General features: G+C 44.8%; 6 protein-coding genes across 9 annotated transcripts; 5 read left to right on the top strand and 1 right to left on the bottom strand.

Annotated features, from left to right (window-relative positions):
• The first annotated feature begins 14,354 nt into the window (after positions 1–14,354).
• Positions 14,355–18,793, top strand: LOC117896996. Its single transcript, XM_034805556.1, has one exon. It carries the CDS (start codon positions 14,962–14,964, stop codon positions 17,494–17,496), a length of 2,535 nt encoding a protein of 844 aa, XP_034661447.1. The 5' UTR covers positions 14,355–14,961; the 3' UTR covers positions 17,497–18,793.
• Positions 18,794–33,517: 14,724 nt separating this feature from the next.
• Positions 33,518–34,085, top strand: LOC117895956. Of its 2 annotated transcripts, none has more exons than XM_034803909.1 (2): positions 33,518–33,814; positions 33,870–34,085. In XM_034803909.1, the coding sequence occupies exons 1-2, from the start codon at positions 33,559–33,561 to the stop codon at positions 33,872–33,874; spliced, it is 261 nt and encodes an 86-aa protein (XP_034659800.1). In that variant the 5' UTR covers positions 33,518–33,558; the 3' UTR covers positions 33,875–34,085. The 2 variants fall into 2 exon arrangements, with proteins under 2 accessions (XP_034659800.1, XP_034659799.1); XM_034803908.1 differs by having other exon boundaries at positions 33,524–33,814; positions 33,875–34,085.
• Positions 34,086–34,234: 149 nt separating this feature from the next.
• Positions 34,235–35,918, top strand: LOC117895955. Of its 2 annotated transcripts, XM_034803907.1 has the most exons (3): positions 34,235–34,531; positions 34,595–34,846; positions 35,759–35,918. In XM_034803907.1, exons 1-3 carry the CDS (start codon positions 34,261–34,263, stop codon positions 35,773–35,775), a joined length of 540 nt encoding a protein of 179 aa, XP_034659798.1. In that variant the 5' UTR covers positions 34,235–34,260; the 3' UTR covers positions 35,776–35,918. The 2 variants fall into 2 exon arrangements, with proteins under 2 accessions (XP_034659798.1, XP_034659797.1); XM_034803906.1 differs by lacking the exon at positions 35,759–35,918 and having other exon boundaries at positions 34,595–34,911.
• Positions 35,919–43,479: 7,561 nt separating this feature from the next.
• On the top strand, positions 43,480–46,132 carry LOC117895954 (proteasome subunit beta type-2-like). Its single transcript, XM_034803905.1, has 3 exons — positions 43,480–43,584; positions 43,645–43,827; positions 43,887–46,132. Exons 1-3 carry the CDS (start codon positions 43,502–43,504, stop codon positions 44,560–44,562), a joined length of 942 nt encoding a protein of 313 aa, XP_034659796.1. The 5' UTR covers positions 43,480–43,501; the 3' UTR covers positions 44,563–46,132.
• Positions 45,950–52,567, bottom strand: LOC117895953 (fructose-bisphosphate aldolase). Of its 2 annotated transcripts, none has more exons than XM_034803904.1 (4): positions 52,386–52,565; positions 48,243–49,059; positions 47,988–48,187; positions 45,950–46,313 (listed from the first exon to the last, which is right to left on the bottom strand). In XM_034803904.1, the coding sequence occupies exons 2-4, from the start codon at positions 49,036–49,038 to the stop codon at positions 46,224–46,226; spliced, it is 1,086 nt and encodes a 361-aa protein (XP_034659795.1). In that variant the 5' UTR covers positions 49,039–49,059; positions 52,386–52,565; the 3' UTR covers positions 45,950–46,223. The 2 variants fall into 2 exon arrangements, with proteins under 2 accessions (XP_034659795.1, XP_034659794.1); XM_034803903.1 differs by lacking the exon at positions 45,950–46,313 and adding an exon at positions 47,046–47,162 and having other exon boundaries at positions 52,386–52,567.
• A 1,635-nt stretch (positions 52,568–54,202) lies between these two features.
• On the top strand, positions 54,203–69,408 carry LOC117895952 (dipeptidase 1). The gene is made up of 9 exons (XM_034803902.1): positions 54,203–54,264; positions 60,793–61,547; positions 61,613–61,682; positions 61,929–62,105; positions 62,175–62,259; positions 62,348–62,423; positions 62,507–62,645; positions 67,704–67,835; positions 69,219–69,408. Exons 2-8 carry the CDS (start codon positions 60,877–60,879, stop codon positions 67,809–67,811), a joined length of 1,326 nt encoding a protein of 441 aa, XP_034659793.1. The 5' UTR covers positions 54,203–54,264; positions 60,793–60,876; the 3' UTR covers positions 67,812–67,835; positions 69,219–69,408.
• The last annotated feature ends 298 nt before the right edge of the window (positions 69,409–69,706 follow it).

The raw sequence follows: 69,706 nt of genomic DNA, 5'->3' as shown, positions 1-69,706 counted from the left end.
TGCTGCAGCCAAATGCTTGCCATGAGGTGCCATCAAAATGAAGCCACTTGAAGCCACTTGCTCCGTTCGGGGCAGCCCGAGATTCAGCCATCAACCAAAGTGCCTCACTCATATCCGCATGTTCCCTATATACAAACAGTGTGTGTGTGTGTGTGTGTACTTTGCTTATATGCTACTTAACACTTCTCTTCATTTACGCTGTGTGAGAGCGAGCGAAAATTGTTTATTTTTCATGGCCATAAATTCCGGATGGCCAAAGCCGGCCAAGCCATAAATCTTACAGTTTAATCCACGCTCTCGATCCAGCCACATGCTTTGGTTTATATATTCTGCATGGATTGCAATGATTGGTTGAGTTTTAATTGCTTTTCCAATCAACAGCGACGAAGCGGCACCTCGACTGGGACCACCACAGAGAGTGTCAAAAATGTGCAGCAAAAGCAATGAAAAGTGATTGAAAAAAGGCTTTGATTGAAAAAAACACCACCCTGTAGTAGCTGCAACTAAATGCTAGCACTAACTAGCAGCCAGAAAGCCCCCAAAAAACATATATAAATGATTATAATAAACCTTAAAGCAGCTGTCGTACGATATATGTACCCCTTCTGCTCGACAAAAAAGCAACTCATGCGTCAGTCGAGTGTCAACTTTTTTGAAATTGCTAATCAGACGAGCAGAGGGGCGCACACACCACACACCACACACATCACAACAGACACACACAGTTCAGCGCCACAGCTGAAACAGCGAGGAGAAAACCACCCACCAAGGAAGCAACCAAATGACGTTATATGTTTGTTCGATAAACAAAATGTTGCGGCTACAGAGAGACGTTTTAGTACGTACGACTAAGCAAAGTGCGGGAACGCACACACACAGGGAGAATATATAGAATATAGCCGAATATATAGACGAATATATAGCCAATATTTAGACATACATTTTGCTTTATGGTTAAGCCAACAAACTCAGTTTATGACAAAAAATTGGTAGAGGCAGCGAGTGGGTGAAAGAGCGGAAATAATAGCTGAGAATATAGGTCATTCGATGTGGCCATGCGGTGACTTTTAAACTTGAAGAATTTTATAAAAAACTTGTCGATTTTCCCACGTTAATATTTCCGTCAAGGAGGGCATTTTTTCCTGCTCTGCCCATGCTGTTCTTTTGCCTATTTTTAGCTGGTCTTCCGTTTACAGCAACTAAATAAATAAATGTATATGGAGGAACAATTACGCATACGCCTTGTGGTTGCGGGTTGCGTCTGCTTATTAACTCAAGCTGTGCGTCGACCATTCATTACCTGCCCATGTGTGCGTTTCATTCATTAGAATGAAAATACAATTTTGGTGCCTTGTCTTTTGGCCGGCTGCCAGCAGCAAGCGAAGCGAAGAACTCTGCTCACGTTTTCAGCCGGACGGACACTGTCCGTTCGTTATCTGCTTGCCGTGGCCACTTTCTAATCATGGCCGGCACTTATGCACCTTTCGCTTGTGACATGATTGAGGCTTTGCTCCCTGTCAATGTTGGCCTCCATCCATCAGCCATCGCTGACTCCCACACGGGTTGAGATTCACATTCAGATTCGGATTCGGATGCGGATGCGTATGCGGATGCCCAAGGCGTCACAGGGAGACTGACCATGTCCATGGTCTCGCTCCTTCATGTCATATCGATTGTCACCCCAGCTATGTGGTTACCCCCCGCTCCACCCCCTTTGAATTGGACATGAACAAGTGTCAGTTGACTGACGGAACTCGTGTTTGCAAAATTGTTCGATTATCTTGTCTGCGAATTGTTCTGTGTCGTCTTTTTTGTGTGTTCCTTTTGCTTGTGCTGGTTTCGGTTTTCGCCTTTTGGCTTAAAGGTGTTAACTTTATCAGCACGCTGGTCAGCGCAATTGTCTCCACATTTTTGTTGTGTGTTGTGTTTACACTTGTTCCGCGGAATTAAAAGCCATTTGATATTCCACTTTGTTGGCTGCTTCTTCTCTTGCTGTCCATTTCACCATTTTATATAATTTGTTTTTCATTGAAAAACATGAAATATAAATGCCTCTGGCTTATGCTGTGGCACGTACCATTTGGCCACAAAAGAACCAAAAAACAGATCGAAGAAAAGCAAAAGTTTCGCAGCAATCAAAGCGAATAATTCGTTTGAGTTTGTGTAATTGAAGATTGAAAGTCTGGAACCAATGCGTTTCCAATTCGTTTTGTCTTAAAGTAATTCCAGGGAACCGATTTAATCGGTTTGCCTGTGGAATATTTGTGCCTGAAATTGGAGTTCTTAATGCTGGAAACATTTTGTAATTTATACCACGATAATAAATAGTAGCCACTGTGTTACAAATGCCTATAGAAATCGATACAGAAATATGGACGTCCGGTTCAAAGATTCACGCAAAGGGGAAATTTCTTTAGACTGTAGACCCAAGTAAATTTATTATAGTTTTCCTGTTGTTTCTTTTTTATTACTACATATTTATATGCAGTATATAAGACAGCTATTGGGTAAGACCTAAGAATGTTCTTGCCACTTTGTCCAATTAAATCGAACAAAATTCAGCTGAGTGTTTCCATTTGTTTTATTTTGCATAAATTGTATAATAATTGAGCAGTAATTGGTGGGAGTACTCAAACACATCTCCCCTTTCCCATAGATTGTTCTTTGTTATTAATAATAATTTATAAATTATCAAGCTACAAAATACAGTTTTTTATGCCCTACAAAGTTACCTTAATTTAGCTGCAAAATCTTCTCGAAATTGACATTTAGTGACCCTTCCAGCCCTCCCATTTATTCCGCCACCTTTGCAACTGAATATTTAGCCCCAGTTCATGACTTGCACTTCAATTTATGAGGTAATTTCCAGAGCAAACTATAATAACTGGTTCTGGTTCTGGTCTGGAATGCCTGTCTATCCGCCTTATCCGCTAATACCCATTAGAGACCATTCACAAATTGCTGAATATGAATATTCAGCGGATTGGTATCGAGTCGAAGCTCTAATTGGGCACTTTCCATGCGATCAGCTTCCAGAAACTTCGTTGACAGCCGCAACCTACGTCAAGGGTCAAAGTTTGCACCGTTATGACAACTTTATACAAACAGTTTAACAGTCGCTTCGATGCCGAGTTCTGCCGCTACTCATTTGAGTATTACTTTAGTTATTTTTTGCAACCTTGCAATTTTCTACACGATTGCATTTTGCGACCGCAACAACAGCAATTACCCAAAGCCATGGCTGGTTGAACGTTGAACGCGCAGGCCGAGAAGGAGAAGGAGAAGGAGGAGGAGAAGGAGGCAACCTGAGGCCCAAGTGTGGCAACTGTGGCAAATAGAACCCAGTTCAATGAACTCCACGACTTTCGTTAGAAACGTCAATTTGCCATCGGCAATTAACTTGTTTGTATTCGAACGCATTTCGGTTACCATTTTGTTGTTGTAGGTTGTAGGTAATTGCATTTTTCATTGTGGCAAGTAACTAAAGTTTTTATCTAACTTTAGTGCAACGATGCCACAAAAGAAAAACTCTATAAATACACAAAAACTTATTTGCAACAACAGGTTGCCTGCCGAACATAGAGTTTGGTTTTATTTTTAATCTTTTATGGGCAATGCAATATTATTGAAGGGCAAGTGTTTCAAAATTTAAATTATAATAAAAACAGATGGAGCTAATGGTTAACCTTCAGGTGTTTCGAAAGGGAATTTAAGTGGACTTTAATTATTTAAAATCAAAGAACTCAGCTAAAATATTGAGTAATTATTGAGTAAAAAGGTTTAAAATTTTGGTGCAGATTTTAATTACATTCTAACCAAGATTTGTTCTATTCTGGCTTCTGGTTTCATATCTTTATAAATCTATTTTTGATCGTACAGATATTTATGTGCATAAAAAAAGAAAAAATTAAACAAAATTAACTGTTTCGCATGAAGTGAACTTTTCCCTCTTGTTACGTTTCGCTACACAGCCATTTATGGGACTCTTTGAACCTATCCAAATCAATTACTCAGCTGGTTTATGTCTAGCCATTAACAGTTCAATCAGCTGGAGATCGGTGACAAGATTTTATTGATTTGATAGCAATTAATGTTCATTAACAAAACGCAATTCATGCCCATATGCAAACGACTTTTTAAAGACTGATTTTTCTGGTGAACAAATAGTTAACTGGGGTTAAATGAAATCATACTTCTATGTACATAAATCTATGCCTATCAGAGGTGTAAATAGAGAAATGTTGGTAGTGCGCACTCGAGTCAAGTGTTTCCCTATAAATTAATCATCTGTTGCGATAGAGTAGCCGAGAACTGCCTGCTCGTCCGTAGAGCATTGAACTGTTTATCTGGCTGGGACTTTTCTTTTACACGATTTCCATGCGAGACTCGACGGCCTTGAGCGTGGGGTTTTTTCCGCTTGCCGTTTCCGGCAGGAGGGGCTGCGGGGAGACTATTAATAGCTGAGACAAGCTGCCAAGAGGTCGCACCAAGTGCAATCCCAAAACAATTATAAAATAATAAACTATTGAGGTAGTTTTTATTTTTTTGGTTAAACTGTTTTGAGCAGCCGATTAAACTGTGTTTAAATAAATGCAATAAATATTTATTCAGCATTTTTGCGTGTTTTATGAAGTGCGGCAAACAAAAGGCCTCCTCCATTGTGCTCGACAGCTGGGGCTGCCCTGCCCTACTGCCGGTGCTTGCTGGACGGCCTAGCGTGCCGCTTAACAATATTATTTAGGCCAATAAAAACTAAACGGTTCGGTTAACCGAACGCACACACACACACACCGATACCCGCACTCGCAAATGTAAATGTAAATGGGTTTTAATTAAGAAAGACCCTCAACCTGGGCACCACTCTCAAGTGCAACAATTATGAATTTAATTAATGACTGGCCGCCCCCTAATTCGCACTCTTTGATAAGGCTACACCCAACCGAATGATAAGAGTCTCTAAGGTAATCTCTGTCACATTCAACGCCAGACATTTGGGTCATTATATGTGGGCGGATCTAATGAAGGGCGGCGGCTGTCTTAGAAGCAGAACCCCTTGGCCCAGACAGGTAGCAACCGAAACCGAGTCTGGCAAATATTTGCTTAGAGTTCAGCGTCAAACAAGCCTTTTGGGGTCTCCACCCTTTCTGCACTTTATCGCCCGGCACTGATAAGACACCCAGGGCCCGGCACTTGATGGTTATCATGGGTATCTAGAAACGGTTCGAATGCAGCAAGCCCCCAATAGAGCGCCCAAATCCAAGGTGACTGGCAAGTGACTGAAAAGTGACTGGAAAGTGACATATATCTGGCGTTTTGTGATCTCAATGGACGGCCATAAAGCACTTAATTGCCCTGTGTGATGGAAATTCACCAGCGAACACAGACATGTGATAAACTTTATGCCAGTCAGGAGATTTTGTTTGCTTGCAATCATAAAATATGCACAAAATATTGTATATCACGAATTTATTTGCTGGTGAATAAAAGTATGAGTGAGTAAAAGTTCGTTCATGGCAAAACAACATGAAATGAAATTGTCAGCAGCAGACTCGTAAATAGATGAGGTACATTGTACATGTGTACATGTTTGTCTGCTGCATGACACGAGTAAAAGATACACGAAGGAGATACAGCCAAGAGATACAGGACAGAGATACACGGCGCAGATAACAAACTGATAAGAACCACTGTAAGAGATGCTTGGGGGGGCAGGCAGAAGCTTACAAGATTTTCATGAAATTAGCATAGAAAAATATGAAATTTCTGGAACGTTTTTATACCGATACAAGATAAGAATTGTGGAAAATCTTGTGTTATTAATAGGAACTAAATTACACTAAATAATAAAAATAGGAAAAAAAATAACAGATTTTGAATGTATTTAAATTATTTTTAAAATTAATAAAATAAGTGGAAAATGTTGTTCCCAGAGCAATTATTTTATCATCATTTGGATTCTTTTACGCACTTTCATAGTCAGCAGAGCAAAGTATCTAAATTTCGTATGTTCATGTCAAGGAATTTATATTTTTTTTGGCTTACGATAAGATACGGCAGGCACAAATGAAAGTTGTGGCCAGCAATTTCGCAGAAAGCAATGTTAATTTCTACAAATTAGCTTTCTATAAGCGCCAGTCATAACCGTTCAATCAAGTATATAAGATACATAATTGATTTATCGAAATTTGAATATGTTGACTCAGCCAGCCACGTGCTAGATAGCAGCGGACAGGTTGAAGAACCCAGCCACCTTATCGTAGCTGGCAGCAAGGCAAGGACGGATTGAGTTAGTTCCGCAAATACATACTAAACTCGCATATCGGATGGTATTGGGAACTTATAATTAACGCTCAATAACTCTTTTCAATTTCGACACATATTTGCGTGGAAATTTGAATTGTGAAACTCATTTTCAAATGCTTTTTCAATGCGCCAAACTTGTCAATCATAATTTCTCGGCCTGACATGGTCGGGGTCTGGTCTTGGCTAAGGCCAAACAGACACAAGGGAAACTATTTCCAACTGAATGTGTTCAAACTGAATGTTTTCCTATAAATTATCAATGGGGCACACAATCTGTCGTATATTTTCCTTGTCCGCTGGGAAAAGGCCGAGTCAAATTTGTAGACCTCATTCTTGATGTATGACCTCGCCCTGGATAGTCGCAGAATAGGCAAAGAATTGGGTCACAATAAGACAAATACAAATGCCAATTAGTCGGGAGCCGTCCATCCATTAACCGCTGTGTGTGTGTGTGTGTGTGTGTGTGACAAAGGCAAACCTCAAAACTCAATTTAAGTTCGAGCAGCACTAAAATGTCAACAGCCAGGACGAGGACGAGGACGAGGACGAGTACGAAACCGAGACGAGTGCTGGTCCGCAGAGTGGATGTCAAACCTGGGGCTATCCCCACACATGTCCCAAAAAAACAAACCAACACTTTGACCCCAGAGCCCCCACCAGAGCAGCAGCAGGCCCCAGCTCTTTGTTGTATGCACGAGTATGTGGCTCCATTTTGATGAATTTGTCGCCTCTTGCCGCTTGGGTAATTTGAATCTGAAATTCGATGACAATGCTGCAAGTGCGTTGAACCCGCACGGCACGGCACGGCACGGCACGGCACTCGCATGGGCGGGCATCCAGCCAGCAAATTACCACATCGATCTGACAACGTCATGCAAATAAGTGAGTGCATCCATAACAACAATCAAATGCATTATCTAATAATACGGGTGGACACAGAATTAATTCGGTGTTATTATGGGGTCTTTTATTGTGTTGTTTCCCATTGCGTATTTGTTGATTTACGCAGTCCGATATTGAGTCTTAAATTATCCCTACTGTTTGCTATTTGCACTACTCACTGTACATATGTAACTGTAATGTTCTCGCGTATGCTTACGCGCGTCTACCTGCTGTCTTTCCTCTGCCTGACCCACCCTCCTTTGATGCTGCACTTCGCTCGCGCTTTAGCTTACGTTTGTGCACAGCTTAGCAGCAGCCCCGACTCTCTCCCCTTCGCTTTGTCTGCGTCTGGCGCGGATCGGTGGCCGTTCTTTCGTCTATCTTTTCCGCCTTCTTCGTTCTTGCACTTTTATTGCGCTGCAGCTAACCCTCGCGCTCAGCTTAGCAGCAGCCGCTACCTGCTCCAAAGCTCTCTTTCGATTGCTTTCACTCTTTCGGTTCTGAAAAGATTTGCATAGGGCAAGGGACAATTCGGGCAGTAGTTTTTGTTTGTTTGAGAAGTAATACAAATACGAGCGTAATTAAAGCTTTAATTCGATTAATTAACTTAGATTTGGTACGGATAATTATTTGGGCACCGAAAATTATATCGTGCTGTTTTTTTTAATCAAATAAAGATGCAACTTGACGCTGGAATTCGATTAAAGCCAACCACAAGAGGGTAATTAATTCTGACTGATTGCCATCCGAGTCGCACACCTTTGGTCTTGGGCTGCAGCTGTAATTGAAACCAGCCTTTGAGCCAGCTAACTAATTATGCTGTCGACTGCCGCAACTAGGTAATTGATTAGCTTAGTTAGTGTCCAGGGTCACAGATCACAGGCAACTTGAGGTCATGGAGTGTCGCATGGGGATGGATCTTTTCTCATTTCACTTTTGACAGCCACAGCCACAGCAAATATTTCCAATCAACCAATACTGAGTGGAGCTCTCTCTCTCTCCCTCTCTCTTCTATTGTTCACAGAATGCATTGACACGGCTGCTTGCCCTTTGCCTCAGTCCTCAACCTAAAACTTTGAAGTTTTTAATTGAATTCAACGCAATTTGTGCGCCTCTGGTGGGGCTTTGTTCCATTGTACTGGAATCGACATGGATTCAGCATGGTAGAAGCTCTGATTGAGTCGAGCTCGGGCTGCACCATCGATATCGATTCAAGGTCAAGATTAGTAAGGCATTTAAACCGTTACGCTGCGTAGTTATCCACCCTGTAAGCCAGTTATTGTCTATAGACCGACTCCCCCCACACGAAAATTAACCGCACGCTAGCCACCCAGCAATTGCAGCAGTTCATTTACATATTTAATTTGTGTTTACTTCAGTTCTACTCTTACTTATTCTTTTTTTTTTGTGCACAATATCAATTTTTATTATGCACAATATCCAATTTTTTCCACTGCTCGATGGGCGCAAAAAACGTCACACAGAATTGATGACAGCCAGACGGGCAGACAGGCAAACAGAGCAGAGAGACAATGATGTTACTGTCGTGGCTGCCAGCCAGCCAGCCTATTGTTGTTACCGAGAGTTAACGAGTTAATGGAAAAGTTTTCCACTAGAACTAATAGGCACAGAGAGAGAGAGAGAGAGAGAGAGAGAGTGACTGAGCCATAATGTCCATAAGCGCCGGGAGCCGGGAGCCGGGAGCAACGGGCGCACCGGGAGCCCTGGAGCCTGTTTGCTTTGTAAGTTTTCCATTCTGGAAAAACATGAACAGCAATTAAATTGTATTCTTCGTTCATTTGCATTCCGTTAACCGCAAAAAGCCGAACCCGAACCGCAATAACAATACATGTTCATGAGCGGCATAAATGTTGTCTAGGAAAAGTTTCGCCGCAAGTGCAATTCGCTTTTTTTTTGTGTTTGTTGCTGTGGAATGTTCATGAATCTGTGGCAGAAAGTTTATCAACTGATGGATACACAGATATTGATAGCAGTGGAGTAAAGTAACCCCATGTCAGGCCAAGTGGGGGGCTGCCATCTGGAGCTGACAACAAAGTTACATCCCCCACAGATAAAAAGTTGTGCCAATATTTGCCTTGCCGCTTTCGTTTGCCTTTGCCTTTGCCTTTGCCTTTGGTTTTGCTCCTGCCTTTGCATTTGCTTTTGGCTATGCCGCATTTGATTCAATTATAAGCGGATAAAAGAATAATAATGTTTATTTATACATATTCCGCACATAAAAAGAGGACCCATTGAAAGCCTAAGCCCATGGGTCAGCGGCTAATTGAATGGGATTTCGGCTGGGCTTACTCTCTGATTGTCTCTTCCAGACGCGTGCGAGTAGTGGCGAAGGAAACTGTAATCTTATCATGTAACGGAAACTGTCGATATTCCATTATTATTATTCAATAAATATGGGCTTTAGGGAAAATGACACACACATTTGTCCAACCTGTCACTGCGAGTCATCCCTGCCCCCGCCCAGATTGGGGTGTGACTGGGCAGGGCGTCAATTAACAGAAAATACCTATAAAAGTGTCTAATTATTTGAGTTGTAGAACCCAGATGACTCTGACCGAGTGCCAAACCAATTAGCGCCTTCGACTCGGCCCTAATGTGAAGGAAATCACTCAAGTCCAACATATGTATAGAGGTGTAAAAATAGAGCTAATGGAAACGCTATTGATCTCTGTTGATCTTCGAGCGTGTTGTGTAAGTTTCAGAGAACGGAAGTGGCCAGCAGTCAAGGAGCATTCAGTTATACAAGCAAAGTGCTGAGTTTAGGCCACTCAAAGGCAATCATTTCAGCACGCAAATGTGTCGATATTACCACACTGCTGTCCAGCTGTTATCAGTTCTTCGACACGGTCTTAAATCCCCTGCCCAAAGCTTTCGCCCAATCGGTCGAGCAATGCAATCAACTGACTCGATGAGGCCGCCGCTCATTATTGCCCTCGGATTGATGAGCATTTAACCAGCCCAAGGACACGTGACATCATGATGACCAAAAGTACAAGTCCCTGGACTGGACTGGACTGCACTGGACTGCATGGCGTTGTAAATTAATGACTTTTGCTGCAGTCAGGGCCTGTCTGCCCAGTTTTGGACTTGTGTGGGGCGGGAATGCACACACCATAACCATATGCACACACACACACACACACACACACACACACACACATACACACGTTAACATGTGTGGACAAGTGCACACGAAAAGAAATGCAAACCCATTTTCGGAGTGGGTATAACAAATTATCGGCACAGCAACAAATATGGGCTAAATATCATTTAAATGAATTTTATTTATGGGTCTTATGGCTCTTAAGTGCTTTAATTTTTGCTGATAAACTGATGTGCATGGATTGGTCGTAGGGTCACGTTGAGTCAGGGGAGAGATGCACCCTGGAGGTGCAGTCCGTAAGTGAGTGCAAAAACTTTATTTAAATATTTTCCGAATCAAGCGCGAAATGCATACAAAAACGAACGTCAAAAGTGACGTCACAAGAAGAGACAGAGAGAGAGTGAAAGAGAGAGACTGCTAGAGTGAGAAAGAGCGACTCAGACTGACTGCCAACAGTGCAGCTGAAACCGGCTTCGGGCTGGCTCTGACTCGTCGTAGAGCTGCCTCACAACTTCTTTGTCCAAGTCCGCGGGAATCACGACGCTGATATAGATTTGTATTTTATTATTGTGTATCTCCGTTGCTTTTGTTGTTGCTTTTGCTGCTGCTGTTGTTCACATTGATCGAGTGATCAGTCCAGATCACGTGCCTGGGGTGAGTCCCCCTCGTTTTGGACCGTGGACCAGCCTCTTTAGTTTGGCCGCACAACTTTCAGCCTGACATAAACATATACATTTTGTTGTTGCCACTTTGTTCGGGGGTTATTTTTTGCGCTTCACCCTGGGAGTGGCCTGGGGCAAGAAGTTCTCTAACGCTTCCCTCGTTTACTCATGCTGCAAAATGTTTTGTATCTTATTAATGCCCGGCTATGGTTGTGACTGTTTCATGCCCAGTCATGCAAATGAGCAAATTATTTGCGCCCGCCAGCCACTCGCCAGACACAGTGCCAACAGTCCAACTGGGGTCCGGGGCTCACAGCTACCGAGACTACGCCCTAGACAGCGTACAGCCGGACAAATAGATAGAACCCAAGCAACCTCCAGACGGTGCCGCAAACACTTGTTCCGGCAAATCTCGAAGCAATTGTCGCAACTAATAAAAAAAGGAATATTTATGTCGTACAACAAAGGGCTAAGCAGAAAGCTAACGACAGTCTGGGAAAGTCTGGGAAGGTTTGACCATGGAGAAACCAAAGGAATTTGTCCCAGAATGGAGAACTCTTTTACTTTTAATCCGTACCAAAATATGCACTTGGAATTTAGCTACTCTTTCAAATGTTTATCCACAAAAAGAACAATAATAATTTGAAGAATTCAAACAAAAGAAATGCAGCAATTTCAGAGCATCTAAGCAATGACCCCCCAGAGCTCTATCGACCACTGTCGCTGCTGCTTTATAAATATATTTGGCAATTCTTTCATCCAATTATAATCCAGCAGCAAGTGTACATAGAGGATCACACGTTTCTGTGCGGCAAATCGACTTTGATCTTTACACTCTCTGAAAGAAAAAATATATATATTCATATGTGGTTTTAGGCAAATGCAATTCTAAGAATTTGGGATTCTGCACGCGAGCGGAAGCTCTAATTTGAGAACAAAGTAAATGCAAACTGCGTTTTTCCCTTTGTTTGAGTATATGCCTCAACAATCGGTGTTTATTTAGTATTATCAAAGCCTGCACTCATATTTAATCAAGTGCAAATTGCCTTTTGTGTTCAACTATCAATAAATAATTGAAATATTTCAATGCACTGCCTTCAAACTTACTACTGATAAGAGTACGAGTGTATCAGCTCGATTTCCCCCATTTGTCCCTGCCTGGATGACGAGGCGCTGAAACGAGTGTGAGATTCACACCCCTTAAATGCCGCTAAGAGATCGCTCTCACACTTTAAAGTGCCGTAGATAATAGATACGGAGAGATCTTTCACTGAACCCTAAGCAAATATGAATCAGTTAGCCAGGCAGTCAGCTTATTGACACAACATCACACGCGATAGATGGATGGACTCACGAATGGATGGGCAGACAGACAGATAGATAGATGGATGGTTGGTTGGCTGGTTGCTGGGTTTTCGGGGGTGTCGGGGGTGTCGGTTTCTACATTTGCTTGATGGATGGACTGACGGACACTGATCGAGCTCCAAGTTTGACTGATAACACGCTAATTTGTGGGCGGAGGTTTCACTTAGAACTTGTTCGGGGAAGAAGTGTGGAAGGGTATCCAACATTTAGCCCTGATGCTGCTCTATTAATCAACAAAAAATATGATTTGTGTGCCATAATTATCGTAAATCACAAAACAATAATCGCAATAATTCAGCCCTGACTCTGATTCTGACCAAAATCAGCAATTAATTGCGCCCGCTTTATTGGCCATCCTTCATTGGCATCTTCTGGCATTTTCACGACTCATTTGTGGACACGCCGGCTATTTATAAATAAATATATGTTTGTATCTCCGACTAGTGTAAGTAGGGCATGCAAATGCCGCTCAGGCCTGGCACCAAAAAGGAAGGAAAAACGACTGAGATGAAAATGATTTTCTGTTGATTTTTCACAGTCGTTGGTCGCGTGTTCCATAATGTGGTGGTGCTTGATTCTGACGCTGATCGGCAGCCTGGCGATGGGTCGGGCTCGTGTGTGCCATGGTTGATCTCGTGGAGACAATTGGTTTTGAGTATTTGTATCTCTGCTAGTGCGTCAGATAGTTTACGACGATGAGCTCACTGGAGTCATGTTGTAAGCGGCTGATCGGTTGATCGTTGGGGGGGATAATGCGTAGTTGGTAAACAACTAGTTAGGCATAAGGTTCAGTTCTTGCTGCCATGTGAGCTGAGCGTGCCGCGTGGAAGTGGGTAAGTCCAGCTCTTGGGGGCTTCTTCTGGCTACTTCCGTGCGCCCTTGTGAAATATTTCTTCCTTATCAAGCAGTCGATAAAAAATGTAGTCATAGCAGACGCGTGCCATATTTAAATATAAACCAAGTTACTGCGACTTCTGACTCATTGGAAAAAACAGGGAGGACAAACTAGAGACTAGAAGATACCCATTAATATTCATTCAGTATTGATTCTGCCTTGAATTTCTGATTTGAATCTATCTCTTTGAGTGCCCATAATACCCGTCTGCTCTACGACTGCAGGGTATCAGTCGTAAAAGCGGTTTTGGGCAGCAGCCAGCCGCCTCTCCCTCTCTCTCTCTCTTTCTACTTTGCTCCATGCGAATATCTGCTGTCTCATGTTGGTCCAGTTTGTATTTGCTTTTAATTTCACAATCAAAACAGAAATAATAATAACATAGTCCCCACCCCACAAGCACAGCCTTATCTCTCTCACGCCACTCTCTCTCTCTCTGGCTCACTTTGTGTATATCTCTCACTCACACTCTCCTTTTCTCTCTCTCTCTCTCTCTAGTCTTGCAGTGAGAATTTCATCAGCTGGCAGAAGGAGCGGCGCAGCAGAAGCGAAACAATAAGTGCCTGCCGTCTTGTTGTTGTTTATTTGCACAGCGGTCGCCCCAATAAAAATGCAATTTTTATGGTTAGCAAAATAGAGCGTGGCCACTGCAGCAGTAGCACCAGCACGTTGCAGAGAGAACGAACCAGCACCCACTACCGCTCCAGTGGCATCATCGTGCTCTGATGTAACACAGAGCAAAAGTGAAGCGGCAATTGGCCATTGCAACAAAGGAAAAGAGATTATACAATTTGTATTATTGCTGCTGGCTGGCAGGCACCGTGAACTAGGACAGAAAACGCCACAAAAACGGAGCCAGCGGCAGAAAAAACGCTACAAAAACGGAGGCAGCATCGCTGTGATAAAGACCGGCTGGCAACAGGCAAAGGCAAAGGAACTTGCAGCCAAGCAACAACATTCAAAGTCGGAGCGTGGGAATCGCAAATCACAGTTAGCAGCAGGCCCGAGACCACAACACGCTCTCACTTGCACTCACAACGCTCAGCGCTCTCACAGCGCTCGCCCGTACCTGCCGTTACATATACCTTGGTGTGTGGGGGGGGGCCGCCGCGCGCTCTTCCGCTCTCTACCAGTCTGCCTGTCTCGCGTCTCGCGTATATTTGGGTGCGCTTCGGCAGCCCCACACGACAGTTGTGCTTCGAACGCTTCGTAGTGAAGATCGTGCTCGATCGGTGCGCGCCCTACACCGCGAGAAATAAATCACTTGGAAAACACCCAAAACAAACACACATTGGCAGAGGGAAAGGAAAACCTCTCTTATTATTACTATTTTGACGAGACGACAAACTTCGCGTGTAAATTAGCAAGCGTTCGCAAGAAACAAGAAACAAGAAACAGAAACAAGAAACAATTTTCAACCAAAAAACACGCACCAAACAAAAACGGTTTTTTGTCGGGGAAATACAACAGAAATTGGCTGCAAAAAATAATTTGTGAATAAAAAAAGTTAACCAGAAAACGTTAAAAGCGAGTGAAATTTGTGTCATAAGCAAAGGCAAACACACAAAAAAGCGCAAAGCACGAAACCAAAACAGAAACAGCAACAAAAAAATATAAAGATCGAACAAAATAAATTCGAAATCAGACAGACAGACAGAGTGACTGTCGAACTGTAAAGTGATGTGCGTGGAAGCAACAGTTAGGGGAAGTCCAACATAGAAATAGCCTGAAGAATGGCCATAGATTTCCTCATTTTGGCCCTGCTGCTCGTCTCGTTCCTCATCAACCTGCTGGCGCTGTGCGCGTTCTGGATCACGCCCGGACTCCGCACCACAGCCAATCGCTTCACCATCAATCTGCTGGCCATCAACCTGATCGGCTGCTGCATTCTCGCACCCACCCTGTTCCTGGGCGGCGTTCGGAGCCTCAACGAGAGTCAGTCGGGCGCGTCGGTGGCGGCGGCGGAGAGCATTGAGTTCTACTCGAAGCCGGGCAACCACCAGGTGACCATTCGACGCCATGGCCAGGTGGTCGAGCAGGACGGCATTGTGGTGCGGCGCAACATCAGCGACGGCGACACCATCGAGACCATCTTCAAGTGCAACGCCACCTACTGCCGCGAGCTGACCATCGACGAGCGCGGAGATGGCGGCATCGTCATCACGGAGACGGAGACCCACGAGGATAATCTCAGCGCCTTTGCCAGCACCCCCAGTCCGGCGCCCACCCCCACGTTTGCTCTGCCACCTGTGGAGATGCGCTGCTGGTCCATAGACATGACGGCAGCCTTGGGCGCCCTCGCGGTGCTCCTCGTGGTCGGGGATACCTGGTGCGCCGTCACCGACCCCCTGCGCTACCACAGCCGCATTTCGGGCGTCAAGACGTGGGTGTTTATCGCCCTCACCTGGCTCGTGGGCATCCTCTTTGGCGCCCTCTCGGCCTTCCGTGTGCTCGACTTTGAGGCGGACACCCTGCTGAGCAGGCAGCGGCGTCTCGCGGCCACCTTCTTCAACATCAGCAGCACGAACAGCATCTTCGGCGTGGTCTACGCCTGCGTGTACTTCATCGTGATCATTCTGCTGCCCTTTGGCTTCGTGTGCGGCATGTACTGGCGCATCTTCAGCGAGGCACGGGGCAACGGACTGCGCATGCGGCAGAACGGATCCTCGCCGCTGCTGCAGAGCGCGCTCAACCTCACGGGCGCCCACCAGGCGGCCCAGGCCAGCCAGTATGCCAACAGCCTGTGCGTTCATCGGCATTCCATCTCCTCGGCCAGCTCCCATGGCGGCTGCAGCGGCGGCGGCGGCAGCTCCAGCTTGGGCGGTGGCCTGCAGATGCAAATCGATCAGCGCCAGCAGCGCAGCTCGCCCAGCTGCCTGCGTCGCGACTCCGCGGCCAAGGTGCTCCTGCCCACCATCTCCGATGACGGCGGCTCAGACGCGGATGCGGACAGCAACGTGGGCATGCAGCTGATGCCCGTGCCGGAGCAGACTCTGGCGGATCGTAATCAGAACATTCTGCTGACCCTGCAAACGGCCAGCGGGGAGATCAAGCGCAACTATTCGGCCAGGCAGCTGCCGCTGCTGGGCACCTCGTCGCAGGATCTGCGCGAGACGAACCGCCTGCAGGGCATCCGCCAGGTGCACAGCTCCCCGAATCTGCACAAGTACACGGAGCTGCGGCAGGACTCGCTGAGCGACGAGTGCGGCTCGCCGCATCTGCTGGGCCATGCACAGCTGCAGCAGCAGCAGTCCATCCAGCAGCATCACCAGCAGCAGCAGCAGCAGAACCTCCAGCATCAGCAGCAGCAGCAGCATCACCATCCGCACTTTAGTTCGCCGCGACACCAGCAGCTGCAGCATCAGCACCAGCTGCACGGCAGCCTGGGCGGACCCTCGGGCCACGCCCTGCAGATACCCGCCATCCACGCCTCCCCCAAGGCCCTCAGCTACATGAGCTCGCTGCGCCATCGCCTGAGCAACGCCAGCTCGCTGTTCAAGTACCGCGAGGAGTCGCGTGCCGCACGCATCAGCATCCTGGTGGTCATCATGTTCGTCGTCTCCTATCTGCCCTTCGGGCTGCTGGTGCTGCTGCAGGCGCGCCTCTCGGCGGCCAACTTTGGCGGCTCCTCGCAGCTGTGCATCTTCATGATCCTGCTGGCCAATCTCAGCTCCCCCTTCATCTTTGCCTACCGCAACAAGCGGGTGCGTCGTGGCGTCAAGCGGCTGTTCGGCCTGGAGTCCTCGAGCTCGCTGCAGCGCCACTGCAGCAGCAGCATCAAGACGAACGGCACTGGCGGTGGCGGTGCCGGTGGCGGCATCGTGGCCGGACCCAATGCCGCACAGTTGCAGCGCAACAGCAGCAAACTGTCGCAGTACAGTAGCAACAGCTGTCGCTACCTGACGCCACAGAGCTCGCTGGTGAGTCAGTGCCAGCCCGCGGCGGTGCACACAACGCTGACGCTGCGACCCAACAGCAGCTGCAGCACCATCATCAACTTTGGGGCAACCACCAGAGGATCGGCAGAGTCGGAGGATCTGCCATCGCCCCCGGCAGCCGTCCCAACCCCAGCCCCACCCCCACCACCTCCATCGCAGACGCGGCACATGCGGCCCAAGCTGCAGCGCGGCATCACCATTGTGGAGCACATTTCGTTCAGTCCGCCGACGCCGCGCAAGTACCAGGCGCGTCGTGGCCGCCTCTTCGAGATGTTCTTTCGCGGCTCCAAGAAGCTGCAGTCCAACTGCGGCATACCCACAGAGGTCTAGGAGCTCGCAGACTCGCTTTTGCTGAAGAATTCTAACACAGTATTCGTAATTTGTAAGTTACCAACTAGCAAAGACAAACGTGAGTTTTGACTTTGAATTTTTAAGCCGAACAAAATGCTGTCCTCAGAAGCTTCTCATGCCAAAAAAAAAGATTATACATACACGAGTGCTTGTCAAACTGTCTAAACAGTTTGAAGTGCACACAAAAGTACCTTTTAGAGAAAAGTTGAACAAACAAAACAAATAGCAAGTCAAATTATAATTGAAAACAAAAAAGGCCACAAATATTCGTCTAAGAAATATCAAACTGTAAACTGGAACCAAGCCAAGTCGGGGATGGATCCGCCATGGATCGTATAGGAATCGATGTACCTAAGCAACAAAGCATATGAACATTTAATGTTTTTACTCAAGCAACAAAAAGCCACAAATCGAGACAACAATCGAGCAAAAAACAGAAAAACAAACAAACAAAAAACCACAAAGACAGCACAGAATTATAACCAGAGTCAGCTAATTTATTATTTATTAACTTTATAGTACTGTTACCACTATTATTATTATTATTATTAGTAGTAGTAGTAGAGAGATCGATCTGTGTAAATATTTATTAGACAACAACAAACAAAATCCGAACACGAAAAGCTTTAACTCCAAAACATTCTGGCTAAGAGAGACGCGAAACGAGAAACGCTAAAACATTCAATTGTAAGTTAATTAAGTCAATGTGCAAAGCATATGTATATGTATGTGTATTCTAGAGCCATGCGAGCCATAAGCGTAGAGTAGTTCTTACAACCGAGCACCTAGTGCCGAGCAGTGCTTTTCCAACTGTCGTCCTGCGGCGCGACCCTTGCATGGCCGCAGTTTTCATATTGAAAGCGCGTCAGTCAATGCAACGGTCGCGCCTCCGGCAACAGTCACACATCAACTAGGCAAAGAGACAGTCCAACCAGTCGGCCAGTCAGTCAGTAACTTTATTTTAGAGCTGGGTCCATTAAGGCCAATTTTCTTTGTGTAGAACTCATGGCATTGCGTGCAGCTAAATACCTCATTAGTTTTAATTTCCAGATGAGAAATGGACGCGCGGCTTTGGCGAGTAGGTCAGAAGTCAGAGCCATGGTGGTGGTTCATGTATTAAACATACTTGGCTCTGCAGTGCTCTCACTCCCCACTAATGGCCCTGGCATTACTCTCTCTCCCTCGCGCTGGGTCGCTGCTCCAGGCCAGAAAGCTTTATATCCTAAGTTTGCGTTTAGACCGGCTTTGATTTTCCGCTGCACAACTGACACACACACACACAACAACAACAAAAAACCAACCTCGAATTTATATTTCTAAAAGTTTATATTTTATATACATACATACATATGTATATGTAGATACTATGTAGTAGCTGGTGTGTGTCTATAAATATTTATGCCTGTCTCTGTGTGTGAGTTGTCGGACAAAGAAAATGTATTTCAAAACCAATTATTGTGATGCGAAGCGGAGAGCAAAAATGTAAGAAGAATGCATTGAGGAATGAGTTGAAACATGTATTAATAGTTTATATACAACACACACACACACACACACACACACACACACACACAAAGCGCATATATGTATACATTAATATATATAGTGATATTTTTTCAAATTCTATTCAACTGTCATTCGCTAAAGCATTACGATTAATTGTAAGAAACCAACAAAAAACATACATAAATTCAATGTGACAAATTAGCTTTTAATCTGAAAAGAAACCGAAACAAAAAGGAACATAAAACGCAGCAAAAAAAGAAATGAAACAAATTATAACTGCAAATTGAATTATTAATCGAAAAATCGAAAGAAACGACAACCAAAAAAGCAACACACACAAAGCAAACAACAACAAAAACTCTATTCAAATAAAAGATTATGTGTCTTAAAAGAATGAATTCTGCTGACTTTTTACTTGGGACGACTTTCAATTGGAAGCTGGAAACTCGTTTGCCGGCAGCCCACGCAGCTCCAAGTTCGAGCTGAAACACTTTTCCACCATCAATTAATTCGAACAACGGAAAGTTTTCAGCATACATTGGATGCCGGAGCAATTTGCAGCGTTCGATTCCCAACTCTTCTCTGCCCCAACATGCGCTCTAGAACACGAACAAACACTTAACCGGAGGGGGACGGGCACAGGGTTCAACATTTCATTCAGCATTTCAAGCCACCCATAAGCGTATTAATTGATTCATAAAACCGACAAGCAATACCCGCAGCAAGCAGCGGTAATACTTTTTTGTTCGTACACATTTGATTTGGTCTGATTGAGGCGAACGGAGCGGAGCGCGTGTTTCGTTTCAGAATTCACAAAATTCAAAAACCAATTGTATAATCCATGCGCTGGCGAGGGGGCAGTGCCAGGCAAGATATCTGTCTGCTCTATATGGCAGTCGGTGATTGGCATCAACGGGTTTTGCTACTCAAACAAAAAGTCGAGCACCACCCGAACATTTAGCATCCAGAGACAGAGCCAAGTGGCGGCCCGCTCGCATGGGCGTTGACAACTCTGATTGCACTTTTTGTATTCTGTTGCCGGCAAAATGGGAGGAAGGCGTGACTAATCGCTTGGCACCTGGCACCAGTTTTAATATCAAAGAAGTCATGGCTTACACACTGACTCACATACCAGTCCCGACCAGTCCATACCGGACAGCCACAGCCATTGGAGACACATTGGCTTTTGCTGAGTGATAAGTCGCCGCCTGTGTCTGATATTCCCCATAAACATAAGCTGGCTGGCTGCTAATTTTTTACTTTTTGCAGCAATGCGGCTGACAAAGAAGCGTCTGTTTGGTCTTTCCCCAGAAAAAATGCGGCACTGGCATAAACAAAATCAAAACCAAAGCCGAAACCGAAACCAAAACCGAACCCGAGGCCGAGGCATGTGTGCACAGCGAATATCTAGCGGATGCGTAGCCTGTCCCTCAGCAAAGTCCGCGCACTTATTTATTTATTTTATGATTCACTTACGAGGCTTGCTCCATAGTGCAGCCCCTCGGAAATCAGCAGCCAAACGGTGGGAGCAGAGAGCAGGGTGGGGCATCATAAAATAACTTCTGTGGTATGCCAGTTGTGCGACTGAAAATAGAACTTCCAGTTTTATATTCATCAAAGAGAACGGTGTGAAAAAGTAAACTCGAAAGAGTGTGGCTGGGGAATTAATTTGCATTCATGTGGGGAGCTGAAAGATAAAGCCTTTTGGAGATGCAAATGGTTTAGAACCGAACTAAAAGGAAAGAAATTAATTTGAATAAAACTCAATGAAGGGTAATGGCAGCCATACAAAAATACAAACTAAATGCCAAAGAATGTACTTGCAAAAACCCATAAAAAACCAACGAATTACCTACGCCAACACCCCGGCAAACCAATTGAAATGAAAGGCAAATCATGTTTGTACAAAATTACCATAAATTAGAAATATTATTTATAAATTTTCCTAACCAAGAACCCGTTCAGAAAAACCGCTAATATCACTCCTTTTTGGCCCAGCAAACATTACCCAAAATGCCAACTTGCTTCCGTGGTGTGAAGCCATAAAAACGAATCAATTCCGATGCCAATTCGAATAGCTGCATAATTAAATACAAATTAAATAATATTAAAAAACAATTTTGACTCACACAACCAGAAAGAGAGAGAAAAAGAGCGAACACTGCCAGATGTCATTAGAACAAAATTTGGTTGTTGGCACAGAGGCACAGATTTGGTTTTGCTTGGAGCCAACAAATAAATTGAATTTGAATGCTGAAAACATTCGAGACTCAGGTGAGTGAGGGAGGAGGAGGAGGAGGAGGCAGGAAAGCTGCTGGGTGTGTGTGGGTGGACAAGCTGCTGTCATCTTAAGCAAATTTGTCGATTAGGCAAGAGGAAATAAATTGCTTGTCTTTTCTTCTTCTCGACATGACACGTCAGTGACTGTGAGTCGACGCCAGATGATGGAAAAACTAGCGACTGATCCGTTGATAATCTCAAACTGAAACCCCTCGTGTCTGGTGTCAATGAACCGCGCGGAAGTTGGCTCTGTCAGAGGTGTTGGGCATAGAACGAAATATCAATCAATCGGCCTGGTTTGTATCATAAATCTAAACGATTTCGGATTTCAGCAATTTGCATGTGAACTTGAATGAGTGGCGGAGTGCAATGACACCGAGCGGCTGCACACCCTCGAGCAGAGCAGATTCCATGTCTCTGCCAGATATGGGCACACGGAATTATGTTCAGTTTTCCCGGTGCTAGCGAGATATTTACGACAGCTGCAGTTCAGCCAGTCCAAACATAAGGTTAAGTGGCTTGTTTTTCGCCCAAAACTATGGCAAAATGGAGGCCAAACAGCGCCCGGACAGGAGTCCAAAATATAATATGTAAATATATGGCAGGGCCTTATCAGCGCCCTGCTGCCGCGCCTTATCACTGATGGAGAACATCTAACAGCATAATCAAAATGATTTAATATATTTGCACATAAACAAGGCGAGTTTTGTGCTCTGTTTTCTCGGAGTTCTCTTTGCTAAAAATACGAGTTATTGTTACATAAATGCAGAGACCTTTCTTCGTCTTGAATTTGTGCTCACCAAAAACTGTGCCATTCTCACGCAGCTTACAGTGTTTTATCTGTATATTTTTTGGTAGGGATTTTGTTGTGGAAATGGGCCCATAAATATGCCGCCGCTGGGCTGACTGTCTCCAGTGTTGTCTCGTGGCAGTTCGGGGCTGGCTGGCTGGCTGACATATAACCAGCTACGGCACGATTCACGTTTCCATGGGTCTGATGGTTGGCTGCATGACGTCACAGCTGTAATAGGAAACACACAAAAATGCACATGTAGAAGCATCCAATATGCCGCAATCCACTCGCACTCCCCGCACTCCCCGCACTCCCCGCACTCCTCGCACTCCCCGAAGTTGCGCGACTTTTCTGCCTGACAATATTTGAACTTGCACAGAGCTGAGGCCAAGGGATGTGTCGCGGGCTTGTGCCGTTCGCCTTGTTATTGTGAGCACCGCCGTCAAGTTGTGTTCTCAACTGGGATTCACGGAATATTCCATGACACGTTTCAAATATTGTCGCAGAGCAAGCAAAAAAGAGTCTTGCAGCCGGGAGTGGGCCTCCCACTCCATCCGTCTCCTTAGTTTGTTTGTAAGTTTCTCAGCAGTCTGCCATCCTGTGCCGCTTATCGCTCAGCTCATAGATAAAAACCCACCCCAGGCAAGATACAGATAGATGGATCTCTTGAAGAAATAAATTGCAATTAATTCTGACACTTTCCCAATAATTTGGCACAGCCACAGGCCCTCTCCCCCTCCTCCTTCTGCCACATGCCACTTGTAATTTCTGCATGCAATTTATTTTTAGTTCTGTTTTTCGGCTCGTGCAGTCAAGTGCTGCTAAGTGTGTGCATAGGAAAAACAGCAGAAAAGCGAAGAGAAGAAAAGAAAAGAAAAGCAGGAAAAGCAGTGCACTTCTGTTGCTGACAAAAATGAATTTATTAGTCAGCGAGCGGAAAACAGAAATATATTTTATTGCATTTACCCCAACAGCGAAATCCGTCGAGTGGGGAATCGTGTTCAAGCAGGAGGGAGCCAGCCAGCCAGGCAGCCACTAAATATTGGATTTATCCTGAAACGTGGAAGCGAAATTCATTTGAAATTTATATGATTGATGAGCTGCGCTGAAGCCTTTCCTCTCTCTCTCTCTCTCTTTGTGTATTCTTATTGCATTTCTGTGCATCGTTATCCTCTCTCTCTCTCCATCGATTATCCCTGCGCTTCCTTTCGTCAATTCAATTCAATTCGCCCGTCTGTCTGCCAGTTGTCAACCTTTTCGTGCTGACATTTTGTCTTCGTTGTTATTACATCTGCCAAAATACCAAAAATTGTCTATGACTAAGCAACAGACAAAAGAATTTCCTTTGCGATGCACAGCCCAAACCCCCCGACATCTGTGCCGCAGCAGCACAAATAAAATAAAATAAAATAAATTCATTTCCGCTTGTTTATGAACTTAGCCAAACGCTAACTTGTAGCTAAAACAATTTGAATATTTATTAAAATGGTTTTTTTGCTCAAACAAACAGCTGGCAGTGGGGATTTCTTTTTTCATATTGGATTTGTGGCAGCCTCCCCCCCACCTGGGGACGACATGCTCCGCTTGTGGCCAACAGTTGGCTGCACTTGTCCGGCACTTTTTGGCTGCGGGCCAAGCTGGAAAAAAGGGAACAACTTGGCAGCAGCACCTGCCCCACGGAGCACTAGTGTCGCGGCAGTGGCTCTCAAACTGCTGTTTGATTTGAATGTTTGCACAACAGCCAGAGGTGGAGGGTTAGCTGGAGCTGGAGCTGGAGCTGTAGCCAAAACTTGAACACAGCTAAGCAAATATTGTCGCAGCTCAGCTCAGCGCGGATCGACTCAAAACAGCTTCAGCTTCAGCTTTAGCCACCAGCCAGCGAACTGCCAGCATCTGTGGCCATAAAGAACGTATTATCAGTGGTAGGTACAGCAGGAAAAACATTTGTACAAGAAACTTTGTTTTCTCAGCTACGTTTTGGAGGCGCCACAGCGGCGGCAGCAGCACAAGCCCAGGCAGGGTGAGAGAGCAAAAGGGCAAGGCATCAGGCAAGGAGCAGCAGAGGGAAAGCGCACAAAGGAGAGGCATCAGGGAGGGAGCGCCTGGGGAGTAGCAGCAAAACTTTCACTCCAGAAGTGGCCTGCCGGCCTGCTATGTTTGTGGCAAACTGATTTCAAATAAATGGAAAAACTCATTCCGAATACGTGACAGCAGCACATGCGGCGGATGCGTGATATTTGCTAGCAGATTTTTAGCTGTGATTACTGTGCAGCTTGGAGTTTTACCCAACAACAAATGAGCTTATCTTGAGGGAAGGAAATATGGATCAATAGACTCGCAGTCAGGCTGCAGCCTCCGCCAGCTAAAATATTGACTGACATTTTGCTCATTCTCATTCTCGTTCTCGTTCTCGTAATTCAGTTTTCGTTCGCTTTCTTCGTGTGGCTGGGCCCTGCCTGCCATGCGGCATGTGGCAAGGCATGTGGTGCATGTTTGTTGTGTGCTGACTTCATTCCCCAAAGCCGTGCGATGTCAACCGAGAGGGAGGGAGCAGCGAGCGGCGAGCGAAGAGTGAAATGGAAACAATGGAATGGCGCCAGATAAACTTGCATTTGCATGCGACTACAGCCAGGTCCATTGGGGCCAGGCAACGGGTTGAATTGTTTATTAAAGTTGCACAAGCCGCCCGAGAACGTGGAGAGCACGAGCCGAAAGCTCCTGCCATTGCAGGACACACTATCAGCAGGACAGATGACGCCTCCACTCTCTCCCTCCCTCTCGGCCCGTCACTTGCTATTGAAAATTACCAAGTTTTGCTGCAGTTCACGCCAACAGCCGAGCAAAAGTGCCAGTGAAGTGGGGCAAGTGTGGCGGCCAGAGTGGAGGAGTGCAGGAGTGGCAGAGTGTGGGGCTGGCTGTTGCACGACAACACTTAGGGTTAACCGCCAGCCGCAGAGCCACCATGGCCATCCACTCCACCACTCCGACGCTCCATTCCACAGCCCACAGCCCACATCCCACATCCTGTGCCCTGAAACCACTCTGGCAGAATGTTCTTTGCCTTTACTTTATGCTTGATAGCATTTTTGCCTGCCATGCTGCCCGTTCTGCCGGTTCTGCCTGCCTGCCTGCCAGGCATCGTCAGCATCGTCGGTTCCTGCCCTCCGTTCCGAAAGTGGGCCAAGCACAAGGAGTGACTAAACTACGCTGCTTCACTGTGATTAGTTGAAGAGTTGTTCACAGTGCAGGCAGTGTGAATGCTGCTCAAACTCTATTAAACTGTAATATAAACCAAGTCCATGGAGAGGCTACGAGACTGAAAGAAAAGCCAAATGAAATGCTGAAGCGAGCGAGCGAACTTGTGGCCAAGTGGAAGTGCCATAAAATGTCCAAAAAAATGCAGCAACCACTCTGCCCACAATCGAGGCGAGTGGAGAGCTTCAAAGTGTTGGCTTTAGTTCTACGATGGCCGCAGCCCGCAGCCCGCAGCCCGCTGGCATATGTGTGGGTGCCAAAAACGATGGCGTGCGGAAATGAAAACCGACAACGATTATGCAACAAAGCGAGAGCAAGCGCCGCTCCTTTGCTGTAGAGTCAGGACACACTCTGCGACACACTGTGCGGGCGCATTGTGGTGGCATATTTTTTGTTTCAAACTCAATGCCGACGCTGACGCGCTGGCAACTGTACACCTCTGATTGAAAATGAAATGACATGCCCCTAACCATGAGCTAGTCAGGCCAATCGATAGACAGGGAATGTTCCACTCTCTTCTCTTTTTTTGGGGGCCATTTGTCACTTTGGAGCGAAGCCACGACCAGCTGCACACCAAATATTGTACAATTGTAAGTGTGGGAAATCGAAAAAGGGTCGGCACGGTGGCCGGCTGCCGGCTGCCAGTGGCAAAGTCAAGGTCGGGCTGCGAGCAAACTTTGGCAGCTGTTTGCGTGCGGTTGCATTTTCTGGCTCTGGGGCCGCACTTTTATTGCATTGTCATGTGGCAGCAATTGAGTGCACAGCAAGTGCAGCAGCAGCAGCAACAGCAACAGCAACTGGAGAACATGCAACACTTTGTGGTCGAGCGCACGACACGTGCCCACTGCCGCTGCTCCACCCACTTGCCACTGCCACTGCCAATTCCACCTCCCAGTGCTCGTCTCATTGTTTTTCCTGCTCGCCTGTTTCCCAGCTGTGCAGTGGAGCATTTGAGCGAACGCAAACGGAACCCATTGAGTCTCATTTTCTGACAAATCGCTGACAGCTATTTCCGCTGGCCACTGTTTCGTCTCTCTAGATTTTCCATCCACTGATTTTCGACTGACAATTTTACACTTGAACTCAGTCTTTCGGCCAAATCGCTAAACAATTTCTGGCATGTATGTATTTCTCTATGATGTGTTCCAAAAGTCATTGAAGTTTTCCTTTTCCACTTCTGCTTCTGCTTCTGCGGGGCGGGCGTCTGTTTTATTTACGAGTTCAAATACAAGATTTTATTTTTGTTGGTTCGCTTTTTTGGGGTATTTCCAATTGACGCTGGGCCGCTGCTTTGTTTATGTTGCTGGGGTTTTTTTTTGTGTTTACTATTTTATTTTGGTTTCGAGAAAATACCAAGAAGCCAGGTGGAAATATGGCAGCGAAGTTGGTTATACTCTAAAGGGGTTTGGGTGTGGTAATTCAGTCATTTTTGCACATGTTTTTAGCTAACTAAAATGTTCATTAAATATTTCTTGGGCACATCTTGTACAGTGCATTTTTTAGAGTTGTTTTCTTTGCATCAATTTTAAGCACTGTTTTTCGTTTAGAGCATTCTTCTGTTCAAAGTTAATAAACACTCAGTTAGAGTATTCATACAAAGAAGATATATTGTTGTGCTCTGCATGGACAACTTTTGAAATGACCCCAGCAACCACTTGAGCCAGCAGCAGCTACAGTGGGCAGCGTACAAGCGATTTGGAAGTGAAAAGAAGCGACTAGAAGTTAATAATTATGTTCCATTATGGCACAGAATTTAGCTAGGTAAAGAAGGGAATCTAAGAACAATTTAACGAAATAATTACACATTATAATTGATACCTGCTATTTGTTGTTATTTCTTGTTGCAAATTTCTATTTACTACATAACAAAAATATATGCCGCTGCACTACAAACCAATAAAATTTGATTGATTTTTGATTTTTATAGTTTTTTTTTAGTTTGAATTTATAGCCCAAAAGAATTGTAGCTGGGTTTATTTGGTTAGGTTATTAAGTTAGGTTTATTTATATTAAATAATTTTATTTATTAAAGAATTATTTATATATTTGGATTTTTCCCCTACAATTTTTATTTATTCAAATTCCCATACACTTTCGCCCCACTGTGATTTGGCCTCTAGGTCAAAGCGCCGCATGCAGCCAAACGGCGGCAGCAAAAATCGAAAAACTCACAAAAAAAGCAACCCGAATAGAGCAATAAAATGATCCACACATGTATTATAAGCCAAGGGGCTGCCGCATAAACTACTTAGTTATGGCGCGCATTTATCACGATTCGATAAATATGATTTCCATATTTTTGGACGCTGTGGGTTTTCCAGCGCTGCGATTGCATCGGCTCCAAAGCAAAACACATTTGGAGCTGGCAGTGGGCTTGGATTTTGGTCTAAGCCAAATTGGCAGCAAGCAGCAATCAATCGATTGAATCGTGTTCGTTTCATTTAGAGTGACAAAGCGATTGAACAGCAAAAGTTTCTGGCAACAAAACAAATAAAAGTACATTTTCAAAGCTTGTAAATCTGTCTGTCCGCTCGCAACTTTTGTTTGTTTCTCTCTGTCGAGGAAAGTTTAAACAATTGGAGAATTTAGCCAGCCGAGAAGGCAAACGCAGGAGCCCAAGCAAATAAAATGTGCGAACCCCAAACAGCAGAGTGGATGGAGCGCCACTTCCGGCGAGAGTGCAGCCCCAGAGGGTCGACAGCATCGACCTTTGCTCTCCCCGACAGGTCAACTGTTGCGGTAGTTCACCTGCAACTAGAAAGGATTTTTGATCTGCCATTTAATTGCGTGCCACGGCAAATACAATTTCAGTTTAAACAACAAAATTCGACTGTGATTGCCCGGTGCCTGACCAGCAGCATCCGGTGGTTAAGAATAGACCTGGGAGACAGCCGGACTGGCTGTTTGGCTCTCTGTCTGCCCGGTTGATGATCTAATCGAGCAGAGTTCAGTGCACCTGATAATGCACTGAATTGCCGCTGGCTGGCGGCGCTCAAGTGCTTCCCGGGTTGACGTCTGGCAGCGATGTCTTCGTCACCAGCAGCAGCTGGCTTGAACTTTGGCCAATTACGAGTGGCTATCATTGGTCTTGACCACATTGGACTCTGCTCAGACAAAGAGAGGGGTGCGAAAACAAAGCGAGAGGGAGAGGGAGAGGCAGAGCGGGACAAAGCGAGACTCAGACTCAGACTCTTAATTGCTTAGCGGACTTTATCGCTTAGCGTCTGCCTGTGATGCTCAGACAACAGCTAAAAACTAAGCTAAAGGGAACATGTTTGTATTCTCATTTGGCAAATAGGCAAAAGCGAAACTGGGTAAAGGGCAACACGCAAATAAAGCTATTGCTCATACAGCAGTTGGCATTTTTTGGCCATTAATGGATGACCATAACTGCGCGACAGTCAGCACAAATGTTCCTTGAGCTGATGAATTATTGTCTAAGGTCTGGCCATATTTTGGCTGCTTTTATGAGTAATTCGAGACAACATTCAATGGCAAATCATTTCTTGATTGTAGCTCGCCTGCCTTTCATTCTTTCATATCCATATTTATGAAGAATGCGCCTTCATTCGCTTTCGTTTTGCATTCCGAAGTCACTTCCTACCTTTCTTCGTGGCATTTTCGCTTGTGTTCTCTTCCGCATTCGCCTCGCCTCATTGCAATGCAAAAGAGGTGCCGCATCTCCATTGCAGCAGCCACCACAAACAAGGAGAGGATTTCAGTACGAACAATAGACGGCCCGCCCGAACCGAACGCTGTGCAGAATGCCAAACTGGAGGCGCCCTCAAAAACAACTTCCGCTGCCGTTGCTGCCGTTGTTGCCGCTGCTGCTGTTGCACGTAATGCTCTGCTCTGCTCTGTGCCATTTCCCCTTCCAGGAGCAGGGGGTACATACATATGTGGCAGCCCAATAAACGCGACAACTGATTGGCATTCCAAATGAGGCACAGCGCGTGCTGGTCGCTGCCCTTACGAGTGTGGGGCTAGGGCTAGGGCTAAATAAATGCCAAACATTATTTGATTTTATTTGCTGCCAAACTCGCACATGAAGTGGGGAATAAAACGGTGTGCACAGCTCGGATAATATTTGATTATTGAGTGTGTGGAATACACGACTGAATGCCTTGACTTTGTATACTTTATGGATCTGCAATGAGATATTATCTGTGGGGATAAATAATACTTGATTAATTACATTTAAGTTCTGGCTTAAGTTACTTAAACTTTCCAGTAAATGGGACTTTAATATGGATTTTTTCAGGCACTGCATATAAAGATTGTTTGGTTTATTCTTTAATACATTTCTATACATTTGATTAAATTTAATTATTAGCATTATCAACAGTTTGCTCCCCACTCTAAGTGGCCACATAATAATTATGAGCTGCCATTAATGGCGTTTGTTCTATGATAAGTTTGAATGCAGCATTCGGCCTTAAATTCAATTTAAATTTTCATGTCGCTGGTTAAGCATTTCGATTATTTTCACACCCGTGAGTCGTGCGCTCTTTTGCAGAGTATTTTGAAATGAATATTGGCTTTGCAGGCTACAAATGGGTGCAGATTTTTCATTATAGAAATATTAAAATAATATACAAATAAAACATTTTGCCATTCCAAAAGCATAATTATGCTCCTCGCTCTGTCTGTCAGAAATAATTATGAAAACTCTTGAATATTAAAAGTGTATTGCCAGCTTCGACTAACCATAGTACATTAATCTGTTAATTCTTTTTTTGTTGTTGCTTTGTTGGCTTTAGCTTTTTGATAATTAAAAACACGATTTTGCATAAATTTATTCGCCACTTTTTCGCTTTTGCTGTAGTGTTTGTGGGGTTAATTATTTAAAATGCTAATTCGAACCCGATAGAGAGTAACAAAAAAGACGATGTATTTTTATTTATATCAGTTTTCTGTTGTTGTTTTATAGATTTGCTTAAGAAACCGCAACAAAAAGCTGAAACATGTTTACGGCTACTCTTATAACGCCCGATCCATGTGGCTGATATTTGGCTTTGTTGTTGCTATACATGTGTATATACATGTGTAGCTACATACGTATGTATATAAATATCTATTATGAAGAATTGGCCTGATTAGGCAGGGCTGGCAAATGTTTTAATTGTTATTTTAGGCACTTTTTTCGTGCTGCAAATTTATTTGGAAACATTTCAATAAACATTCTCAGATTCCTGTTAATTTTCCGAGTGCAATTTTCCTTCAATTTCAGCATGATTGTGCAGAAAACTTTACACTATTTGGAGGAAAGAAACACACAAATGCCGATAAAACAAAAGGGATTGGCTTTTCCGCCAAACTCCTGGGAATTCGCTTAAGTGAAGAGCAGCCATAAAGTACATCACTTCCCCGAACTCAACGGAGTGAAATCAGTGCCGTGGCAGCCCTCGTCGAGGGCAACATGTGCACGCTTTAAGGGGGACCACAAGCGGGGTAATAAATATTTATGAAAACCGATCGAGCGGTGGCTGGGCGGGGGACAATACAAGTATATCGAGATTTGCTAAAAATAAAACAACGAATTAAATTTCAAAGTTGTCGGAGCATAAAAATGATGTCTAGATGGACGGTGGGTCGAGCTGCTGCCAGACACAGCGGCGGCGTTTGGCTGGGCTTTGAAGTCGAGACGAAGAACTGAGAGCCAGCCCGGCCGAGGGCAAACTGCCAGCACGGAAATTATTCATTATAGCCCATGGCTCAAGCGGCTTGAATCTTGATTCGTTTGGCTGCGAAATCGATCGATGGTTGAGACTGATGCCGCATCATCGACCTGGGGCTTGCCTCGCACGCTGGTAATTATCCACGCTCAGTGGTCATCAAAAAGTGCCCTAAAACGAGTGACAAAGTGCAGAGACACAGCCGTGAGTGTGTGTGGGCAAGAGCGAAACACAAAGGAGGCCAGCAGCAGGTTCTACTTTTGCTGCCAATAAGCCACACCAAAAAAAAAGCAAAAAAATCAAACAACAACCATTTCAAGTGTTGAATTGAAAAGAAAACTTTTGCACAGAAATTTCTACAAATCCAAAATTCACCCACACAGAGAGACAGAGAGAGAGAATGTCAGAGGAGTCAACCGTGCGAGACGAATGAATAAATGGCGAACAGGCAAAGCCATTCATTAGCTACAATTAAATTAGTCAGTCGAAAAGCATGAGCTAACAGGGCAGGGCAGACTTTGGACGGAGTCTCAAAGAGCTGTCCAGTCTGCAGCTTGATAAAAATTCCCTGTAGAAGAATCTGCAACGTCATAATGATCAGCAAAGAGATCAGAACTCTGGAGCTCTAGCGCCAAGCCGGTGGCTCAAAGTCCACTGGAGCCATTTAATTATGACTAACTGTGGGAACAGTACACCGCGCATGAGATGCTCAGCAAAGTGTACGCAGCAGCAGGTAAAATCCAACGCAACGTATGCGTAATATTCGTGTTTCAGCTGCCGCCAAAAAGAAAAGGAAAAGACACAGAAAAAACACAGAAAAAAGTCTGCATGTGATGGGGAGCACATGCCCAAAAATAATACGAGAACGAGAGAGCGAGTATATAGGATATTTATAGAGGGACGACGGAGTGGCCTCTAAATCTTGTTATCTGACAGTGACACCGAATTTAGCCGTCTTTATTTATCGCACATACGCAACGTGGTGCACGGGGAATGCACTCGGGATGGGTGGCTTTGCCAAACAACAGCCAAAAGCCGTGCGGCACTCTCGACTAATTGTTACTTATTGTCGAGCCTGAAAGCTGCTACATTTCGCTCTGGTTTGCGAAGCCTCGCGGAGCGTGTTAAAACTGGGCATCCATTGTTATGGAAATTAGACATTTCCACCCGCTAATTGTGATCATCTTGTTTACGGCCCAAATGTGGCTGTCATTGCGCTTGAACTTCGATCGATCGACAGGCGATATTTGTGTGCGAAAATTGGGCCTCCCACTTTCTGTGGCACTTGCCAATTGGCAGCGCGTTTTCTCAGCCAAAAGTTTTCCCCCCATCAAAACAATTCTCCTCTATTTATGACATTTATAGTGTTTTTGACTCTGGCCTGCTAGGTTTTGTTTTTCTTTTTGCTTTTCTCTGCTAGTTTTATTCATTTTCCACTCGCTTTTGCTTGTAATTTTCCGCTACACAGTGTTCTTTGGTTTTATTTGCAGTGAATTGTTGCTGTTGGTTGCTGGTATTTTATGTGGCTTATTAGCCAAGCTGGCGGCAAACAAGAATAAAGACACAGAGAGCAGAAAATCTGACTAATAACGAGAGCAGAGAGAAGGCATGAGCTTGGGCGACCTAAAAAGCCGCTGCAGAAAAATCAATTAAATTAAATAAAACAAAATTAAATCTTTAAAATTAAAATAAAATGAATAAATCATTTCTATAATAGTTTTAATGCAAGTTTCCCCCGCTTCATGCGCATTCCGTTGCTGTTTGGTAGGGTACAATTGTTAAATCAAGTGCCAGCGGCTTTCTTCCGCAGACAAAAGCCCCCTTCCCGCGCATCGATGATGTCATGATTTCATGCTCGTACAGACACACACACGCACACACAGCTACAGCATGGCTGAGAGACTTGCCACGGCAGGGGCGGCGCAGGCACAAAAAACGCCAAAACTGAACTGCCCAAAATGTGGCACTGACTGGCTGGCAGTTTGAGAGTCACTGCATGCGTGCAGCGTCATGAGCGGGGAGGGAGCTTCATTGCATAAGGCCGCAGCACGTGCCAAAAGTGGTTTGAAGTTTGGCTTGAATCACCGCAAGAATTAACAGCAAATAAAAGTGAAATAAGTTCAGGCCAGAAACTAAATGAGTTTCAGTTTTGTCTTGGCTTTTGGCTAACATTTATGCTTTGTAGACTCTCAACTGGCAGCAGTGTCTGAGAGCGGACAGAGAGAGAGAGAGGAGAGCGGCAATGAGCGCTCTACCCCGACCCAGACCTACAGCCAGACAATGGCAGTGGCAGTGTCAAGCTATTAATAGCCAGCCCGTGCACCGACAAAATGCACAATTGTCACGTTAATAAAAAATATTTGCACCAAAAAGGTGCCTCAATTGGAAATTGCATAAGGCAGAGAGAACTCATCGAATTGGGGGCTTTGGATGGCAGTAAAATTAGGAAAAGAATTAACAAAAACCCAACTTAGTAGCCCGTGAAGGCAGCTTCACAAACGACAGCAAACACATTGGCGGAGTCAGTGGAAAATGTATAGAATATTTTGGTTTATTCTCGCCACTCTAGGGGCCCAACTCGAGGGACCACAACCGGATCGATCCGCTTACTTGGACAAAATGGAATGCGGTGACTGCAAGCAGGTGAATCGGGAGTGCCAAATTGTATCCTCGGGATACTTCTGCCGCGAGTCAGAGGACACGGATCTGATTGATGAACGGAAGGCCGCAGCAAATCTGAAACATTTGAGCAGTTGCATGGCCCCCGGGCATTTCTTTCTCAAAAGAGGTAAACTCCCAACTAAATTAACTGAGAATATTTATCAATGGTTGGCTGTTCGAAGCGTAGAGGAAATCTCATCGGCTTGCTGTTTCTGGGCGCCTCAAATTGGCTGCCAGCAGGTGAAAAATAAACTGCGGACCAAGCCCTGCTCCGATTGTGCCACATACCACGAAAGGGTGGATCGTTCCTCGATCTAAATCCGATGGGCTGTCCATGTGGGCCACCGCAGAAAAGTGGCGCAGGCTGCAGCGGAGTCTTTTCCATTGTAATTCTGATGTGTGCGACAAAATCAATTAAATAAAACGAAATGTAAGAGCATTTTAATCGAATTTTGAGGTACTTAAATGTAAGAATAAGAAGGTACAAATATGTACAACTGCATCATGGAGCCAATTGTCAGTCTGTCACATTTAGAACTAAAATTAACAATAAACAAACAATTTACACCTAAAATGTCCGCTCTGTTGTGTTTGGTAATCACATTGCTGGCATTGAGCGTCGCATTGGCCAGTGCCACCAGGGCCAAGATCCCAGAGTTTATCAAGAGCATGAAATGTGCCGACTGCAGCATGAACAAGGATTGCGATATTAAGACCACGGGATTCTATTGCCCACTCGATGTGGACAGGGTCGAGATTCACTACAATCCGGATGGTAATATATCGACGGGCCTGGGATACTTGGCCGATTGCATGGCCCCGCACTATTATTTTTACAACAAAAGTGAGCAAAGAGTTCTCCTTGATTTCTAACATTTCCAATTCACTTTTGGTGACCATTTGGCAGAGTCAATTTCACACATTTGCTGCTTCTGGTCGCCCGTTATTGGCTGTCGGCAGGTCAGGAACTTGGGGGCACAGAAGGCGCCATGCGATACATGCGCCAATTGGCATTGGAGTCCCAACCTTCACCACGTGGGCTGTCCGTGCCAAGAAAAAGAAGGAACCAAGAGGAAAAAGAAGAAGGGCAAGGGCAGGAGCACAAAACTCACGCATTGCGGCATCGTTTCCATGATTCTCATCCATTTGGTGCAGCAAATGATTTGCCAGCAACTTGTACTAAAACAATAACCAAACACACTCATGTCTGTAGCTTTATTTTAATATATTTGTTCATTGTTGCGGTACAAAGTGTGGGAGGAAACGATGACAATAATTTATAAAATTTAGTTAATAATGTTGAACTGCATCATGGAGCCAATTGTCAGTTTGAAGTTGGCTAAAACCTCAGTCGGACAACACAGTCGGCCATTCTAGTGGCCTTTGTAGACAGCCAGCAGTCGTCAGTGGAACGACAGCTATCAGATCAGATCAGAACTGTTTTACTCAAGGAAATTTTCCACACAAAAACAAACAATTTACAACTAAAATGTGCGCTCTACTGTGTTATGCAGTCACATACTTGGCCTTAACCGTCGCTTGGGCCAATGCCACCAAGATCGAGATACCAGCGTTCGTCAAGAAAATGAAATGCGCCGACTGTAGCATGAACAAGGATTGCGAAGTTAAGAGTACGGGGTTCTATTGTCCATTCGTTAGCGACAGAATCCAGATACATTACAACCGAGATGGTAACATATCGACGGGCCTGGGATACTTGGCCGACTGCATGGTCCCGCACTATTATTTTTACAACAAACGTAAGCAATTTGCTCCGTCTCTTCGGCTAATTTTTGGTAACCATTTGCAGAGTCAATTTCACACATTTGCTGCTTCTGGTCGCCCATTATTGGCTGTCAGCAAGTCAGGAACTTAAAGGCACAGAAGGCGCCGTGCGACACATGCGCCAATTGGAACTGGAGTCCTGACCGTCACCATGCGGGTTGTCCGTGCCAGGAAAAAGAGGAGGCAGTGAAGAGAAAAAAGAAAAAGGGCAAGGAAGGCGGCGGCACAAAACTCACTCACTTTGGCATCGTTCCTACGATTCTCATGGTGCATGTGGTGCAGCTACTACTTGCCACCAATTGATGCCACCAACTATTCTACTCAACCAAACACACGCACTGACACCTCTCACATCTCACACATGGAATATGTTCCTTGAGAGTTCTGTGCACTCCATTCTGAAGCTACAACTGACACGCGATTGCTGGTTCATTACACGCTACAAATATTCTTGAATTGGTAAATACTTGCAGCAATAGCAAGAGTTGAAAACTAATTTCGAACCTGTTCATTTGCAGCCGCAAGAAGAGCGCAAAAGCGAGTCCCAATTCCTAGAATGTTTTTGGGATCCATGGAACGGGCATTTTCCATCGATGTGCTGCATTTTTGTGCACTCCTTTTGGCAAATAAACATTAAGAAACATAAACATAAGCATTTATCTGCTGTTCCCGAGGATATCCACCAGTTGGCTGATCTTTTCGCAGCCTTTAACTCCCCCACAGAGTGGCTCGTAAATTGTTTAGGATGAGCTCTGCCCCTCCCTCTACATCCTCATTAGCCAAAATCCTATTAATATTACTTTTCTGTTTTCGGGCCTCTTTATTTTCTGCCTTTTTGTTCAACTTTTGTGGCCCCTTCCCTTCCGTTCCCTTCCCCACTTCCGGGAGGATGGCAAAACTTTTACGGATAACGAAATTTTGGCAACATTTCCTTTTGTTTTGCGGCTAAAACAATTTCCGCATGACCGCAAGAACCAAGAGCCACGTGGAGCCATGTGTGAGGGGAAAGGCCAAGTGAATTCCGAGAGCTGTGAAAAACGGGGAAGGTTGGTGGTGGGGGGAACTGACCAAGCTGGGAAAGTTGTCTGTGGCAGGTGAATTGTTCTGGATTCCAGTAGCCCGGCTATTTATAAACGGCTTTTTAAATGGAAATGCATTCCAGCTTGAGAGAGAGAGAGAGAGAGAGAGAGAGAGAGAGAGAGAGAGAGAGAGAGAGAGAGAGAGAGAGAGAGAGAGAGAGAGAGAGAGAGAGAGAGAGAGAGAGAGGGAGGGAGACCCTGAGGTCTCTCAACCCCAGGTGCTGCCTCGTCGCAGCGCCCCACTGGAAGCCGTGTCAAAGTCTCGACTTTCTTGAATTTGTTTAAGCGACAGCTGGCAGCTTAATGAAATGAATGCGTCGCCGACGAGTGACTTTCCCAGTCCCCCAACTCCAGCCACAACCCCCTCCAGCTCCCCCTTCCGACTGATTTGCAGTTTTCCATTGACTCGCTTTTTGTTGCTGTTGCTGTTGCTGCTTTAATTGCTTAGTCGTCTGAACTTGAGGCATCCACATCCACGGCAGCGCGCCCGCCATCCCAACGCTCAGCTCTGAGCACATTTTTACACTTTATGCAAATGAAACAGCAACAAATGCAAAGAACAGAAGCGAAATCAATACAAATCAGCGCACATCAATCGAAATGAAATGCGGAGCAGGGCAGTCAGGCAGTCAGGCAGTCAGTCGGTCAGGCAGTTGGGCAGTCGGCCACTCAGTCAAGGGTTCAAAGTATTCATTGAAGGCAAAATGCAGTGCGCACTGTCTCGCCTTCAACTTTGGCTACGTCTGGCCCGCAAGCTCTTTCTCTTTCTCTTTCCCTTTCCCTTTCCCTTTCTGTTGCATTGACGCCATGATTTTTGATAGCGAGGGTTGGCAGGTTAAAGGAAAGGTTTTTAGAGCTGCATGAAAGAAAGGAGTCCGCATCCGTTCCAAGTTAAACTGCTCAGCAGCAAGAGGTATCTTTGTGGTATTAATACTTGTTCTTTATCAAAGAACTTCCTTTGATTTGTTTTTGCCATGGAAATGTCTCGACTTTGGGCCGTACTTTCCACACTCGCGGCACTTTGGCACTTGGTGGTTCGCGCACTATTCACGTGATTACACAGAAATTTGCACTTGTCATACGCACGACTATCAAATGTGTCCAAAGTGTAGAGTGTAACGTGTAAAATTGTTCGGGTTGCATTGGGTTTTGGCATTGGCATTTCCATTTCAAATTTACCCAATCCAGCGGCCAGCAAACCTTTTCACTTTGCGCGCTCAACCAGCTAAATATCTGTGCAAAGTTTTCCCAATGCCAAAGCCGCATCAAAAGAGCTGAAGCTTAAGGATATCCATCCCATCCCCACTGGGACAGTGGCTGCAAAACTGCGCATTTCAATTTGCAGACTGAGACTCTGACCTGCCCCGCAAATTTCAATTAATTTCCAAAATCAACTGAGCGCAAGACACTCTTCAAGTGGCAAAGAAAAGTAAGTCAAGGCAGGCAGCTCCAGCTCCAGCTCCAGCTCCACTTTCGTTGCCTCTGGAAGCGCACTCCTTTGGCTGCAATGTGGAAAATTCAACCATTTTTCCACTGCTCTTTGCTGTGCTCCACTGTGTCCTATAGTCTGACACAGTTTTGGCATAGTTTTCCCACAGTTTTGTTCCATTTTGGCCATCTGTAATGGGAAATCTAAATGTTGAAATGGCTTTTGTGCGTCTCACATTGGCTGGCATCAACTTTAATTGCACGAGTGGCTGTGGCTGTGGCTGTGGGCGTGGGTGGGCACTCCCACGGGGTTGGGCTATCCTTCAGTACTTTTTGTCGGGTAGGAGGTAATTATGCCAGAATAATATTTTGTCAGCTTCACGTGCAAAGGACTGTGGCGCTAACCAGAGGACATAAAGTGGGTTTTGAAATCAGAGTTTCCTTTGGCCTGCCTGCTTCTGGCTTCTGGCCTCTGGCTTAGCTCTTGATCCTTGGCTGGGTAGCGGCTCTGGGGTTAAGGTTAAGGACGCAGCCCGCCCGGCAGGTCAATGAATTTTCTCTGCTTATGTCGTAAAAGTTGTGTCTGTTTTCCTTTTCTTTTATTTGTTTTCTTTGCGTATTTTTATGTGTTTTTTTCCAGTTAGTTTTTATTAGTTTTCAGCCATGACGTAGTCCGGCATTGGTTCCAGCTTTATTTATTTATAGCTTGGGCGCTTCCTGGAAAACAAATTGTAAATTAAAATTAAGACTGTAAGAATGTGAAATTCTGTGAATATATTTTAGTTGGAATTGAGGAAGGTTTTCCTAAAAGTTTCGGGCTTAAGTGGAGCAAAGCTTTACCTGCTACTCTTTGCCACTCATTGGCCTTTGAGAGAGATAAATGTCGCAGCTGATTGGCAGCCTTTGGTGGCTCTTTCCAAAGGTCCTTGAGCGCGCTTCAATTATAATTGTAATCCAATTTAGTTTTGCATTTCATCAAGGCAGTAGCAGGAGAATTCCACGTAAGCCGCTAAAAGGCTTTCCCATTTTTGCGTGCTGCAAAAGAGAGCGCAAAGCAGTTAGAGGGAGATAGAGATACAGATAGCTAAGGAATATAATGAGTTCTCTCTCTCTCTCTCATTACATTCCCTCTGGCTGCCCCTGGCCATGTCAATTAAATGGTATTCATTGCATTTGCTCGTTAGAAAATATTTGCACATATAATTACTTCCAGACCGCTACCTACCCCCGGCCCCGGTTCCACAACTTCCCGGGAAATCACGGCCATTATGCAAGCCCGCAAAGCGGCAGCCACAGATCCACACAGAGCCAGAGCAGCGAAAACTCACGCGATGCCGCACAAGATTGCATTTCAAAGGCATTTTAATTGCACGTGCGCGGGGGCGGGACGGGGGCGGGGTTGTGCACAGAGAATGTCAAGGCGTTGGGAAAGTTCTATGATGCAATCGCAGTGAAAGTCTGAGACGCGACAGCAACACTCTTACGTTCATTCACCTGGCACTCCACTCTCCTCCACTCCACCCCATTGCCCGCTTGCACTCGGCGAAGCGGCAGTGCAGCTGGCAGCCGGCAGCCGTCAGCCTCTGCGGCTCCATTTACGAATCGTGTTCGAGCAACGCATAAGATTTACAGCGAATCTACCGCAAAAGCTCGCTGCCGCTCTCCCGCTCTGCCGCTCTCTCCCACTCTGCGCTCTCCCACGAGAACCGTCGCAGCTCTAATTGGAGATGGCAGCGAGTCACGTAACCGCCAGCAAAAATGTAATAATGAAAATTGCAACTGATTTTTGTTGTTCATATAAAATTACCTCAAGCATTTCCCAAATTTCTGGCTGCTGCTCTCTCGCTCGATTCGTTTATTCACACATAAGATAAATGAATTTATGTCCAAAATTCAACTTCGATTTCCCTCTTGTTATTGTTGCAAGTTGTTGCCTGTTTCGAGTGCGACAATTAATTGTTTCGGCTTGCGTAATTTATTCATGCTCGATTAGAGTGGGTGGCACAACAGCAACGACGATGCCCAAAATGCTTAACTAAAATCAGACCCAATCAGGCAGCAGAAGTCATTTGCATATCCGTCGCAGATTAAAATGCGGTTTTTGCTTTTTGTGATGCGGTTTGTTATTGTACGCAATAATCCTCAATAAACGGACATGAATTGCTGCCAAAGTTATTAAATTTCCGTTTTACTTTAAGGTCTGTCTGCAGAGCTGACGGGAAATTGTCAGTGGATAATTCTTCTAAAGGAATTTGCCGTACATTTCGTTGATGCATAAAAGCAACTTGATCAGCTTGACTAAACATTATTGAACAACTCAAGCAACTTGGTTTTACATCATTGAACACGCTAGAACATTTTTAAACTGTTAAAAACAAAGGAATTGTCCCTTCCAACACGGAATAGAATTATGTCCCTTGCAATAAGTCCCGTGCAACATTTCAGGTCCCGTGCGACATGTCGCCAGCAACATTTTGGGGTCCCGTAAGACTTGTCCCATGCGACATTTGGGGTCAGTTCGCAAGCAACATTTCGCACTGGTCAATTCCTGAGTTTGTAACAGCTAAAACAGTCTCAATAATGTTTAATGTATGTTCAATTTGAATTTAATAATATTTGAGTACGAATTAGGGCTTCTTATGCACCCACAGCCGCCGTACACACGGAATTTCGAGCTGCAGCCTGGCAGCCCATTCCATTTGAGAAATACTTTCAGCTACATATTGTCATTCCTGCACAAGAATGCAAACTGCACACAGTTAGACAACGCGTGAGAAAAAGATTCCGCGACAAAGCGAGACAGAGAGAGTCGGGCGAGCGAGAGGGAAGAGCCAGACAATTTGTGTCGCTTCGACGATGCATTTGGCGCACGGCCAATGCAGCGAGCCAAAATGCAGTCAAGTGCACGCCCGTCTGCCGGTCAGCGGTTCTCCAACTGGACTCTCCACAGGCACCCCCCGCACCCGCACCCGCCCCTGCACAAATATAAATTACATTCCATTCAAAAATCATGGCGCGGCGCACAAATCAACATCAACTCAATGAACATAAATTGGCATGGAGAGTAGGAGGAGTGGGCAAAGGGTTGACAGTGGGTTGGCAGGGGGATGTGGGACAATGGCTGGGAGGAGCAGATGGATCGATCGACCTTCACATTGGCCGCCATGGCGACGACGACAACGCACATGGCCCAAAATGCACACAAGCCCCCAAAGGGAAGGCACAGCAAGCGAAAGAAAAAGGGAAAGAGAGTGCAAAGAGAAAGGACTTTGCAATGACCAACGAACAGTGGAAAGTATGGGGAAGTTCTGGAAATTGTTCTACTAAAATTAAGCATAAAAAAATTGAAGTTTTTTGCACATTTTCATGTGGAAATCTCTTGCTTTCTGCGCTACTCTATTCCCTCACACATGTAGCTTGGATTTGTGCCACTGTGCAGCCATTGGTGTCCAATCTAATGCATCTGGGTGCGGACTAGACGGGCAAGGACTTGTGTGTGTTTGTCGTGGACTTTGCTGGTGCCTTCGTTTAGAGCTATTTTTGCAGCGTGGGCGTTGTTGTCACGCATTTGGTTTTGTTATTGGGCCCTCGAGTGGTGTTTTGCAGCTAATTAGAAACTGCTCACACACACACAGACCCAGAGGGAGACACATGACTGCGCAGTTGGTAGCCGGGCACCTGCAATTACAGCTGGCGAGCGAGCAGTTGGCCGCAATGCGGTTATCCCTCGGTCAAGTCGTGTGCAGAAGGAAGAGCCGGGACTGTGGCTGATTTCATATCGATTTGGCTTGCGCAGCGAGTCATTTAATTGATGGAGCATGTCCTGAATAATCCACAGCTCAATCAGTTGCAGACGCCAGATCTGCGGCTCTGGCTGTGTCTGTGGGGTTCTGGGTCTCAATTTCCGCCCGAACACGCTGATGGCGCACCATTTGCGTCTTTGACTCTGCCAGCATCACTTCCTCTTTGACGCCACATGACGTGCTGTTGATATTTATGTAGCTTTGCGCCTTTGCTCGTCTTGCTGCGTAATCAGCAACGTGCCGGCACAGGGCAAAACACAATTGCACCGCAGGAAGCCGAAGGATACAATGGCTGTTCGTGGGCTGTTGCGTGGGAGAAGGGTGTGCGGGAACAGTTTAGAATTGTTGCCACTGGCAGCAGCAGCCACAGCAACAGCCGGCTGAGATCCTGCCGGCAACGTGATGATGTTTACATGCTATGCAAATACAATTAATTCCACTTTTGTGGACACTCTTTGTGCCAGCAGCCAACACCCAACACCCAACACCCAGCGCCCAACAGCTGCCACAGTAAATGCCAGAGAACTGGTTGGGTGTGGTGTGGTGTCGGGGGTGTGAATGACAATGGAATTGTTGACACTGCCACAGGCTGGATGGATCAGTATGCCAAATGCCAGGAGCGTTCGCACCATCTTTTCCTTGTGCAACATTTCCGCTACATTTGGCAGGAAACTGAGCTCAAAGTGGAGTCGATATTGACACGATTTGTTGCTTCCAATCGATCAGTTGCCAGAGAGCAAGCAACTGCCGCTGTTTGGCCTTAATTTGGGTTGAGTATATCCATGGGATAAATAAATATCGATCGCACTTGGCCATCCTTAGTGCCAGGCAACGAACTGGAGACCACAAATGACGCAACGGCTCATCGGAATCGGTTGGGTAAATAAAGGTGCTCGCTAAAGCTGTACCTCTGCAGTGGGCATTACAATGCCCCCAGTCGTCACGTCACCATCTGTCTGTCTGTCCATGCTCCAAGGCACACCCTGCATTGGGCATTGGATTTGGTTGCGATTAAGCGAACTTTGCACTCCGGACAGCAGGAACAACAATCGAAGCTATATGGAAAATGGATCACTGCACACGGATTGCGTCGCTTGTTGCGCTCGTGTTTACATTTGCATTTACAACTAAGGAAGGAAATTGTGCATTTCATTTGCGACCGAAATTCAATAAAATTACACACTAACAAAACGAACAAAGACCTCGCCCGGCCTCGAGGCTGTCTGGTGGTCTTGAACTTGTGACCAAAGAACGGAATGCAAAAGCAGAATATTGCGATTGATAGGCGACACAGCATGATAACCAAGAAAAAGACTATTAATATTATTATTTTTGCATACAAATATACAATGTACCTTTCGTATCTGCGGATAGCGTGTTGAAACAAGCGAAATGATTGCGATACAACTTTGATTTTGTGGCTGCAACTTTGTCATCAGAATGAAATGTGAACTCAAAGCGGAAATTAAAGGTGTCAAAGAAACAGTGCTACAAAAACAGAACCAACTGTCAGGACATTGATTTGGCACTGTAGAAAATGTATCTGCAGCTCAAACACATTTTCCTTACTAGGATAAAAGGCAATCCTGCAGATCGAAAACTAAACATCAATCGAAGTGTATTCCATTGGAGAATCAGATCACAAGTAGTCAGTGCTTTTAGCTTCAGCTAAGCACAGTTCTAATTTATTTTAAATATCAAAATATTCCAAATCAAATCATGTTCAACGCAGCATCCATGCTGCAGGCGGACAGCCACTGCCAAAGAAGTTCCACAGGATTCAGCTTTGGCAATCGTGAGCGGTAGGTGCCACAGTCCCTGTGGATAATGCAAACCAATGCCCATCTCTGCTCAATCTCTAGTGACAGAAAACTCGCTCATCGCCATGGCTTTATTCCCATGCCGCCAGAGATTACTAGAAGCTGTGTGGTGGGTGTGAAGTATCGTGATGGAGTCATCATTGCCACCGACAGAAAGGCCACAGCCGCGGGCATGGCTACCACAAATTCCATGAAGACCTTATATCGCTTGCAGGATAACATTTAGTGAGTGTTCCTGTGTGGTCCCGCCACATCCGCTTACCTTTTCCTCTTCTCTCTGGCAGCATTGGTTGTTACGGGGTCTGCGGGGATCTGCACCAAGTCGCGCGTCTGGCTGCCGCCCAAATGGAGCTGCACCGACTGCAAACGCACTCGTCCAAGGTGCCTGTCGTATGTGCCAATCAGTTTATCAAGCATCTACTGTATCGCTTTCACGGCAAAATTCAGGTAAATCTGCTCGTCGGCGGGGTGGACAGTGGGGGGCCCAGTCTATATTTCATCCACTTCGATGGCACCTCGGATAAGATTCCGTTCGCAGCGAATGGACCTGGACAGCTGGAGTTGGCTGCCATGGCTGTGCTGGAGAAGGGCTGGCACGCCAATCTCGCCGAGCAGCAGGCCGAGGCTCTGGCCATCGATGCGGTGAAATCGGGCATTAGAAACGATTTGTTTTCCGACTCCCTCATTCACGTCTGCGTCCTCCGCACCGATTACTCGCTCAACCTGTACGACAAGAACCTCGCTGTGAATCTTGTGCCCAAACAAGCCGTACGGAGAGAGACACTCACCTTGCCCAAAGTGCTGTTCGCCATGGATCATCCATTGCAACCCGTGGCCAAAGGCTTGCACTCCGCTTCGCAGGACGCCGATAAGTTCATGGCTAAGGGCTCTCGGACTGCACTTGCCCTAGAACGCCACAGGGCCAGGAAGAGTAAGGAAAGAAATGAAACTGATGGTTAGACATGATCTAGGAACAATTGTTGTTAGTTTTGTTTTAAGGTTTTGTTCAGCATGATAACCCAAAACACTAATTCAATTCAATATAAATTCAATACAATTACAAATTAACTCCAATTTCATGTTTTTATGGCAATTAATTACATTTTGATGTTAAGTCCAAAAGCCTCATCAATTCCTTCAGTTCTGAGAGTAAGCATTCCCAAGTCAATGTATTCCCCCCTAAAAGCTTTTCCTGCATTTAAACTCAGCTCGCGCTAGTGTCCAGTGCTGCCTCAACTGTATGTCGCGCTGGCGCATGTGCAACACATTTCTTTTATGCTTTTAAAATTTAAATAAAATGTTAAATCAATAAAAATAATTAGCTCTAACTCTAATTAGTTGCTTTTAGTATCTAAAATATCTTTTTTTAGATTTAATATATAATAAAATAAATCAAATATAAATATCATTCAATATTTTGTTTTGTTTTTGCTCTTTAGGATCTTTTATTGAATGATGTTCGTTCAACAAACATCCTTAACTAATTTCTTGAATATTATGTGGAACACATAGTTGTTGTTGTCTATGTTCCTGCTGGTGTTTTCTGTTGTTATTGTGGTTGGTTTTTTACAGTTTGTTTGCCACGATGCCCTGTTTGCTGTTTCGCTCATCGAACTTTGATTAACATTCAAGCTGGGACACAAACATGTACACACATATTTATGTTGGCAATACATGCACGATATTGTTGGGTTAGTTGTCTTGGTTACAATCGATTTCGATCACATTTTGGATCGTGTGGCTCAGTGGGTGGAAACGATCGATAAATACGAGTAACAATCGCACGGTGGCTGCTGCACCGTGGCATAAATATTCTTTGTTTTCTTTTTTTGGGACAACAGCAATTCGTTCGCTCACAATGCATGAATATTGTTGTTGTTGTGCTTGCTGTTGGGTTTTTCCTTTTGTTTTGTTTTCTTTTTATGGTATTGTGTTTGTTTATTTGCGTCATTTGTTGTATTTTCACTTATACTTATTTAATCATAAATATAAATTGTAATAATAATAATAATAAAACGTTTGATTTCCATTTAACAGTTTTGTATACAAACGTTAAAAAAAGTAATAAACCTTTGTGCGATTTCAATGCCTGCGGGACAACGGATGCTTCCAACAAGGATCTTGATTGTTGATTGTGCTTTTTGTTTTAGATGTGCTTAGATGTCCAAACGATTTACGACCTCTGCCCGTTCGACATTGAAATCTTACTCGTAGTAATCATAGTGATAGATATATAATAGAACTTCAACAATTGTGTTTCTTGTGCTTACAACTAAAGATAAGTTTGCGTCTCAATCAACATAATCCTCTTTCATATATTTCTGTATTCACTTTTGTTTTTTGTTTGGTTTGCTTGTATTATTTGTTGGGGGCTGTTTATGTATTCATTTTCTCAAATATATGATTAAATTTTTATCATTATTCTCTGTTTAAATCTTTCGTTTTTTCTTCTATTTTTTTTTTGTGTTTTTTTATATGCTTGCTGCTTAGCTCTCGAAACTAAGTTAAAGAGAAACAAATCTGCCAAAAATCAAACATTTGAAGCAATCTGCTTTTTATATATATAGATATTTTTGTTGTATAAATATATGTGTGTGTTGTGGGCGTTGTTCCGCCACTCCTTAGTAGGCGTGGTTGGCCACGAACAGGGAGCCGGAGCCGCTGCCAGCAGTGCCGGCCACGTACTTGCCGACGGCAGCCTCACCGTTAGCCTGCGAAAAGAATAAATAAAGTTAGTTTCATGTGGGCAGAAAACTATCGAGAGATTATCCCATAAAGTCGTTTAGTTACAAACAATTTGCCTTAATTATATCGCAACTCATAACTTTGACTGCCGCAGGAGCAAAAGTTTGTTACATTTTGCCAGCCAGTTGGTTGATTCCTTAAAGTTTTCTCCCCAGCCGAAAACTTTGCCCTGCCACTTGCAGAAACCTCTTACGCTTTCGCCCACACACCCGTCTCGTACTCACAAATGCCCGTAAAACTTTAAAACTACTGCGAGGGTACGGCCTGATTCGATTAAATGCAATTTAACACTGAAAAGTCCAGTACAAACGAGTCCAACGGAAGTGGTAGCAAAAGCTGAGTGAGGTGAGTGTCAGGCTGGGAAAGGGCTTCCATCATTCACGTAACAGTTTAAAAACATAACAAATTAATAACTTAAAATATACATAAACTAAAACTAAATAAAGAAAAAGTAAACATGAAACATATAAATGTTTGTAAAATGTAATAGATAATTTATTTTGCTTGTCGGTGTTGTGTTTGTCTGAATTCGAAGCATCAGATCATCAATCGTAAGGTCTAGTCAGTAAATATAGTGTATGGAAAAGTCGAATAGAAAAGTGTGATCCATGCGTAGTGGAATGTCTGCCAGTCGCCGTGCAGCTTCAGGCCCAGCAGAGTTCAGCCTGGGGTGAGAGCACCGCTTATTCTGAATCTGATTTGGGGCTGTGCATTTTTGTTTAGTATTTGTGGCCAGCAATAAAGAGGCTGGCATTGGCGGCGTACGAGGGAATCGAGCCGGCCACGTATTTGCCCTGGCAAGCTAGAGCGTTGGCCTGTGCGTGGGAGGGAAAGAGGAGAGCGGTAGGATTGTGGTTGGGATTAGTCAATTAAGGAGCATTTGTAAGGTTTCGGGTTTAAGGTTACAGCTACAGCAGCGTGCGTGTGGTAATGCGAAAGGGTTAAGTAATGAAGGAAAGTGTTGAGGTAAGCCCATCATGGGTAGAGGTTCGGGTTAATGGAAAAGCTTTAATTTTAATTGATTTTTCATTGATAGTAATGGTTAAAATGGTTCCTCTGTTTCTTGTTCTCTCAGTATTTGTGATCATCCACATGCAAAGTATCGCCACCAGCAGCACCGCTGACAGAACCAGCTTCATAGCAGCCACAGCTGGCCGCACTGTTCGCCTGAGTATGAGGTTAGGATTGAGGTTGGATTAGATGTTTGCGAGATTAAATGAAAATAGATTATGGGTTCAATGTGTTAAAGTATGAAGAATGATGCAGGAATTAAGTTTATTAGTGAATAAACTGATTAAAGATTAAAAAGAAAAAGAAAAGAATTTCCCTTCGCTCTTTCCATCGATAATCAAATAACTTTACGATGAGTTCAGTTATTTGAATGTGAGTTAGGATAAGATAATGGAAATGATGAAAGGTTAAGGATTATTTAGCTTGCAGATTAGATTGCACGGAATCGGGTTTCATAACGGGATCATTAGGATGGGATTGTGGTGGGGGTTTTGTGTTTTATACAGGGCGATAATGTAGCTTATACCATGGAAAATATACCCGCGGACACCGTCACCCGGCACTTATATTACTAAACACCACTTAGCTAGGCCCAAACTAAAGCTACGTTCCAGCACTAAGAAACTCACCTTGGCGCGCTTCAGCAGCTCGTTCTGACCGGCGCCAATGTTCTCCTTCTTGCCACCCCAGGCCTTCAGCACGGAGGCCTGCAGGGCGCGACCGTACGAGAAGGTCAGAGCCCATGGGCGGCCCAGAGGAACATTGTTGATGGCGCTCAGGTTGACGGTGGCCTCCTCCTCAGACTGACCACCCGACAGGAAGGTGACACCTAAACAAAAGGTTCAGTTAGACAGGGAAAAGAAGGATTCAGAGATGTCGCTTACCAGTGACGGCGGCGGGGACAGTGCGGCGCAGAGCCAAGACGGTGGCCAGGCCAATCTCCTGGGGAGTGTTCTTCTTGGCGGACTGACCGGCGGTGACCATGTTGGGCTTCAGCAGGGTACCCTCCAGGTAGACATGGTGGTCGCTGAGAGCCTTGTAGACGGCAGCCAGGACGGTCTCGGTGACCTTCTGGGCACGATCCAGATCGTGATCACCATCGGGCAGAACCTCGGGCTCCACAATGGGCACGATGCGCTGCGACTGGCAGATGGAGGCGTAGCGGGCCAGCACGTTGGCGTTCTCCAGGATCGACTGGTAGGATGGGGTGTTCTTGCCGATCTTCAGGACGCAACGCCACTTGGCGAAGTCGCAGCCGTCCTTCTTGTACTGGGCGCAGCGGGCGGCCAGATCGTCGAGGCCCTGGGTGGTGGTCTCATCCTCGGAGCCGAACAGTGGGACGACACCCTTGTCGACCTTGATGCCGGGAATGATGCCCTTCTTCTTGAGGATATCAACGAAGGGGGTGCCATCATCGGCCTTCTGGTACAGCGTCTCGTGGAAGAGGATCACGCCGGAGATGTTCTCACCCAGCTTGGGGTCAGTGCTGAACAGCAGCTGACGGTAGGCACGACGGTTCTCGTCGCTGTTCTCCACACCAATGTCCTGCAGACGCTTGCCCATGGTCGACACGGACTCATCGGCGGCCAGAATACCCTTGCCGGGTGCAACGATGGCCTGGGCAATGCCCCTCAGCTCATCCTGCAGCTCCTTGCTTGGGTAGTTGAAGTAGGTGGTCATATTTGAGATTCGAGTGTAGTTCTGCAATATCCGCATCCATTTTTGTGTCGGTGGTTGAGTCGCATTCGCACACAAGTGGCAAGAAGAAAGAGAATGATCGTGACATGTTAGTAGGCGTATAAATGGGTTCTGCACTGGCTTGCCAGCCACCACAGCAAGTCCTAAACGTAGAATTTTGACGGCTTATGTGTGAACGCGGTGCCTAACCAGCTAATTCGGGGGAGGTGTACGAAATTTTGATAGATTTATGTGTACAATAGAAAAGACAACTAAAGCGAAGGCTGCATTTGAGATGATTTCGAAGATTTACAGAAATATTTTGTATAATTTCATTCTATGGAGATTTCAGAAATAGGCGTGGCTCAATCATTTTCAGCTGCGCGGCTGCCATTGAAGGTTTTCTAATAGATTAACGGATAAATATGTGTATCTGGTTACCAAACACAAAATGTGTCCCCCTTTGCTAACACCAAAGATCACACTGCCTAATGACTCAACTTCTTTGCTGACTAGTGTAATACACAACTGATAGCTAGAACAAAGAGCAGCAAGCAGCAAAGAGAGCGCGAGAGAGTGGCAGCGCGTGTGCGCTCTCCGTCTCCCTCAACATTTCACGTACACACAAAATGTTGCTCAGCTTTTTTTTCAAGTGAAATTAATTAACAAAAACTATAATTGGCACTCATAAATCACTGCACTCTGTAATTATAGCTAAGCCGCGTTCGCTTTATGGAACTTTTGCATATTTTTACCTATTTGCCCAACAACAAAACTTATAAAACCGAAGCACAATTTTGTTCATAACCAAAGAGAGAAGTTTAGGAAGAGAGACAGAGTGAAGTGTGAACCAACCTCGACGACGAATTTGTATTAACTGAACAAAGTCGGGGAAGCTCTTTCGTTGTCAACCTCTGATGTAATCAAAGGCAAAGCCCTGGAGGGGACACGCATCCGTACACATATGCCCCCTCTCACTCGCTCTCTATGCTGTGTGCATCTCTTTCTATCACCCACATAATGCGTGACGTCGAAACTTTCACTTTCAGCCTGCTGCTGGCTGCGGCCTGCTGGACGTGTGGGCGTGCGCATGTGCCGAAGTTGCTTTGGGCCGCCTGACATTGAACAAGGTCAAGCAACAATGTTGCCCAGCAGCATGTTGCCAGAGCCCACTGCTGCGTGTTGCTTATGAAACTTGTGGCGAATTTTTTGAAAACCGAAAGTCGTGCGGCGCGTGTTTGGAGAAAGAGAGAAAGAAAGAGGGTGGGGAAGGGGGGACAGAAAAAAAGATACATATACCCAGAGATGTTGGCTACAATACAATTCCAGGGATACATTTTGACTTGTTTGACATTGACATTGAGTCAAGGACTGGAGAGGGAAATACGAAATCTATAGATAAGACCAACAAAACGTGTCAAAAACAATGTTCCATCACAGCACACAATAAAATAGCCCCATATAACACTAGATGGTATAACACATTCAATAGATAGCTGGCGGAATCTATCTATAACCGATTTACACTGATACACACCTACACGGGCCGGCAATTAAACGGGGAATGAAACGTTGCCCGAAAATCGGAGAAATATATAAGACAAAGAAGAGATGGTGGAAGCGAAGACACCAATCAAAAGAAATTTACGTTGCTATCAAGGAACTGGTATAAAAATAAAAAACAGACACATGTGCCGCCCCAACATCGAGCGTATCCGTGTGGTGTGTGTGTTTGTGTGTTGAAAAACAAGCTGATAAAACGAGCAACGAAAAAAAAATGAAACGACATGAACTGGAAAAAACAAACAGTAACAGTGTTTAGGTGTCTTTGGGTGGAACATTTTGGTGCGGAGCTTGTATCTGCTATAAAAAAACAAGCCCCCCACGACAGCCGTTCCAAAGGTCTCTGCGAACATTATCATAACGAGATTTTAGGTCCGGCCTCTCAAGACGACACAGTGGGTCAAAAGAACAGCCACGATCCACGGCAGCGTTGATAAGAACCACATGAGATGCTGATGTAACTGACGTCAAGCGGAGGGGACATTGTAGGAAACTGTAAATTGTCGGTAGGCAACAGCTGAGAAAAGTTCTCGCTCTCTCTCTTGCTCACTCACTATCTGCTCTGATTGTTTGACCTCTTTCATCGCCTATGTGAATATGTCTTATGGGATGGGATGCACAAAGAGTGCAGCGAAAAAAAACGGAATGTACAACATCAAGCGAAATGCGGAAAGAGGTAAAATATACAGTAATTGCTGTCTGTGGAGATTCGTTCCACACGATTGTCTTTGGAGCAAATTTCTTTGGAGATATTAATGCGGAGTAAATGCAGTCAGCGGTTTGAAAGACTTCATTCATTCTAGTTCTAGTTTATCTGTTATCTAATTCTGTTGTATGTACCTCGGGTTGACCTTCAAAAAATGAGGAAGTCTTTGCTGCTCGAAAACTTGTTTCTATCGGACAAACACCCCTAGTGGCTGGCTGGCTGCCACTCTCTTTCTCTCCCATCCTATTACTCTCATTCTTGCGCTCTCTCTCTCTCACGTAGCTAAAGATCTTATATCGCAGTTTGTTGCTCTTTGAACGATTACGCATATTCGCATACAGTTGTAATTTACAGTAAACTTATGCAGCTCTCCCACCCACCCGTAAAGGTGAATAAAATAGATAAAAGGCAAAGAGCGCGAGAGAAGACAGCAGAAGAGTGTCAACAAACCGAAAAAAACTGGCGATGACGCTGGCTAATTGAAACCTAAACGAAAGATATAGATTTTATATGTGGAAACAAATATTTAACATTTTGCGGCAACTATTTATAAAGAACAAAAACCGCAGCCGCGACTACAAATTGCAGTTGAAACTTTGCCAATAACCAAATGAGCTCAAGCACCGCAAGGCGAAGAGCGAGAGACACGTACTCTCTCTCTCCCACCGTTCGTGTGGCAGCAAAAGAGAGCCGGTTGAGCCGGTAGTAAAACTGCCTTCGAGTGGACCGCTGTTATCCGATAGCTGGCAGCGAAGGGGGTGTCGTTCCAGCAGAGGAACTACTGTAGTAGAGAAAGCTCCATCAGAGTTCTAGAAAATGTCATAAATTCATTGTAAATGTTCAAATAAATCCCATCGCACACACACACACAGACACTCAGAAACACGGGTGGGAATATTTTGTAATGATTACGAAACAGCCGTCTAGCGGAATGGAAAATTTCCCATTGAAGATTACGAGACTGCAGCCCGAATAACCGAATCTCGAATGCACCTCCTCGATGGCTCACTTTATTATTATTTTTCTTCACTTAATTTCAGATTATTTTTATCACTTGTCGCACTGGGGGGCACCCACTCACCGAAGACTGGAGACTGAATCTGGGGAAATTTCGTCTGGCTGGGTGTGCTGCTGCTGCTGCACTGGAGGAGAGAGCTCAACGCTTTTATTTTCGGTCTGTAATCGCTGCCGTTGCTGCCTCTGCCGCTGCTCGGCTGTGCTGCGCGGCTGACGACGGCGGCGGCGTTAACGCGAAATTCCAAAGTGAAATAAGCGAGCAGCAGGCAGCCGTCGCCGCCGCCGCTGACGGGCGAACGGTGCGCGTCAAAAGGTTGTTTAGAGGTCGTCCGCGATACGTGTTGAGAAGTTTCCAAGCACAGTTGTGTGGCAAAGCGTTGAAAACAGTCAAAAGCAAGCTTTTAGCAAAGACATAGTCCGCGTGGGTGGGTGACAGTCTTTGGTGGCAAGCTTTGCACTGCTTACGAGCTTTTAACGCTTGGCGGGTAAAATAGTACATTTGAATCGCCTAAAAGTTAACCCGGCTTTCTGCATTTTCCCTCTTCTACTATGTAATTTTCCACTGAAAACTCTTTGCTCTGACAGCCCCTGTTAATCTAATATTTATTTAATTAATTAATGCATGGAATTTGCAGCCCTATTCCAAGCGACCTGCTTTACTTCGAGGGGTGCCTGATTTTTTCACTGTGCCGCAGTTACGCCAAAAACGAAAAGAGGGGTGCAGCTGATGAGGGGGCATGCGACTGACTTCACGCCATGCCTGACCTCCTCCAATGTTAAAGGACTCAACTCGCACACGAACACAAACACAAATGCAGAAGGGGCCAACAGCTGATGGAGAGCGCAGAAATTTCCCCGTATTTTGGTGCACTTTGAGAGGGTATATTTGAATTGGTGGGGTGTTTGTGCAGAAGAGAAAGCAGCTGATAAGGGAACTTCAAGAATATAAATGATTGAGTCAGGATTGGGGTGATCATATAGCCATTTCTCAGTATCTCTAAATGAAATTGTAATCAAGACTTTTACTATGATAAAGGACAGAATCGGGCACCCTTTGAGTCGAAATAGATATAGGATAGTTCAAACATTAAAATTACTACAAATATTCCCATCTAAGCGTTCAGAAAACACAATCTAAGCACATTAACGCTTCGGCTTCCAACCGTGAACTTTCCCACTGCTTTATTTTGAGTGAAAGAGTAAAAGTACTCCCGCTCTCTCTCCCGCTCTCACAATGCCCATGCTCCTGGCACACTTACGTTGCCTTTGTTGGCTTTGTTGCGAAGAGGTTAATGTACTCCTAGGCTTAACGCTAAACAACTGCGAGCTTGATATAAATTAAATGAGATACTTTGAAGCCGCAAGTAATCGATGGATAGTTTCCGCCTAAAACACACAAAATAGCGCACCAAAAATATGGGTTTCCTTTCTGGGCTTTTTTGGACGCATTCTTATCTAACGCAGCAGCCACAGCCACACTGCTCCTTGTTGTCCTTGCGTTGCTCTCTCTCTCGTTTTGGGGAGACAGGCACTCGGCTGTTGGCCTTCGTGCGGTCCGCGTATGCCTTCGTGGGAGTGCTTTTTGTGGAGTGCCTGCCCCAGTGGCATCCTTCGTGGCTGCTTTCAGTTGGAATTCCTGCGTCGGCCGGTCGAGTAGTGTGCCCAATCGCTCGGTATATCTCCAGCCACACGTGTTGCTTGCGTTCCCGTTTTGTCGTTTGCCGTTTGTCGTTGCGTTCCCTTTGCGCGATTACGTTACGTAGCGCCCCAACGTGGCGACAGCAAAAGCGAAATAATTCTATCAATTATTATGTGAATGGAAAGTGGAGTGCATGAAAGAGATCGAACCAGTGAGATTTAAGCCACAAAAATAAAAGAACGTGAAGAGAAAAAAAAAGAAACAAAACAAACAAAAAGAATGTTAAATAGTTTAAGCAGTTTTGGTAAGAATTTATGGGGGTCATGGAGTGTATTTCCATATACATAATGTACAGCATCCACTTCATATGCAGATTTCTGTTAATATTGAGAAATTGATGGCAGTGGCGCTGCTGTCGGCATGCCCCTCATTAATATGCGACAGGCGACGCTCCCACAGCTCTCCCTCACCCTCTCCACCCCACACCACACCACACCCATTGTCTTCTCATCTGCATTTGTGGCCCCCAAAATGAGTCGGAGAATGAGTATCCTATAAGCAACCGAGCAGCTTCCTGACTGCTGATGATAATGCTGATTCTTGCCTTCCGCAACAATTTGCTTTGAACTCGGGTTTTGCCACACAAACCGCCAGACACCACCAACCACCCACCCCCCATCCAAAAAACCGAAACTCAAACCCAAACACACAAAACCCACAACCGAAACTCTTAGTCACATTTCGCTGGCTTTTGTTTGTGCCATTTGTAAATGCTTGTTACCTTTTTTTATTTTCTTTGTTGGTTTTGCCGTGTTTTTTGTGCCCATTAGGGTCTGGGAAACTGAAGGTATAACTGATTTGATAGTTGCATGTTCGAGTGGCTATTTCTGAGTGGAAAGGAAGGGTTATGATTGCACTTTTTGGTGGTAGCAGTTGCTACCACAAATCAGGAGGTTAATTAGATAACTTTTATGTCCAGAAACACAATTCTGCATATTCCAATTTACTCTACTCAACAGAAAGGAGGGGATGGTTAAAAGATAACTTACAGTACTGCCAGAAATCTCCACTTTAAGCTGAATTTCCACAGTTTGCACACAGCTCAATAAATCTTTGAATAAATCACATTATTGGGTATTTCATATTCGATTATTGCTTTTAGTTCTTGTTAGCTTTGGTATTTAGTTGTTGTTCTTTCACGTTGCTGTTTTTACCTGCTATTTCTCACTGAGTGTTTATGAGTGCTGTCGGTCAATGGGTTGAGACTTTGGCATTTTGTTTAATTTGAATTCTTGCGGCATGCAGCAGCAGCAGCAGGAATGAACTCTCCCTCACTCTCTCTCTCTCTCTCTCTTCTGGCAATCTCTGAAAATGGCACAAATTGTGGCTTGCAAGTGTTTGGTAGTCGGCTTTCCTGTGCTGCTGTTGAGTGCTTGAAATAAAATGAAGAAAGACAGAATGGGATTGGCAACCGCTTTTGGCATGCTCAGAACTCTGTTATAAACCACTTAGGAATCTCAACAAATGCGGCGGAGAACACTGGAGTTTGAATAATTACTTTATGATGGAATTCTCAAGGCAGATTATCCACTTCCAAAGGTATATTTTTGATGGGCTTAATATAGAAGAAAATCGGTTTCTTGTATTAGATTTGGATTTAAATTTATGGGAGAGATTTAGCTTGGAGTTTGGCTTGGAACTAAGTGTCCTTGCGTGTCTCTCTCTTCATGCGATGAGAATAGAATGCAGCAGCAGCAGCAGGAATGGACTCTCCCTCACTCTCTCTCTCTGTACAGAGTAACAATGGAAATTGCAGATCTTCTGCGACACTTTTAATCTGTCTAAAATTATATTTTCCCTGGCTGACTTGCATTAAAAAAAACCTCTAAAAAAAATACGAATTTCCTCTTTTGTTTTACGTCCACTAATGGACGTACTTTTTGGACATCTGTTGGACATTTCTGTTTCGGTGTACTCGTGGCATGCCGCAAAATAACAATTTCCATTTATTCTAGGTCAACATTTCTGTACTTGAGCTTGCCAGTCACTCTCCCTGCCAGCCCTCCCGCTCTCCTCCTTGGACACCAACGCTTTCCCCGCAATTGGCCTGAACTCGAGCATAAATTATGCATACAGAAAGAGTAAGCAGAAATAAGGAGAAATAAAAACAACCAAAAGAGGAATTGCAAAGGGCAAAAGCAAGGGGCAGAAGCGAAGGGCAAGGCAAATCAAACAAATGCCAAGGAACGGAGCAACATGAAAATGTTGTAAAATAATTTCAATTCATTTTGGTGCTATTTCGCATGCCTCGGGGTCCTTAGCCGTTCACCATGGGCCGTGTGTCATTGTATTGGTTGTGGTTGGTGGCCCCTCAAAGGCATTCTCCACAATTTTTGTGTTCAGTTTCGCTTATTTACTGCCCAGAGAGAGAGAGAGAGAGAGAGAGCGCATAAAAGGGCAGTGAAGAAAGAGCAGGCAAAACACAATAAACCAAAGCACACATAGAAGAGCACACATCGAGCATCCTTGTTCAAGTTTCCTTTTTCGTTCCTTCTTTTTTTTCCGCCAGTTTTTTGTGCCCTCATATGGGTCCCTTTCTGTCGTTGGTTGGGCTTCCATTCAATTAATTTATGCCATACTTTCGTATGGGAAAACTTTCACATTTGCAATGATTTTGATGGGGAAAACATTTTTGAGGGTGGCAGGCAAAAGGCATGGGGAAAGCCTTTCAAATGGCCATTTGGCATAATGATGGAAATTCAATATTATTTACTCCAGTGAGAATGTCCACTTAGAGGAGTTTTTATGTTGGAGAATAATATTCAAAGATATTTTAGAACTTGAAAGATCTTCTTTGAGATCTTGAAACAAATTTAAAAATACCTAAAAATATATATTTTCTAGTTATTTATATTTATTCATTAAATAACTGATCAAATATTTATTATTCCTCATTTTCTCTATTTGTATTTGACGAACATTAAGCACGAATATTATTTTTTAATTTATTTTAAATATTTCTCATATATTTTAATATAGTTTTTAAAGATCTGTTGACACTTTCAATAAAAATTATGCAAAAAAAATAAATTTAAAATCTAAAAATTAATTTACAATGTTTAAAAGATGTTTTAAATTTGTACTAGATTTTTCTTGGAACCTTTGAATGTGTGCACACGATCAGCAGTTGTCCATCAGGCTTCTGGTTAATATTTACTGAAAATTCCTGCACTGCCTCTTCCTTCCACCACCTTCCCCTGCCTTCTTTGTCCCTGCTCCCGTGATCAGAGCCTTATTAATACCTTGTATATATTTTGTATGCTTGTTAAATTGAATGAGTGGGAGCCAAAAATTGCTGAAAGGCCTCGGCAGAAGCCTTAGCACACCCGCCAGTGGGGGGTGTCAGCAGCATTCCTGGCCAGCAGCAGCGAGGCAGTTCCTTTGGCGGAGTGGAGTGCCGTAGAAGCTTTTTCCTTGGCTGCCTTTTGGCCCATTCACATCGACTGTTTTGCTACAATTCGCAATGTGAATGGAATTTAGAGCTGAATGAATGGAAAATGCCGGCGCCCATGAATGGGGCACAGGATGAGGACGGAGCTTGGGCATTTGCGGGGTTTGATTATAAATAACGTAAAATAAGCGCACATGAATGCATTTTGATTGTCTGCTGTAGTTTACGGCACGTTTCCTTTCGTTTTTTGTCGCTCTCTGCTGCTGCTGTTGTTGCTGCTGCTGCTGCTGGAGTTCTGAGGCAAAAAAAATGGAAAGAAAGACGACAAACTCGCAGCGCGCAAGTATCTCAAGACGCAGGCAGGGGGGGGGGACAGTCGCTCGGTCTGTGTGCAACTTCCTTAAATGCTTCGCTAATGTAGAAAAGAAAAGCATTTCTCTTTGCTATATTTATTCGCTTGCCACTTTGCATGGAAATTCCGACTGCAACGAGGACATTGCATTTCCTTGCTGCAATTTTCCCAACGCGCGCGCACTCCGGACACGACTCCCCCGGAACACCAACCACCCAACAATCCCCCCCCGCATCACATTTGCCAGCGCCATTTCCCTTCTCTCTTTCGCTCTCTCTCTCCCTTTCTGCTTCCCATTTATTTTTCTGCCTTTTTTGAGGCCATGCAAAATAATGTTTCATGTTGCAATAAATGTACGATTCAGTCCATGTCCCTGCCAGCCCCTGTTCCTGTCTCTGTCCCTATCCGTTCTGGCACAGCCCCGCGCCCATGCATGCCACTCAAACCAAAAAAACATAAAGACAACCCCCCGCCCGCACTTTGCACATTGCACATTGCACATACGCAACGTTGTGCGCCGTTATCCTTGCGCCCATTTCTGGCGCGTTCTGGCTGCAGTCCGGAGTGCGGTCTGTTTGCTGCTTGCCAACTGCCAACTCGCACAATTTATTAACTCTTTTTGACTCGTTTTTTATGTTTAATCTGCTTCAATAATGCTTAAATCATCCATTTGATCTTTGTGGTTCGCTTGTTTATGGCATTGCAATTTATATTCTGGCATTGATCCTCCGCGATATTCCCTGTACTTCACAGCAGGAGTGCCCTTCAATTTAATTAAATATCCGCTATATTGCGGCTCCTAATTTCGGGTTTGTTTGCCGCTTCGTTTTCCCGGCATAAATGTTTAATGAAGCGCCAAACGTTTTCGATTTCATGGAGCAAAGCAACTTTGGGGCCTGCCCCCCTGCCCGCTCTTCCTGTTAACCCAACTGGGTCTAATTTGGCTGCCTTTCGTGTCCTGCGCCTGCTCCTGCTCCTGCTCCTGCCATTGTCTCGCTGTATTAATAATTCGTGCGTTGCGTTTGTGTCACGTTTTGTGCATGGGCCCAAAAATATATGCGTGGCGCGTTGCCCTTGTCAATGTTGTCATTTCCTGCTCATCGTTTTGTCCCCTGTTGATTTTTGCATAATTTCTCTACGACCAGATAGCTCAAGGACAGACAGGCAGACAGGAGCAAAAGTTCAGGACAATATCGAGAGACAGAGAAAAGCAGAAAATGCCATCAAATGGCAAGAGGAGAGAATTTGTTGAACCGAACCTCAATCAGCAGCAAAAAACAGGATGCAGAAGCAGCAGGGATACAAATACAGCTAAAGATACACATAGAGATACGGATAAGGATACATATACAGCTACAGTTACAGCTACAGCTACAGCTACAAATGTCGAAGAAGTAGACCAAGAGCAGAGCTTGGATAAGATATTGCACAGCGGAATGTTTTTCATTTTGTTCGCAAGCATCGAAGCATGAAAATCAGCATACGGATTCCACTCACCCATCGCTCCACTCCGCTCCGGTTCTGGCCCCGTCCCTTCTTGGTGCTCCTGCAGCTTATGGCCCTGCTCCTGCTGCTGGCACATGAAAAATAAACCCAAAACGAATACGCTGAAATACCCTCAAGATGTGTACAAAACAAGTGTTAACATAGTCACTAGAAAATATGAAATAAAACGTAAAAATGTGTAACAAAACGTTGGGTTTTTTTTTGCTTCAAATATGTAAAAATATGTAAAAAAAATTATGGGTTTTTTCTGGCACTTAAAATATCTACTTTGGGTTTTTTACTTAAATTTAAAGACTCAATTTGTTGGCAAAAATATAATTTCTGGCTCTACTTTTATTTCTTCTTAGTGATGACATAGAAAGGTTTATGGCTGCCTTTTTCTTTATTCATATTCTTGCCTTACCAAAAGAGTTTTTAATTTATGCAAATTATTTAGTTCTAAACTGATTTAAAAGGCGTTTTCTTTATATGGCAATTTACCATTTAGAATTATTAAAATAATCACAACATTTGGCTAGGGCATTCATTCATGTTTGATGGCTTTAAGAATCGATTAGGCAAAAGCTAGCAAATATTCAAGCATACATTTTTGAAGGAGTTCTTCAAATGTCGTGCCCTCAATTTGTGTATATTTAACCCACATTTACGAGTATTTGCCACAAATGTGCTTTGTTTACCAGCTCCAAAAAAAAGGGAATCGAATTACCTGTGCCCCAAGTTGGCTTACATTTCCATTTGCTCGGCTTGCCATTTGCATTTTTGGCCATTACCTGCGCTCGCCGTCGTGGCCTGACTTATGTGTTGAAAACTATTAAAGTAGTTTAGTTTTAGTTGTCAGTGTTTTTGGGCACAAAACTTTAATTTCACTGGCACAAGGAATATATAAATATTTCCCTCTGCCCAATAAACTCTGGGCAAAGTCTCAGTATCCGGCTTTGGCACACACACGGCACGGCACGGCGGCTTCAATTTCTTCGGCAAATACTTGGACCTCTCCCTCTGTCGCTCCTTGCCACCTGGCCAAAAACTTTTTGTCGCTAGGAAAACAACAAAAAAAAAGGAAATTTCCATGGATAAAGTATTTTTCTTTTGGGGGGCAAAACTATTTAAATTTTCTATGATTTCTCTTTCAGTTTTTGCTAAAAGCACAAAAAAACAAAACCAAAAGTGGTGCGGGAACTTTGCTATAAATAATTTTTGCATTTTTATTGTGCATTTTGTGCGCGCGATTTCGATTTGAAGTTTTTGAGGCTCTGAAATAAATATGAAAAGTTTTATTTATGTTTTGTGGGTGGGTGTGGGCTGTGCAGGATTTACTGTGGGTTTGCTTCTGGGGGGTTGGCACAGCCCTGCGGGCGCTACATATTTATGACATTTGTTTGCCAACCAACTTTCAATGGCTCAATCACGCCACACCGCCACGGGCCCGCACATGCAACTAAAACAAACTCTTAGCCGCTTCATTCAACTCTCCAACTAACTCGTTCTTCCCCTCTCCCCCCTCTCTCCCCTCTCTCCACCAGCTGGCACTTGGTGGAACATCATCAATGTGAGTGCTGCGACTGCTGGGCTCTACTGCTAGAGCGCCACGCTCCACGCGCGGGGCAATGAAATCACGGAAGCTGCCAAAGGGCTTCGTGCTTTGTGGCCTCAATTGTCTGACCTTTGTGTACTTCCCGCTCGTCCTGCCCATACTGAAATGCTCGGCGAGTGCCGCGGCCGGCGCCAGCGCCAGCGGCAACGGCAACGGCAACGCGGGCGGCAAGGCCAGCGACGATTTCGACTATCGCATGCAGCGCGTGCGAAATGTCCTCAAGGAGGTGCCCCTCATCGACGGCCACAACGATCTGCCCTGGAACATACGCAAGTTCCTGAAGAATCAGCTAAAGGACTTCCACTTCGGCGGCGATCTGCGGGAGCTCGCGCCCTGGTCCTCGAGCGCCTGGAGCCACACGGATCTGCGGCGCCTCAAGGAGGGCATGGTCTCGGCCCAGTTTTGGTCCGCCTACGCCCCGTGTTCCTCGCAGCATCTGGATGCGGTGCAGCTGACGCTGGAGCAAATCGACTTGATACGCCGCCTCGTGCAGCTCTATCCGCATCACATGGCCCTGGTGACGACGGCCACGGGCATCGAGCAGACGCATCGCACGGGCAAGATAGCCAGCCTGATAGGCGTGGAGGGCGGCCATGCCATTGGCACCAGCCTCAGTGTTCTGCGCATGTTCTATCAGCTGGGCGCGCGCTACTTGACGCTCACACACACCTGCAACACACCTTGGTGAGTGGGCCAAGGGCGGGGAAGGTGTGGCCAGCATTGTGATTTGATTTGTGTTTTGACTGCAGGGCGGACTGCTGCAAAGTTGACGAGCCTGGAAAGTATCCACACATTGGCGGACTGTCGCAGTTTGGCAAGGTAAGACTTTGACCAGAGACAGGAAAATTAGCCCAACAAAGCCCCCAAGAATGTGCCACCAAAAGCCTTAAAGATGCTTAAGCAAAACCCTCAAAAAGTCCAACCAAAACCCTTAAATATGCCCCACCAAAATCCTTTAAAACTCCCCACCCCCCACACATCCTAAATGCCAAACCAAAACCCTCAAACATGTCCCCCAACAAGCCTTAAAAATCTGCTTTAAGCGCTCATTATTTTCCCGCACAGCTCGTGGTCAAGGAGATGAATCGCCTGGGCATGATTGTTGATCTGTCGCATGTGTCGGTGCCCACAATGCTGGACGCTTTGGCTGCCTCGCGGGCGCCGCTCATCTTCTCGCACTCGTCGGCTCATGCCATCTGCAACAGTTCCCGCAATGTGCCCGATCATGTGCTGCAGCGTATTGTAAGTGCATTAGAAAGGCATTTATAATCCTTATGCCCGGCCCGAGTAACATGTTCCATTCGTTGGCAGGCAATAAATGGCGGTCTGGTTATGGTCGCCTTTTATCCACATTTCGTCAGCTGCTCGGGACAGGCAACACTGCACGATGTTGTTGGTAGGTTTGGGGGTCGCACCCCGTTTGGGTGTCTGGTTTCTGGGCAACATTAATCTTTGAACTTCTGCATCCCTCTGTGGCCTTTCAGCGCATATCAACCACATAAGGGAGGTGGCTGGCATCGATCATGTGGGCATTGGTGCCGGCTACGATGGAGTCAACTTGTGAGTACAACAAGAGCTGCCCTTCAATTACATTTCATTCCGAATTATCGTTTGCTTTTGTGGCTGTTCGCTTTGCTTTGCAGAGTACCCAAAGGACTGGAGGATGTGTCCAAATATCCGCATCTGTTTGCCGCCCTGCTCGAGTCTGATAAATGGTCAGAGGAGGATATTGCCAAGTTGGCTGGCAAGAATCTCATACGTGTATTCAAGGAAGTCGAAGCGGTGAGTACAACAGCCACACAAAATGGATAGAAATGGCTGCAACTTTTTCTGCTGCCACTTTTCTGCTGGTATTTTTCAATTGTTCAACGTTTTGGTTGCTCCCCGAGGAATGTCTTGATACACTGCCGGAAAAATGTCTGTCCTACAGCCTGCGGGTGGAGTGTATTTTCTAATCACTTCAATTATATGGCAGCTTGATTCCTGATTGCTGCTTTAAAACATAAAATAGAGCGGCATTTTCGAGTGCTTACAATTCGAGAGTATTCTCGAATGTGGCTGCTGTCTCCTCTCGTGTCAGACCTAGAGTCTGTGAAGTCTGTGGCCACACACATTGCTCAGCGGCAAACAAACAAAGGCGCCTGCAAAAAGGACATTGCTAGAGCCAGCCGCTGGTTGTTATTACAGTTGGGAAATTCCTTTCACAAGGATAAAAGCGAATAATGTGGCTTTGCAATGGAATTTGCACATACTTGGAATGGAAGCAGCAGCAGCAGCAGCAGCAGCAGCAAAACTAGAGACAGAAAATGAAAGGAGAAGCTGAGGCAGGAGCTGCAGCTAGAGCTGGCAGGACATTGGCTTGGGCGTCCAAAAGACGCAAGTTGTGAAATAATTTTAAAAGGATTTTCCTTCGCTTATACCGATATTTATACACGAGCAGCAGCAGAAGCAGAGAGAGAGCCACAGTCCAGCTCCAGCTCCAGCTCCAGTTGCTGAGTCTGCAGTTTGTTTGCAGGATGCGGTCGAAGCTTGTTTGCCGTCTGCTCCAAGTAGAATGCTAAAGGATCCACAAGGAGCATCCCATTTGCTCATCATATACAGCTGGCACAGTGCAAAGAGTGTACTGCGAATGCCATTGGGTTTTGGCTTTCCGCTCTGCCATTCCGTTTCTTTTCTCGCCCGTGTCTGTGCCTGTGTCTGTGGCGGCTCAAGCAGCTTTCAATTTAGATCAATGCGGGAGGGGTTGCGGGTTGTGGGTTGGGGGTTGGGGAGTGCAAAGCCCCGCTTTTGAGCAAGTTACTCCTCCGTGCATTGAATGCCACTCGAGTGCAGGTTAGTGCCATTCAAAAGGCACTGCCGGCAAGTGGGTTTGTTTTGCAGTCGAATGGCTTCGATGGCCCGACGGATGCTTGGCTAAACGTTGGCAGACAGTAGCCCCCAAGAGGGACTTCAGGCGGCACTTCTGTCTCTCCATTGATGGGCTAATTGAATTATAAATTAAAGCAAAAATTGTGCATAAGCTAGAGAGGAAAGAGGACCCCAATCTTGATTGCAGTTCTCTCTGCGTTGGCTCTAAATCAAAATAGTTCCCCGTTTGGCTCCTCCTTTCTGCTGCTGCTAAAACCAATTTAAAGATTTAATAACAAATATAAATCATGCGCCCCCCTTGAACGCTGGTCGGTCGTCGTGGTTGTCGCTTTTATTGCTTTTTGCTGATTATAAAAACCTCCGACCAAGGGTTGCCAGTGCCCCAACCCCCGCCCCCGCGCACAGCCTTTGGCTCCAAGTTGAGAAAGAGATGCCGCAGCATTTTTTAATTTAGCTCTTGTCTCGACCGTGGACCACGCAAAAACTTTAATCATATTCTCACAGTCGTTCCGTTCCCCCTCAGCCCTGCATTGTAATTAGTTTTAGATGGGGGGCGGCGGCAGGCATAAAAAGCAGCAGCAGAATACTTAGTGTCCGTCTGTGATTACAGTGCGCACTTACCCCATAATGGTGGGCAAGGACAAGTGGGTGGATGAGGGGGGCTGAAAAGTATTGCCTTATTTGCAGCGGCCTGATTAAAATTGTCCGAGTTTTTATGGCATTTTGCACTCAGCAGACAAGTAAAAACCATATAGAGGCACCCCTCCACACACACACACGGATGTGTGTATCTGTATCTGTGTGTGTGTGTGTATTTGTATATTTTTACTGCTGTTTATTACATGGCCATAATACTCATTAAGAATTGTATTGTAATACGTTTCTGTTTGTTGCCAGTATTTTCGCTTTTTATTTTTATTTTATTTCATTTATATGTGTGCCTGTGTGTGTGTGTGTGTGTCTGTGTGCGCTGTGTGGTAAAAAGTAATTAAAAACGTTACCCAACGCCTTTTATCTTTGGCCAAAAGCCCAGCGAGCAGCAGCGCCGCGAGGATTAAGCCGAAGAGCAGCGACCAGCCCCATATAATATATAACCAAAATGACATTTGCTTTTGCATCTGACCAAGTCACAGTGGCCCAGGGCGCAGGGCCCTCTGTCCTGGAGTTCATTGAACTGCAGCGCTCTGGTATCCAGAAATGTATTTTGTAGCCTACTTAGGGGCGTCGCCAGCAGAATCTCTCGCCCCTGGGGCGGCGACGACTCGTAATGCAATTAAATAATAAACGAAAAGCGGGTCAAATGTTCAATTATTAGAAGCTTAATGCTATTTTTCGGGCCTCTGTGTGTGCTCAGGGGACTTGTGTCGAGGGCTGAGGGGACTCTGCCGGTCATGGCTGTAGCTGTGATAATTAAGCAAGTCATAGAAATTAGGCAAAAGGCCATTTTAATGATTGCCAACTCGAACACCAAAGCACACAGCAAACACACACACACAAGCACACAGCTTACAAATACATACAAAGCACAGAGCAAACACACACTTGCCCTGCCATAATACCCTTTCAAGCTGGACACGCACTCAGTCATAGGCCAAAAGGCGGGCCATTCCAATAAACATTTTCGCCTCACTTACACGCTGCCAGAGCAGAGATTTGCCACAGTTTTTCCACATTTTTCTCACAGTTTCGCAGACAGTTTTCTCATAGTTTTCTAGCGCTCCTCAATGGCCATAAGGAAATCCATTTTTTATGACATATTTGCAGCTTTTAGGGCCCGAAATTTTATGACTCAATAAATTATGAAAAAATGCAAACCACCAACTGATATTTCCCCCCATCTGAGTTCCGCTTTGTGCAACCCGAAACGGGTTTTGAGAACACATTTCCAAGGACCTTAAAGCAGCAAACAGCAATTGCCACAAATTTGTGGGTGGTGGCAGCGGAGCGGCGGGGCAGCTGGTAGCCCATGGCCCATAGCCCATGAACATGATAATTTTCTTGACGCCAGTTTTTATCTACACAAAAGCAGCAGCAGCAGCGAGGCAGCAGAGAGGCAAGCGGCAGAAAGGCAAGCGGCAGAAAGCCAAGGATTTCAGGCCAGGCCCCCATCCAGTCCATTCAGCTGCTTGTCTGCTGTGTCTGTGTAAATGTATCTTTTATTTTAGCCTTTTATATCTAATGCGAGAGCGTAGAACGGCATTTGGCACGACACATCGCCCAAGTGGCGGCCCAGTCCGGGGCCCAGTCCGTGTGCTCCGGGGCCATGGGCAAATGGCAGCAATTTGTGCGAGACAAATTCATTTAAATATCTTTTGCCAGCCTTGTGTGGGGATCTATCTTTGCTCCTGCCCTGCCCCTGCCCCCCCTTTGTGTACGAGAGTGTCTCTGAGCCTGACCTTCTTACAATTGATTTGGCTGTGGGAAAATGCGTCAGATGAGGGCGAGGGTGGGGCACTCTTCAACATTAATTTTACGCTTTGAACTTTTCACTCAAACTGTAACTGTAGGAGCTCTCCGCTTCTCATTTGTATTGAAGGGAGAGAGCGGGGGCAGGGCATGCCAGTCGGCTCAAAGGCCGGAAGAGTCTAGCCAAAAGGCAAAAAGCACAAAGTTTCCAAGGGGGTGGCAAGGGTGGGGCTAGGCCTGCACACAAAGTGCAATGACTGGGCCAAAGCTGACGTTTCATTGTTGTTTGTGGCTCATAAAAAAAAACGTCGTAAATTCGATTGTTGTATGGCAAACAAAACACAGGAAGTGGAACGCGGCGCACAGCACAGGCACAGCCCCACGAACACCCCCTGGTAGGCGGCCTCAAAAGGTGTTTGGTGTTGAAAACAAAACATTTTCTCTCATTTTATTTCGCTTTTTTATGACATTAAATGTGCTCCAAAGTTTTGCACGGTCTGCCCCTTGGCTCGGGGTTTTCCCTTTAAGGCTTGGGCATGGCACGGGCTGGCATGTTGCTTTATGAATATTTAACTCTAGATATTATTAGCAGTTAAGGCAGAAGGTGCTTACGTTTGAACTCAGCTTGATTGAGGCACTTGGGATGGGCAGTCGAAAGAGCATAAAACGAAGCAATGGGAATTGCAATAATTGTGGGTAAAATGTGTTCGATGTGAGGCAGCATTTGGGCAAGATGAAACATGTTTAGTTGTTCTTTAAGTAGTGAAGAAATTAGCAGCAAACTTTGTCTGAAATTTATGCCTAAATGCATACAAAATTTCTTCACAGTTTCTACAAATTTCAGCAAATTTTATAATACAAATATTTAAGCGAATTTGAAACGAATTACAGCTAAAAGTGTTGCCTAGAGGCGCAACAAATTCCGCGACTGTAACTGCAAAAATTTCTATCAAATAATTCCCTCAATTGCCATCAAACTTATGCCACTGCTGCATGGCCACAACTTAGCCTCAAACTCTGAGCCCTTTGCCAATTCTTAACCCGAAAGTAAATCCACTCACTGCGCGTCTCCCTCTGCCTTCTGCCACTGTGCCAGTTCGATCGACTTCGTCACAAAAGTATCCATTACAGAGCCAAGCTGGCAGCCCCCCCATTGATTTTGTAATTTGGCTAATAGCAGCTTTGACGTATACTTAAATCTAAGAAATTCATTAGGAAAACGCCTCGCTCGAAATTTATGGAAAATAATACACACACAGACTCGTATGCGGAGCGCTCTTTCAGCGGAATCATTTTAGCATTTGAAAATGCAAACAAAACTTTGGCAATTACGCTAAATAACTTTTGTAAGTTGTGCCAGCAAAAGGGAGGCAGCTCCTGTGGCGCTCCTGTGGCGCTCCTGCGGCGCTCCTTTCCTTTCCTTTCGCGTATGCAATCAATTTTCATCAATCAAATGCAGCTGTTGGCCTGACACACACACACTCGCACACATAATTGCCGATTGAATTTTAACCAGAGCAAAGCACACACACACATCATAAGTATTTTGCTTGTCTGTCATTTTAGGTGCGTGATCAAATGGAACTGCTGCGTGTGCCACCCATTGATCAGTCAATTCCAGCCGAAGACATTATGGGCCGATCCTATTGTCGCTATCAAGGACCAAGAACGTGATAATTTCTTCATATGTAAAAGCTCGCAAAACACATACAAATAGAGCGCGCAACAAAAAAAGAAAAGAATTATGTCGAGCGTTACGTGTTGTAAAGTGAAACTTGTTTTAGGTTAATTGACAAAGTTTTTCCTCTCTCTCTGTCTCCTTTTTTGTGCACTGTTCTTGTTGCATTTGTGGAGAATTGTTTGCCCGTGTCTCACATACTCAGACATTTTTGCAATCGCTCAGACCTGGGGCAGTTGGCCAGCTGGTGGCTGCTGCCAGACAACTTTTCTGCGCGCACACAGCTGCCATTCGCCCATAAACAAATACAAAGTGGCAGGCAGGCAGCACAGCCCCCACAACCATTCCTCATCGCCATATACCCTTACATTGTGTAAATATCATTGCCATGTTTATTTTTAACTCTAGCTCTAAGACAGCGGCAAGAGTTTGTGTGGAAAAAATAGTTAAAGCAAAAGCAGGAAAAGGCAGGAAAATATTCTGAACAGCACATAAAAGCTAGGAACAAATTAAGCCCCATAATAGCGAAACTAAAGCACAGTTAGCCGCAAATTAATAAACCCCAAACGGGACAGAAACAAAAACAACAACACAAAAATTAAGCCCACAAAGCTGATGGATGCCCCGAAAAAAGTCAAGTGGAAAATCTACAATTTATCAGCGAGTATTTTTTCTATGAAAAAGTTATTAAAGTTTAGCAGAAAAGGAAAATAGCTAATAGTTAAATACAATACAAAATAACTGTTACAATTTTATATACGATTATCGCAGGGGGCATGGGGCAGGAGCAGTGGAAAAGGCCGATTGAAGCTCATTAATCTCAGCCACTGAGCCGCTTTCATTGGCCCGAACAGAAAAAAATGTTTAATTACGACACGTTATGCGTTTAAAGCGCTCTTTCATTTTGTTATTAAACCTAAATGAAATTCTCATTTAATTAGTTAATTAACATTAAACATTTAATTAGCCAAGGGTATTTAATTTATATGCAACAAAAATTACAGTAAATATAAATGGGAAAAGCCAAAACAAAACGAAAGCACGCATTGAATGTTAACCACATTTTTTGCATCATTTGGCAATTTGTAAGGCTTAAGTGCCCAACTTTTAATCAATATTCAAATAAAGCAAAAGCAAAAATGAAGGCAGCAAACAAAACAAAACAGAAAATGAATAAAAAATGAACATATTGTATAATTAATAGATCCATACAAAACAAATTCAACCCGCCAAAATTGCGAATAAGTTCACAAGGAAAAACCCATTAAGCATGGAAAATAATATTTAATGACAAATTGTATAGAGCCCAGCATATGAGACACAAAAGATTGTTCAAGAACCATAAAAAGGCGTGCAGAAAACTATAAAAAAAAACCAAAAACAAAGACACAAAAACTACACTAACACACTCACACATATACATATATGTAGATACATTTAAATATTATCCTTTAATTTATTCATCAACGATTTGTTTGGGATTTCGTGGGTGTTTTTTTGGGTGCGGGCGGGCGGGTAACTGAAAGTTGCATTTGAACAAATTTTTGCAGCTCAACTAATAGATTAGATTCAACCTTTTTTTCGGGTTACCAACAAAAACAAACCAAATACAAAACATATTTAAACTTTAAGCCAAACGATGGCGATGGCGAGGACGATGGGCGCAACAAAGTAAGAGGCAAAAAATAACACATGTGATCAAAAATAAAATTAAATTACATATACGAGTATATATATAAATATATTATTAACTATTTAATTACTATAATAATTTAATGTTTAACAACAACAACAACAAAACTTACTGAGCATTTCACAACTTTTATTGCTGGTGGAAAAAACTCAAACTTTATCGATTAAAATTAGCAAATAATGAAAGCAACAACAAAAA

Source organism: Drosophila subobscura, chromosome O, assembly GCF_008121235.1.
Source record: "Drosophila subobscura isolate 14011-0131.10 chromosome O, UCBerk_Dsub_1.0, whole genome shotgun sequence".
NCBI classification, from domain to species: domain Eukaryota; kingdom Metazoa; phylum Arthropoda; class Insecta; order Diptera; family Drosophilidae; genus Drosophila; species Drosophila subobscura.
This window is presented reverse-complemented; position numbering and strand designations above follow the sequence as displayed.

Excerpts from the sequence above, each read along its gene's own strand:
- LOC117895954 (XM_034803905.1), top strand. The coding sequence starts at position 43,502 with ATGTTCAACGCAGCATCCATGCTGCAGGCGGACAGCCACTGCCAAAGA. Across the intron at positions 43,585-43,644 it reads AGCTTTGGCAATCGTGAGCG|TGACAGAAAACTCGCTCATC; the intron begins GTAGGTGCCACA and ends CTCAATCTCTAG. Across the intron at positions 43,828-43,886 it reads CGCTTGCAGGATAACATTTA|CATTGGTTGTTACGGGGTCT; the intron begins GTGAGTGTTCCT and ends TCTCTCTGGCAG.
- LOC117895956 (XM_034803908.1), top strand. The coding sequence starts at position 33,559 with ATGTATAGAATATTTTGGTTTATTCTCGCCACTCTAGGGGCCCAACTC. Across the intron at positions 33,815-33,874 it reads GCATTTCTTTCTCAAAAGAG|AGGAAATCTCATCGGCTTGC; the intron begins GTAAACTCCCAA and ends TTCGAAGCGTAG.
- LOC117896996 (XM_034805556.1), top strand. The coding sequence starts at position 14,962 with ATGGCCATAGATTTCCTCATTTTGGCCCTGCTGCTCGTCTCGTTCCTC.
- LOC117895953 (XM_034803903.1), bottom strand. The coding sequence starts at position 49,038 with ATGACCACCTACTTCAACTACCCAAGCAAGGAGCTGCAGGATGAGCTG. Across the intron at positions 48,188-48,242 it reads TGTCCCCGCCGCCGTCACTG|GTGTCACCTTCCTGTCGGGT; the intron begins GTAAGCGACATC and ends CCTTTTGTTTAG. Across the intron at positions 47,163-47,987 it reads AGCTGCTGAAGCGCGCCAAG|GCCAACGCTCTAGCTTGCCA; the intron begins GTGAGTTTCTTA and ends TCCCACGCACAG.
- LOC117895952 (XM_034803902.1), top strand. The coding sequence starts at position 60,877 with ATGAAATCACGGAAGCTGCCAAAGGGCTTCGTGCTTTGTGGCCTCAAT. Across the intron at positions 62,424-62,506 it reads GGCTACGATGGAGTCAACTT|AGTACCCAAAGGACTGGAGG; the intron begins GTGAGTACAACA and ends TTTGCTTTGCAG. Across the intron at positions 62,646-67,703 it reads TATTCAAGGAAGTCGAAGCG|GTGCGTGATCAAATGGAACT; the intron begins GTGAGTACAACA and ends CTGTCATTTTAG.
- LOC117895955 (XM_034803906.1), top strand. The coding sequence starts at position 34,261 with ATGTCCGCTCTGTTGTGTTTGGTAATCACATTGCTGGCATTGAGCGTC. Across the intron at positions 34,532-34,594 it reads CTATTATTTTTACAACAAAA|AGTCAATTTCACACATTTGC; the intron begins GTGAGCAAAGAG and ends ACCATTTGGCAG.